Below are 72,089 nucleotides of genomic sequence, written 5' to 3' on the forward strand. Positions count from 1 at the left end.
TTTACACCTTTTCACTTAAACCACTTGAGTGTTGCTTTAGCAGTATGCTTTGGGTCATTGTACCTCCATCCCAGTCTCAAATCACTGACAGACTGAAACAGGTTTTGCTCAAGAATATCACTGTATTTTGCACCATCCATCTTTCCCTTGACTATTTTCCCTTTCCCCGCTACCAAAAATCAACCCCACAGCATGATCCTGCCACCACCATGTTTCACTGTGGGGATAGTGTTCTTAGGGCGATGACCTGTGTTTGGTGCCAAACAGTGTTTACCTTGGTGGCCAAAAAGTTCAATTTTGGTCTCATCTGACCACAGCACTTTCCTCTATACATTTGGGGAGTCTCCCCCATGTTTTTTGGCAAACTCAAAACGAGCCTTACAATTTTTGTGTGTAAGTAAAAGTTTTTTTTCTGCCCACTCTTCCATAAAGATCAGCTCTGTGGAGTGTATGGCTTATTGTGGTCGTATGGACAGATACTCCAGCCTCTGCTTAGGAACTCTCCAGCTCCATCGCCTTTGGTCTCTGTGCTGCCTCTCTGATTAATGCCCTCCTTGCCCGGTCTGAGAGTTTTAATGGGTGTACCTCTCTTGGCAGGTTTGTTGTGGTTCTTTTTATTTGTTGATAAAGGATTTGATGGTGCTCTGGAGGATCATCAGCAATTGGGATACTTTTTATAACCCAATTCTTACATGTACTTCAGAACAACTTTGCCCTGACTTGTTTGGAGATCTCCTTGGTCTTCATGGTGTTATTTGGTTAGTGGTGCCTCTTAATGGTGTTGCAGCCTCTATGACCTTTCAGAAAAGGTGTGTATATACTGACAGACCATGTGACACTTAGATTGAACACAGGCGGTACTTAGGCTCCCATATTTTTATCGTTTTACCCCCATTTCATATGATATTGCTAATATATATGTAATATTTTTCATCGTTCTGTAGATGACACAAACATTTATTAAAACACACGCTCACAAATACTTTATTGAATAATCACACACCTGCCATAATATACAATGTTCTCATGTTATATATTTTTAGATTTATATATAGAATTTAAGCAACTTTTTGCGAAGCATTTCACTTTAAACATTCAAATATTACATGACATTTCCAGCAGAAATAAATATATTGCACTTAAAAAGAAACTTCCATCAGGTGCCATGATCAGAAAAGTGACAAATTCAATTGTAGTTTTCTGCCATAAAATATATTTGTACAGAATACAGTTTCAGAGGTTTTGTGTAATGCAACAATAACAAAATGACACAATACAGGACAGGTCAGTGAAGCGCAGAACATAAATCCAGTTTTAAAAAAGATTTTTTTCCTGGTTGTTACATTATCAGCTACTTATCAGCTCTGGGAAAATTAGAAGTTTGCATGGTTAAAGCATAGCTACAGTTTATTAATATATAAAAAATTATGTATATAGAGATATATATATATATATAATTTTTTATCATTTAACTATTGACCAGCCTTTGTAAAGTTATGAATATTTATTTTATATTCCAATACCTTATTTAGCTTCCTTCTTTCTTTAAGGGTATGTGTCCACCTTCAAGATGGCCGGCGGTTTGGACGGAGCGGCAAACCCGCTCCGCCCTAAGCCCTGCCCCTTCTGTGACGCGATGATGCCGGATTTGTTCATTGCACACATCCGGCATCATCGCACCCCACGCATAGGGCCCTGTGATTTACCTTGCGGCAGCGCAGCGTCGCCGCAAGGTACTCGGACATGCTGCGATCTAAAAAGACGCGCAGCATGTCCGGAATCGCAGGGCCGACGGATGCATGTTACCACGCATAGTGGAGACGGAATTTCATAAAATCCCCTCCACTATGTTGTGATATCTGGACGCTGCGTGTTTGATGCTGCGGCTCTGCACAGCGTCAAACACGCAGCGTTTCCTGAAAGTGGACACATACCCTAACACTTTGCTGAAAGTGATGGTTCGTCTGCCTAGTTCCTTAGGAGCTGATTTGATCTGCAGGTCTAGCAAAATTGGAGCACTTGTGTGAGTATTTTTGCTCCCCTCCGCCATGCTCAAACTCATGGAAAAGTGTCTAAGTATGGTGAGAAGGAGCAAAGAAGCTCAAGAGAAGCACAAGTTTAGCTAGACCTACAGGTGAAATCATCTACTAAGGAACTAGGCAGACGAGCCATCACTTTCAGCAGAGTGTTAAAGGTAGAGAGAAGCAAAATAAGGTTTTGGATATACAAAGATTCATATCTTTATAAAGGCTGATCAGTAGTTAAATAAAAAAGTATAGTTACTATCAAAGCATGTGCTTACATTCAATGTGTTTTTTTCCCCAAAAAACTATTGTAAATTCAAAGAAGATCATTTACTTTACACTCTAATGACTATTGTTTTAAATAAGGTTTAGTAGTGGTTAAAGGACCATGAAACCTAGAAGAAATGAATAAATGTATAAGAAATGCATGTAAGCAAGCAACACACTATCTTCAATAAAATATAATATGCAACATTGTTGGTGCTTCACAGATATAAATATCTGAAATAAAATATCAATGACTATTTGACATGAGAGTAGGCTAAAAATCTGAAATCCACCGGAAAATTCAGGTTTCTAAAGTTGATTCCCACAGATGTCCAAGAAACTGTCATATTAGATGTTGTCAGAATGTAGATCTGTTTTAGCTACCTACTTCTGTTATGAAGGCAGCAATGTGATCCCCAGATAACATATATCGCTAACTTGTTAAATATTAGCTAAACACGGTCAAAAAAGACTGTTTTGACTTTTTAGCTACTGCTATGTTATTTGGGATAGAACATTGAAGATAAATCATCATTGGGGTCTTAAATTATAAGCAATCTTTAATAGAAGACTACTTGTCCAAAATAGTTATTGCTATCTATTTAATTGACCTTTAGAATGTTTTCAGTACATTGTTTATTCGACTTCCATTCTCTGGTGGGATGGACTATTTTGCGGGGGGCTTGTTAGATCCTGAAAATATCACTTATTTTAATAATTGTCCATTATTTCACCTTTGATCCAAAATATATTGTGTGGGCTGCTGCTTCTGAGTAGAGTTGAGCGAATTTGTTTGACATATTGGTACCCTATTCATGCCGAATGTATGTTTGATGATCCGTTCCGAACATATTCAGTAATTTCTACTCCCATTGACTCTAATGATGTTCGTCTGTGTTCGATGAATATTGCAAAAACAATATTCACTGCCGATGATATTTGGAACAGATTATGAACAAATTTGCTCAACTCTACTTCTGAGTACAGCTCGTCTTGAATAAATATATTAGTATAAAATCCTAGTCTACTCTGATTGGCGATGGAAATAAATATGGTTTATTCAGGTTTTTATATCTAATCTCATTTTCATGGATTTGAAAGCCTATGATATTGATACTGTGTTCTTTCTCCTTAAAGGGGTTTTCCCATGAACAAAGTGTTAAAAGACCATGTCCCTGCGCAGTCAGACACAGCCATTACACAGTACACAGCAAGGGCACATTTATACGATTATCTCAGCACAGGGACATTTTTTTAAAACATCCAATTGTAGAAACTATTTTTATTCCAAAATCTATTAATTTTATTCATGGAAAAACCCCTTTATTAGGAAGGTTTCACTTTCCATTGGTCACATTCTAACACATATTTTAAGAAAGGTGCTAAGGCTTAACAAAATGACTATAAAGAACCATGAGACGTGACTTTCATGACTTCATTTGCAATCAAATAGGAAATTCTGTAGGTAGTAACATGAGAAAAGTGACTTCACAATTACGTGCCAATAAAGTAAAAATTCTAAAAGTTAATGGTTTCAATGGTTTTTTTCAATATATGAGTAATTATTGGACTGAAAGAATATATGAATTGATGACCTTATGTCACGATTGCCTCATTTATAGGTTCACCACTTTTTGATTGATGGGAAGTTGTTATTGGGGTCAGGTGCATCGGGTTTATGACCCTGATATTAGGGTACTTACATATATTGGAGGATTATTTTCGATTTTCTTGAAATGTATCAATGTCCCATGTCCTATGATGAATTGCTTTCCACTAATAAAGTGTTCCATTTTGAAAAGCCTTCCCAACTGAATCAGAATATTCTAAAATGAATTTGCCAAAGAAGACAATTTATTAAATAAGTCATCTGGTAATCTGTGAAAATTTGTCAAAATCTATGCTCCTCATCTGACCTCCTGACATACAAAGCTTTACGACCCCTTTAAATTAGAACAGCTTTGAATTCACCCAGTTCAGACATTCTGAGGGTTATATGTCTGCTTGTGTATCCTATATTAAAATTACAGGTTTAATCCTTACATTTTTCTTCCTAAACGTTTTAATAATACCTGGAATGAAGTGACTACTGATGGTTTTGGATATAAGTCAATAAATAATAATATATACTTTAACACTTATAAAATATATCAAATAAACACAACGTTAACAATTTGCTTGACAAAGCAGAGGTTTCTGAAAATCTCAAAACACTAAATTCTGAAAAACCAATATAAATATCTTCTTCAAATGTTCTTCTATTGATATTAATATGAGTAGTTTCAGAGATTAGAAATGTAACGTTGCCACCACAGAAACTGTATATTGAGAGTTCTTGTCCAGTTTTCCATCAAGTTCCACCAAACACAAAGTGATAGTTGTGCCCATAAAACTGAGTCTGAAGAATATTGTTCTTAAAAATAAGAATTTGCAACAATTATAAATGACACCAATCCTTGTTATTGCTAAACATTAACACTCGAGTGCAAGTGGTGGCCATGGAGGTTGGTCTTCACCGGCTTCTTGTGCCAGAGAACGTCTCATGACATGAAAGTCCCAGAGGACGCATGTCCTTTGTATAAGGTAGAGTTGTGTTGTGCTGGTCCATACGATGCTCACGTTATGACCACAGGGTGTTTGGACGTGCACTACATCTCATACTAACCACTTTGCATCTAGACTGCAAAGAATGGACAAAATATTGAGAATTATTGCATTATATACAGGAAAAGCTCGATATGTACAATCCTGTATTTAAAGCCTTCTTCGTCCGCTCCAGTTGAAATAGTAAAGCAGCACTGGACTCAAATCTACGTAAATTTCCAGTAAGAAATTACTGACAGTGACAAAAGCAACTTCCATCTGTACATTTTCTAGAGAGTGGCATTTTACATTGTCACGTGTCAGTGAAGTCATTGGTAAAATCTTCACTGAAAAGGGGTAGAGTAGGTAAGATTTGCTGAATGTTTTTCTCCATAGTTTGATTACATGCTTGGCTGGAGTTCAGTTATATGAGGAGGTTCAGTGCTTTTCTCATCCATGGACCATGATCAGTTCAATACAATAGCATGAGATGCATGTGATCCTGTTAACTCTTAACTGCTCCTGGCACATATATCTATATCTGTTTATTATAGGCTTCTTCTGAAAATCAGCTTAGTCATACAAATGGAGTCATCACAGCAGAGGAGTGTCGCAGTCCTTGGATGGCAGCATAAGGCCCCTGCTGAAAGTAATGGTGATACCTGGGCATATGGAAGGAAGGGAACGTAGGCCCACTTCCTTGCATGGTAGTCGCAAGAGCTGTAGGTGTAAGAGGCATGCTTAACCGGCTGTAGGGAGGCAGGGATCCTTGGATTGGGTGGGGGATTGGAGTGGCAAGAGAAGCAGTGCTTGTGCCCAGCGCTGTCAATGTTTGTGGGTGTTGAAAACCAGAGAATCCTGTTGTGGAGGATACCCAGGAGGTGAGCGACAAGTTGTCAGATGTCGTAAAAGCTGATCCTATGGAACACAATGATGCATATGAGAATGAATTAAACTTAAAATCTAATATACATGAATTCGGCATATGTTATCATAAAATCATTGTCATGTTGTCATTGTCTGACTCTTATCTTACCTCTGCTCTGTACAACTTGTCCATCTTCACCCAAAACATCCTCATCTCCTCCATACGTCCTGATTGGAGATCTTGCATATGAATGTTTCTGTATAAGGTTTTCTACACTTTCCCTGTATAGTAAAAAATTAGCTGGTTACAAATACAGCAGAAAGCAATAGTGTACTATTTAATGGGGACATCAGTGGTCATTAAAGGGGTTGCCTGGTCCAAATCACTGCAGTTACTATGTGTGACTACAGACTTATGAATCCCCCCAGAGCATGCACCATGCAGAGGGTATGTATGCATTATACATGCTCCCAAAGCCCGTCCAATGGGCGTAGCATCACTCCATACACTTATGTGGAGTGTAGTCGGCCATGCCCACTGGACGGCCACATCACTAGTCGGGGTGCAGCCTCGCTCCATACAAGTGTATGGAGTGAGTCCTCATCCACTGGACGGGCTCTGTCCAGGAGTATGTATAACGCATAAGTACCCTCCAGTCCTGGATCAGAAATCGTCAAATTCCCTCAGCACACGTGCGTGCGTTGGGGCATTCATAAGTCTGCAGTCACGCAAAGTTACTGCAGACTTATCGATTTGGATGGAGAACCCCTTTAAGTATAACTATAGATATAGGTAGTTTGGGCTTTTTTTGTGGAGAAATCCACTTCATTCCACTAACCACATAGCAAATACCGTGCACATGCAATGTAGTAATCATTGCTTTCCCACTAGGTGGCACTAAGAGGACAGGTAGGTGTGAGTTTATAAGGGTGTAGATCTTTGGAATGAAAAGTTGTCTGATGTTGTATTTTAATTGTTAGGATTTTAGTCTCTTGAGTAATCATCTATTTCATGTTGTAATTGTAAAGCTTCTCCTTACAGTAAAAGGGGGCAGTGTGCCTACTTACAATTATCAAGATTATACTTATTTTTTACTGTTTGTTTTATTTCTTTATGTTTGTGAATGATTGCCACTGTCAGTCAATGCTTATTCCTTCTTGAATCGAATGTGAGAATCAAGAAATTCTTTGTACATGGATAAACATTCTAATGGAGATTTATTACCATGATCAAGCCCTGTGCTTTTAAAGGCTCACAATTAGTTTTTTTTCAGGTTGCATAATTCATATACGGTAATTATATATTTATTTTGTCAAATTATTCTAATGCATTCATGATTATGTCACAACTAAAGTGCACCCATACAGTATTGCTAGACCGATCTCATATTCATTTTGAGACGACAGGGTTCATTAGTCTAGTTCTCCCACTATCATTTATAGGTAAAAAATGGCAGAGTTAGGCTACTTTCACACTAGCATCGGGCTCGGCCCGTCGCAGTGCGTCGGGCCGAGGTTACCGATGCTAGCATTGTATACGCCGCACAACGGGGGCAGCGGATGCATTTTTCCAGCGCATCCGCTGCCCCATTGTGAGGTGCGGGGAAGTGTGGGGAGGTGGGGGCGTAGTTCCGGCCGCGCATGCGCGGTCAGAAAAAACGGACCATCGGCAGCAAAAAACGTTACATGTAACGTTTTTTTGCAGCCGACGGTCCGCCACAACACGGCGCAACCGTCGCACGACGCTTGCGACGTGTGTCAATTCGTCGCAATGCGTCGTTAATGTTAGTCTATGGACAAAAAATGCATCCTGCAAGCACTTTATCAGGATGCGTTTTTTGACCAAAACGACGCATTGCAACGGAGGACAAAAAACGCCAGTGTGAAAGTAGCCTTAGGAGCAAAATGGTGTAGCCCGTTTTCAAATACCATATTCAAAATTATGAGCCCGAGTGTAGATGGTCTACCAAGAGTGTCTGGAGAAATTGCCTTATCCATGGATTTTAATGCTTTATATTCCCCACACTGGACTGTAGGGAAATTAACGCATAACTGTTGTTTTCATTTTTATTAAATCATAATGTATAGTAAGCGATTTTAGTAAACTTTTAAAATTAAATTCAAAAGAAAACCTTCTAGAAGATGTGGCCCTATGCTGTCTCTGAAGCAAATCTGTATTATGCTCCAAACACACTGAATACGCGGTTCTAAGAGTGGTAGCGGAGCCTACACAACAGGTGCAGTCCTGAATCCCATGCACTCTAGGTCAGTGAATCAGCAGGTGACCTCAGTCTTTGGCACAGTGCTGAGCTCTGTCATTTCTTGGTTGTCTGCATACAGCTCCTCTGTCTGTCAGCTGGTTCCTATATGCTCAGTGATGTCCACAGTTTCCATCAGTGTATGCCACACAACAGGACATTCAGCTGGCAGGGCAGAAAAAGCTCAGTGACATCGGCACTTCTCAGTGTTTACCACACAGCTCCTTCTGCCATGTCAGTTGGTTCCAATGAACTCAGGGATATCGGCACTTCATAGTGTTATTGAACATCCTGAGTCATATTTGCTGGAATTTTCAGCACTCACAAGCAGTACAGGAGCTGTAAGGAGGTTGCTTTCCCTGCTCCTTGCCTGGAACCACATAGTCAGACAGCTGGGTTGTTGGGGGGAAGACGTTCTGCCCTGGACAGAGGGGACCAGGGGACTGCTGGGAAGAGAGAGGGGAGTGGTCAGAAAAAAGCAGGAGAGCAGAGAGAAGGCAGCGCGCCAAAGAGAGGGCAGGCTGCAGCGCCGTGCTCCCCTAAAAGTAGTGCTCCCCGTGAGGGCACTGAGGCTGAGATACCCACCAGAGTGAAGGCTGGATGCGGGGGGGTAGATTTGGAAGCCTCCTGAATCAGAGACAGTGACTGTGCAGCCCTGATGACCGCAGTGACAAGCAAAGATCCCTGAGTGTGATAAGTAACTGCCCAGTGTGTGTGTGACAGCGTTATTACAGAGAGACTGTCAGCCTGGTACACAGAGGCTCCTGCAGCAGCGACTGTGCTATTTCCTGGTTCCAGTTTCACTTTGAGAAGAACAGGCTGCAGAGGCTTAACCCCGGACTTTCCAGGAGACACAGAAGAGACTTCAGGATCTCAAGCCCTGCTGGTGACTGTATCCACATTGGGAAAAAAGGACCCTCCAGTCAGGACCTCCCTGGGCTGATAAGTTACCAGAACACTCGTTAACCCTTTTGATTCCGCTTAATTGTTTACTGTTTGACTCCATTAACCCCCTGTTTACTCCCTGCGAGGAGAATTTTACCCCTGTTAATAAATCCCCTTCAACAGTTGGTCTGTCTGTTCCGTGGTGACATACGCAACCCTGCACTCTATTACACTTGGCGTAGTCGGCAGGATGTCACACGGTAGCGCGGAAGGGGCAGACCAAGCAGTTGATGGAGGTCCCAGGTCTAGCATCTCCCTGGGAGCCATGTTAGCTAACCTGCCAAGATTTTCAGGGAGTAATGTCATGTTGTGGGGTTGGACGGAGCGCATCCGAGGGATGATGCGGATGCATCCTATGACACCGGCTCTGCAGGCGGAAATAGCTGTGATGGCCCTAGACGGGGATGCACGGGACTCTGTTATGCTCAGACCACCTCAGGCGAGAGATACCCTGGACAAAGTATTCCGTATACTTGAGGAGATGCATGGGGACCCCACTGACGTAGGGGAGCTGCGCATGCGACTGTTCCGCCGGGTACAAAGAGAGGGGGAGACCGTGACGCAATATATGAACGCACTGCAGGAGATTCATACTGCCATTATACGGAAGGACGGCGTAGGTGTGGGGTCAGTTGACGTTGTGCTGCGAGACCAACTAGTGACAGGCTTGCGAGATGTGTTGATGAAACAGGCCCTGCGAGAGCGCATGCGCGTAAAGCTAGATTTGACTTTCTCTGAGGTCGGGAGTGAGGCACACACGCGCGAGCAAGAGCAAGGGGTGGTAGGGCCAGTGGGAAAGGTATGGAGCAGGGAGGTAACAGCCCCTCAATGGGTAGAAGACTTGAAGGAGGTTAAGCGAGTCCGTGAGGAGGTGGCTGAATATAAGAAGATCTCTGCTGCAGAGTACAGCCCTCCGGTGCGAGAAAGAGAGACCGCCCCCCAAAGTGAGACTAGTGCCGCTCGGCAAAGAAGACTGCCTAGATGCTACAACTGCAGAGCACCCAGTCACAATGAAGAGGAGGTGATGTGGACCCGAGATTCCCAGCTGAAGATAAGAAGAATCTGGGAGGAGATTGAGAGTCTGGGGAAAGCCTTTACTGCCGTTTTGGGGACCAGCGGCATACCCCGAGGCAACGTGCGGAAGCCGCCAGAAAGAGATAGAGGAGAGGTGAGCAGCATGAAGAAGGCTTCGGTGGTGGCCCCAGAGTGTAACTCCATATCCTGGGGTGAAGAGCAGCCGCAGATGAGAGATGTCCCCCGCCGAGGTCGACGATCCAGATTGAAGCGCCCTCCAGACCGTCGCAGATGTGAGTGCTGGTCATGCAGAAAGGTGGGACACATGTCCAGAAATTGCCCTACCCGAGAAGAGCGGTGGCAGAGATCCGCTCACCCCTCTGAGGGTCCTGCTAACTGGAGGGAATGTCGCCCCTGGAGGGAATGGTACGGCAGAAAGAGAAGAGTTCCACCTAGGACAAGACAGTATCACAATGTCGGACGCCAAGAAGAGGTGGAGAAGGTGTCAAGCATCTCTGGTGAAATGACTGCGCTGTCCCAATGCGTAAAGGCGAACCTGGTGGATCTACAGCCTGGGTCTGAAGGTTTTGTGGGTGAGACTCAGTCCGGAGGAAAGAAAGTGATGTTCACTCAAGAAGACCACCGAAGTGCTTTACTACCTTGCCCAGCACGAGTTCCCGAAGAAGGAGAGAAGTGTTCCTGCGACACTCGTTTTCAAGGTCCGAGCCAATGAGAAGGAGAAACCACTGATGTCATCCCCTTCAACAGTTGGTCTGTCTGTTCCGTGGTGACATACGCAACCCTGCACTCTATTACAGAGCCAGCAGCTGACAGAATAACACTGAGAAGTGCCGATGTTACTGAGCACACAGTAAGCAGCTGACAGGGCAGAAGGAGCTGTATGGCAAACACTGAGGGGAAGTGCTGATGTCCCTGAGCTCCTTCTGCCCTGTCAGATTTTTTTTCCTGTGTGTCTGTGCTGTACACTGAGGAAAACTGCCGACATTACTGAACACACAAGAACCAGCTGACAGACAGAGGAGCTGTGTGCCAACAACCAACGTCTGACAGGGCTCAGCAATGTGCACTGCATGGTTGAGGTAACCTGCTGATGCACTGACATACAGTGCATGGGATTCAGTCAGGACCGCACAGACTGTGTATGCTTCGCCTCAACGCTTAGGAAGCCACTCAAGGGGGCTCTGGAGCTGAGATCACGTCCAAGCACAGATGATGCCGGCAATATAAAAAAGCTGGCATTGGTCTCTAACAGCAATGGCCAAAGATGAGTTCCAATTGAGGCTTTTAACCATTTAGACACTGCTGTCATTCTCTGACAGCAGCATTAAAATGATGTCACAGCCAATGTGCACACCAACTCCCATCGGTCTGATACGATTGTGGGATGCAGATGAGATAATATGACAGGTGGGGACTTGATGAAGGCCCTTGTCATTTCCATTTGGTCCTCATATGAAATTCATCTATAAGATGAGCTTCAAAGGAGACCACAATTTGCATGACATATACTACCATACTATAGTATTACAGTATATAGTGCAAGCGATTGGATGGTCACAGGTTCAAGTACTGTGAACGGACTAAAAAATAAAGTAAAAAGTAAAGTAAAAAAGATTTAAAAATATTAAAAACATAAAAGTATGAAAAATCAAAACACCCCTACTTTCCTCCATTAAAAATAAAGATATGAAGAAAAACATATTTGGTATCACCGCATCTCTAAAAGTCCGATATATCAAAGTATAAACTTAATTATCCTGACCGGTAAGCACTGTAGTGATAAAGAAAATGTAAGTTCCAGAATTAAGTTTTCTTGGTTACGACACCACCCTAAAAAAATACAATATCTATCAAAATGTCTTATTGACACCAAAATGGTATCAATGAAATCATTGGCTTGCCATGCAGAAAACAAGCCCTCAGGCAGCTCCTGTGATTTAAAAGTAAAATATGTTAAGAGACTTTGAGAATGGTGGCAAGAAGTTTTTTTTTTAACTTCAGAATTATTTTCAGCACTTCAATAAAAAAATGCAGGTTTGTTACCGCCATAATCATACAGACCTGGATAACCCGTTTTCCAGGTCATTTTTACTATACAATGAACAATATTAGAGCAAAACACAAGAAACAATGTCTGATTGGCATCTTCTTCACCACTTCACCCAAGATGAAATTTTTTACATTTAGTACATTGTACAGTAAAATGAATAGTGTCCTTCAAAACTGCAACTTGTCCCGCAAAAATCGTACTCTCATATATATATTGAAGGAAAAAAAATAGAAAAAAGTTATGGCTTTGGGAAGAAGAGGAGAAAAAAATGAAAATGCAAAAATGAAAAATTGCTTTCAAGTTAAGGAGATAAACTAAGTAATAGCATGAGCTGGCTTCAAATGTATTATTTTGCAAACCAAGATGAGAAAACAAAGAGCGCACCAGTAAGTAAAGTTGTCATTTAGTGAGTAACTCACTTTGAGATTTCAGATCTATGTTCTTGGCTCGATTGATGCTGGAAAATATTGGATGTTTAATTAAAATGGCGATAAAATTGTGCAGTAATTGTTTACAATTTAGTAAATTGAATTGCAGTAAATGACTCCTAATTTTTTTTCACCCTCAGGCTTTAGACAAAACCTATATATTCATAATATAATATTCAATTAGTGCAGAATTCTGCCATTTCTGTCATCGTGTCATAAAAAAAACGTATTTTTACCTCAGATTTTCCCTTCTATGCTGGTTTCAGATAGGAGCTGATGCTAATCTGTTACAAGAAGCAATCCTATTACTGGGAGGTTTAGTGCACTAACTGACTCCAGACTAATTCAATCTGCGTCTCTAAAGATCAATTGATCTGATTTGGATTTTTCCCTAAAGGCTGTTTAGGGGAAAGGCTGTGTTAAACATTTGTAAATGAAACGTATAGGCCACGGCCGAGAAGGACTGTAGTGAAATATACGCAGCCCATTTATTTCTGCCTGCATAATTGACATATTAGATGTGCTGTGCTGTGATAGATGATGAACAGCCTTCCCAATACTTGTCAGATGTTGTTTGCGGACTCCCTAACATGACCGGTTTCCATTTGCCTATTTACAATAGTAGCAATCATGACTAGATTAGTTTATAAACTGTATTGTTCTAAAAATCATAAATGGTTGAAAGTTAATGCACCACTCCAGCAATTTTAATTATTTCACCGCCGGACTGGTATCACTAATGCATGTTCCCTGCATTCCCTAGTAAAATACTAACCAGCCACCATCTTTTGCTCTTTTCGTCACAAATCCACCATCTTATGACCGCAACTGCTGACTGACCGGAAGCGAGAGGTAAAGATTACAGGCTCTCAATGTACAGTAAGTCTCAATCTGACACAGACTTATATAGAGAGGAAACGTCCAGCTCACCCAGCAAACACTGGAGCAATCCAGCAGGTCACAACCAGATGACCGGTTGGCACCGATATCAGAAGAAAGCTGTAACTGGTAAGTATATTACTAGGGACAGGGGACTCGCATTATTGATACCACTCCAGTGATGAAATAAGAAAAAAATGCTGGATTGATGATTTAAAGGTAATCTGTCACCAAGTTTTTGCTACCTCATCTGAGAGCAGCATAATGTAGGAAAAGAGACCCTGATTCCACCAATGTGTCAGTTTAGTGGGTGCAGCAGTTGTGACACAGAGTTCTTAGTTCAGCATGAGGCGAAGCTCAAAAAGCTAACCCTGCCCACACCAGGCAACAGTGAGCTGCTTATCAGGGGAGGGGGTGTGTTCAAACCGGGGTTGTTACGAGCAGTAGTCCAGGCAGTGATAATGTCCTGGTGATAAAACATTCATTGTATTGAAACAACAGCACACAGCCTAATAAATGACACATCACTGAATTCAGTGTCTCAAGTCTGTACCTCGCGCTGCTCTTAGATTACATAGCAAAAGCCTGCTGATGGATTATCTTTAATAATAATTACACCCCCATCATTGTGATTAATTTCTTTCACAGACCCCATGGGAAACAAATAACACACTATTTTTCCCTTTGATGTTTGCTCCAAATTTGGGCCTCTGTGGTGTTGTACTGCATATGGTCACATGTAATTTGGTAGTTAAGTAAAATACTTAGACACTTCGCAGTTTTGCTGCGTCTTTTACACGTTTTTCTTAAATCAATACTTTATATGAGTGTGAGTGTGTATTATAACGAACCATTTTATTGGTAAATGCATATTTGACAAGGGCTCATGCACGCTGCCGTATTATGGCTGCCATAGAAATCAGGAGGGTCTCTACTGTACCTCTGTTTGCCTCCGATTTCATTTGAAGGCATATGTTTTTTTTTCTCCAACAGAAAAAAAAAATCGTGTTGGTCCATCAGACTTGCTTCTAGATATTCACTGAAAGAAGTGTTGGAGAAGATAGCTGTCAAATATCTGTTCATCCAACAGCTGTCTTATGTGTATGCCATGAATCTGCACCTTGTTTTATTGTGTCATTTTTATGTGCAATTACTCATCATTTCATGATAGTAACTCAGTTTTTCCAATACAGAGCTCCAACTGCCATGAATAGGCATTCACGGAATTGGCAGACGCCATTAGCGGGAGCTTACTTTGTTCTGTCCTCTCATTGAGTTCAATGTATGACAGTATGCACTTAGCTCCATGTCCTCCAGTGGCGGCTGCCAGTAACGAGTTTGTTATTTTTAAAAACTATTAGGAACCCTGTATAAGAAAAAATAAGATCCGACTTCTATAAAGGTTTTTTTGTTAATCAACACAAACTTTTGATCCTATTAAGATGGCTTTCAGGCTGAACATTCACTCAAAAGATGACATATTCATTAGCATAAAATGAAGATGAATTCCAGTTAGATAATCATTAATACGACTGTACAGTAATAGGGATTACACTAAACTATTGATGGAAATGAACAGTAGTTACAGAACGTTACCAGTGACAGCAATTTCTATGACTCCCGTTCATTTATAAGGAGAGACCACCCTTATTTACTGAATACCATGGCAGAGGGTGAAAGCTACTGAACTGCCATTAATGTGACTTTTATGACATGTTTGATTGACATATCGGAAAACAGTACAATCTGATTAAAAAAAAAGAAATACCTAAATGCTTGGTAATGACAATAACTGTATTTTGGCACATATTTCCCCCTTGATCATTTGTATTTGGTCTTACAACAGTATTTGCTGTGACCTTTGTCTCATTTTAGTTATGTCTCTGTTTAGCTCCTGACCTTTTGAAATAGAATGGACAAAATAAAATAATTTTATAAAGTAAATATTGACCTTTGTGGTTAATTTTGAGAAAAAAACATACAAAAGAAATCTCCAGCACAAGGTGGAGGCTGTATCCCCATTCCTGCGCCCTTGCACTCCCCACCACCATCACATGATGCATGACAAGGGACCTCTATATAGCCGGAAAAAACAGCAAATGCGGTGCATGTCTACACCGGCACTGCATCCACTTTATTCTAAAGATTGCTGCAAGTCCCAGAGGTTGAACCCCGACCTTATTATTGAAAATTAAATAAACTGTCAACTTTGTACAATCGAATTTTGTTGGAAGGGCCTTTTTAACAAGACTGATCACAGGGTGTCCCACTGATATTACCATTGGCATTTAGCTGTAATTTGTGGTGGTCGCAATATCAAGTGTTCATTTTTTCAATGGTGGGACTGCATGAACAGACTGGCCAATTGAAATAAATGGGCTTTTTGACTAATGTATGGGTATACTGGGTTTTCCAGTGCAAGAGGTGCTCTACTCTGAATGATACATGAAGGTCTTGAATGAGAGACTCCGGTTCTACTAATTCAAAGATATTTCTAAAAGGATTTTTTTAAAGCAAACTTTAGCAGTGTACACTTACAATGTCTGCATACACACATAACATAATACTATTGTATAGAGTCAATCAAAAAGAGAACCTGTCATAAGGAGATAGGTCCTGAAACAGCCACAAGCCTACTGTCTAGGGCGGGAACCGTTTCCCAATGATGCATTGCCCTCTTCAGCATATGCACCAGATGCCACCAGAGGTGGCTTTAGACAATGTAGCCAACCTCAGTCAAGCAAGGAACCTGAGATCTCTGGAGATCGTCTCAACCACCAAGACTGTATACAGGCTTGGGAATAAAACCTTTTAAGTTTTGATTCTTCTACATGCTGCCCCTGCTAGAAAGTAGAATAACATAATTGGGAGTCTGTTACCATCCTGGATAACACGCTCATGGCTGTTTGGGGATTTCATTCTTGATGACAGATTTCTTTAAATTTAAATGACTTGCAAAGTGTATGAAGAGCAATGAGAAAACATAATTTTAAAAAAATCTAATTACAGAAGTTCCCATTACCTCTCAATATCAGTAAGCCTGGATGAGTCTCGAAATCCTTTAGCAAAAGGGTTGCTGTCAATTTTCAGCTTAGTTATCTGTGAAGATAAAGGTCACACATTGGTTTCAAGTTTAGTAAATCAGCACCCCTCTAAAGCATGCTTATTAATTAACCTTCATTTTTATATCACAAACTCCTAATATTATCTTTACTTTTACCACCCATTCAAAGAGTGGTCCGAAATACAATTTAATTTTCATCCTTAAATGCTATAGTCTAAACTACTTTCTAATATACTTGACTTACAAATTCCCCTTTGGGATGAGGCACTTGCAGGCTCAGAATTCATCTTACAACAGTTATTAACAACTTGCTCTGGTGCCACCTCTTTACTGCTGATCTCAGCCGGCAACAGCGCGCTGTCATTGTGCACATTGTGCAGCACGCAGGGGCTAGCCCAACCCCTGAAAAGAGCATCACTGACAGCACTTTATTTCAGGGAAGGGGCAGCAGTTAAAAGTCTGGGCATTTGATGGAAAAATTATTTATACAAAACATTATGATGTTGTTGGACGTAAGATTTTCTCTATATATTCATATTGCATTTGTATAATGATGGCAGGTGCCAACTGTTCACATTTTCTATGATCTATTAAGAAGGAAAACGGAATAAAACATTGCCTTCTGCCTACTGCAGGGCCATACACCTTGAAAGAGGGTATCCATATATCATCCAGTATCGATTCTGGATCTGGATCCACATTGTTCCTTCAGGTCAGTGTTTAAATGTTAGACTTTACTTTTACATTCTTTTCACCATTTCCTGATGAATTCTTAAACAACATGGATAAGCTCAACTGCAATGGTTCTTTTCTGGAAATGTTATCATCTTAGACTTTGCTTAGCATGTCTGACTTATCAGGCAATAAATACAAATATCTATCAAAATCCATCTTTAAGCATGTCCGTTGACCTGCACTTCAACTCTGTCAAAGTGGTTTGACTGTTTAGATTGAAACCTGACCTTTAAATCCTAAATTATGAGATAGTTTGTTGAAAGTGTAATGTGTTTATCCTTTATCCAATAAAGAAAAACTAAATTCAATCAAATCCCTAGCAACAGCAGTGAAAAGGGCAGAAAATGTACTTATTCTAATGATTTATGAATAATGGTGTATTTGATCTGGGGTAATGTGTATTTCTAGCTTACAACACTCATATATTACATGCTTGAACATTCATAATACGCTTTGACATGACTTCGTTATAGGAAACTCTTATGTTTTGGGTTTGTCTTTAGAATGTCTATCATTGAACATTCTTGGATTCAAAACATTCCTGCCTGAGATACATATAAGATGATATTTTGAACCATTCTTAAGAAGCAAAATCACCTTAACTCTTCGATAAATATAAAAGCACTACAAGTTCCAAGCATGCATGTTAATGCCACGGGGGTCAAAAAAGAAGTGTTTGCAAGTAGGTTTCAATTGCACTGATCATAAAGCAAAATAAAGAATTGGTTAGAGGAATATCCAATAGATTTTACCATTCTTTCTTCTAACAGTGAGCATTGGGTGAAGCTACAACCATACTGGTAAGATAGTCAGTGGTTCCCATGTAAAGCGGGATATGCATATTAATGTGGATGCACCTGCCCATTTCTTTGTCCATCTAATGTCTGTGGAGGCTTCTCAACTCATTTTAGAGGCTCGCTACTCTGGTTATTAGGATTGTCACAAGTATGGAATCTATATCATCCATATTGTCTACCACGACACATGGACGCATTTTGTTGTAATTGGTCAACCCCATGTCTTGTGAGTTAATAGATGCCTATGTTGTATTGGAGAATGGGCTTACCAGTTGGTTTTGATAGGCTGTAACAGCAGTAAAGACTGTTTCTTGAAAGATAAACGTCCTGAATTCTTCTGATTTGAGATTCAGCAGAGATGCTGTGTGATCCTTTTTCTTGATGATGTGAACCCTTGGCTGGTACTTGTGCATGGAGTTCAGAATAATCTACATTAAAATAACATAAGACATAGATATATATATATGTAAAGCTGAATATCACCCCGTACATGGCATGTGTTATATATATTTTAGTATAAAAATAAGTGTGTATATTCGTCTGCTGCAAATGCTGGTGATGCTACAGGTGCATTTACACTGCATGATGCGCAGTCTTCAACGACCGCTCGCTTGCAGTAATGTAATAACCTGCTTATACAGGGTCTCTTCAGATGTACCCTGAATGATCTGCCTTTATTCTTGCCTGTGCAGGCTCTGTTCGCACAGGACGATGCTCTCCCGAGAGAGATGAACTTTTGGGCAAATCAAAAGATTATTTCTATATCTACGAATGAGCGTTTTGCTCATTTGTTGGGTTATTGGCAGCCTGTTTAGACTGCACGATTATACAGTTTCCTCCATCCCCCTCTTGCGCAGGCTCACTTCTCTCTGCCCTGCCGAGGCCCGAGCAAAGCACTGTAATTCGCATGCATGAAGAAAGAACAAAGAGCGCCGGTGCATGCGCACTACAATACATGGCTCGACCCTCAGCAGGGCAGATAGAAGTGTGCCTGTGCAGGAGCGCTATGGGGGACACTGTGTGGGTGGTGCAGGATGCGTCATTCACATAAAGCATGGAAGGAGGATGGCGATCGCAAGAAGCGAGGAGGCTCCCAATCAAGACCAGTGATGTCCATTGGACTGGGACACGCTGTAGGAGAGCATAACAAAGGTTCTTTTTTTGCACAATATATTGGGGACATATAAACAACAGTCTAGAATCCTATATAAAAGGGTGTACAGGTGCTGGCCCTACTTTATATGGGAAAAACCTAGTAGCAGGTTCCCTTTAAAAACAATAAAGCACCAGAATAATTGAATTCTAAACTTTCAAATGCCAAAATACAATCAAGAGTACCAACATATAATGGCTGAACTATTTAATAGAACTAATGAATTCTATTTTGTTTTACTGCAACAGCCCCTATCCATATACTATCTTAGAGAATAAGGACCTCCTTAAAGAGAACCCCCACTCAGAATAAAGAGCTGTTCTGTAAAAGTGGCTCTGGATTATGCTGGATCACATGAACAGCTATTCAGTGGTCTTGATGAGACAACTGCTTTGAAGGAGTATTCCTATCTCAGACTTTAATAAAATATGATTTGCTGTAATTATCTGATCTAGGCATTACTTCTAAGCTCCATCTTCTGGCAATGGGAATGGACAGGTGACCATGTATGCACTGCACAGCTATCTCCATTCACTTCTATGAGAGCTTGTATGTTTGCTTGGCTACATCTCCAGTCTCAGCAATGCAAGACAGCGCTCTGTATTGAGATGAATGCAGGTCCCAGAGCTGGGACCCCTTTAAGGCTATGTTTAAACTGCAGTGAAAACCCAACTGATAATGAGTATTCTGCAGATTTGAATTCTGCACCATGATTTCATGTGGATTTTTCTGCAACAAATGACTGGGATTTTGGAAAACCCATTTACTTGTATTGTACAGTAAATGACTGTAACTTTGAGACTTGGGAGCTTGGCCTTACAATGTCCCACATGGGAATGTTTCTTTAGCTCTAGGATGGTGTGGATGGAGCAGTAGTAGAATCTCCCTCATCCATGGTTCCCGTTGTACTTATGAAGAGTTACAATGAAATTGGATTTAATGCTCGTAAAGCTGAAACTTAAAAAAAAAATACACTTTGTGTATGGGCGATAATAATACTCTTATCAGGACCGGAATTCCAGCTGAGGAAATAACTGCAAACATTGTAAATGTCTAGGCTGAAAAATTCTAAAGACATATGTGCTGAATGCCTGACAATTATCAAAGACCCAGAATTATCTCGGCTGATAGTAAAGCTGTCCATGCTTCCTCCTCTAATCACATCACACTATGAATGCCACTATCCTCTCCATTTTTTTTTATCTGTCCCAACACTTGTGGCTGGATGAGTAATGCAATCTTCAGTGATGGTGCTGATGTTATTTTGGTGCCTGCACTGTATGTGACCTTGGTCTTAGTGCTCAGCAATGTACACACTTACATGGCCATGTTGGTCCAGTTCGTTGTTTGTCAACTTCACTTTCTCAAAAGAAACCATTTGTTTTAACAATTGCTCCCCAGTGAATGGAGAATCCGGGTGGACATATAACCTGGAAGCATAGAAGTGTGAGGCTGTGTCAAATTTACATGATATCAGACCTATATACCAAATCTTTTCTGAAAAATTGGAAAGTCAAATTCAATCATAATATCTAGTGTGTCTGTATCTCAGAATCGTACAATGAGGCATCACTAGCATTTGCTGGTCAGTGTAAATCCTCCCTAAGCTTCTCCAGCTTTCAACAAATTCACTCAAATTATTTTTTTTGCATGAGTGAGGCTCATGGACGTTCTATGAATTTATGAATGGATGGTAATCTTGGCATGAACCTGCATAAATAATATTACTGTTTGGTCAAATTTTCTGAAGATGACATATGGACCTCAACAGCAATATACAAATGACATTAACAAAAAAAAGAAAGAAAAGGATCCACATGGCCGTATGGATAAAAAATATGTAACCTTACTTCACATGGTTCAAAAAAGTTGTCCAGACAATTAAAAACCATTGCCCATTCTGATGTATGTTTCTGGCCGAAGCCCTTAGTCATAGAAACGGCCAGAAACGTATGTCAGAATGGGCAATGGTTTTTAATTGTCTGGACAACTTTTTTGAACCATGTGAAATAAAGTTAGATAATTTTTATCCATTTGGACATGTGGATCCTTTTCATTCTTTTTTTTGCCAATGTTAGAGATGAGCGAATTCGGCTCCCTTCTTAATCGGCAAGCTATAGCACTTACCAAATAAGCTGCATCGGAAACCCGGATACCTGGAGCGCTCCCGATGATCAGCTGTCCGGTGCCACAGCTGCATGTGTCACAGTTGTTTCACAATCACAACACATGCATGGAGAGCACAACACACAGGCTCTCCATGCATGTGATGTGATGCAGCCGAGACACATACAGCTGCGGCTTGGAACACCTGATTATCGGGAGCGCTCCAGGTATCCGGGTTCCCAAAGCAGCTTATTTGGCGAGCGCTATAACTTGCCGAATAAAGAGGGAGCCAAAGATATTCGCTCATCTCTATTAAATTTTCTCCAGTGGTCAATGGTATTGGATCCATGCTGTTTAACAAGGAGCAACGCTACATTTACCACATGGTGTGGCTCTTCCCAAATTTTCTTTTTGTAAAAATGACATTACTCTTATCAGATTTGCAAAATTTGGGACTAAGTATCATTATGATCTCATTGTCCATTTGCTTATTATGACTTATAACTCTACCATAAAGTGAAAAGGCAAAGTGTTGACCATACCTTCTTCCACTGCTAAGTTGTACACACATTAGTGTAAATAATATATTTCTTTAGTACGAGAATATACAGTACAGACCAAAAGTTTGGACACACCTTCTCATTTAAAGATTTTTCTGTATTTTCATGACTATAAAAATTGTACATTCACACTGAAGGCATCAAAACTATGAATTAACACATGTGGAATTATATACTTAAAAAAAAGTGTGAAACAACTGAAATTATGTCTTATATTCTAGGTTCTTCAAAGTAGTCGCTTTTTGCTTTGGTGACTGCTTTGCACACTCTTGACATTCTCTTGATGAGCTTCAAGAGGTAGTCACCGGGAATGGTTTTCACTTCACAGGTGTGCCCTGTCAGGTTTAATAAGTGGGATTTCTTGCCTTATAAATGGGGTTGGGACCATCAGTTGTGTTGAGCAGAAGTCTGGTGGATACACAGCTGATAGTCCTACTGAATAGACTGTTAGGATTTGTAGTATGGCAAGAAAAAGCTAAGTAAAGAAAAACGAGTGGCCATCGTTACTTTAAGAAATGAAGGTCAGTCAGTCCGAAAAATTGGGAAAACTTTGAAAGTGTCCCCAAGCGCAGTGGCAAAAACCATCAAGCGCTACAAAGAAACTGGCTCACATGAGGACCGCCCCAGGAAAGGAAGACCAAGAGTCACCTCTGCTTCTGGGGATAAGTTTATCTGAGTCACCAGCCTCAGAAATCGCAGGTTAACAGCAGCTCAGATTAGAGACCAGGTCAATGCCACACAGAGTTCTAGCAGCAGACACATCTCTACAACAACTGTTAAGAGGAGACTTTGTGCAGCCAGCAGGCCTTCATGGTAAAATAGCTGCTAGGAAAAAACTGCTAAGGACAGGCAACAAGCAGAAGAGACTTGTTTGGGCTAAAGAACACAAGGAATGGACATTAGACCAGTGGAGATCTGTGCTTTGGTCTGATGTGTCCAAATTTGAGATTTTTGGTTCCAACCACCGTGTCTTTGTGCGACGCAGAAAAGGTGAACGGATGGACTCTACATGCCTGGTTCCCACCGTGAAGCATGGAGGAGGAGGTGTGATGGTTCGGGGGTGCTTTGCTGGTGACACTATTGGGGATTTATTCAAAATTGAAGGCATACTGAACCAGCATGGCTACCACAGCATCTTGCAGCAGCATGCTATTCCATCCGGTTTGCGATTAGTTGGACCATCATTTATTTTTCAACAGGACAATGACCCCAAACACACCTCCAGGCTGTGTAAGGGCTATTTGACAAAGAAGGAGAGTGATGGGTGCTACACCAGATGACCTGGCCTCCACAGTCACCAGACCTGAACCCAATCGAGCTGGACCGCAGAGTGAAGGCAAAAGGGCCAACAAGTGCTAAGCATCTCTGGGAACTCCTACAAGATTGTTGGAAGACCATTCCCGGTGACTACCTCTTGAAGCTCATCAAGAGAATGCCATGAGGGTGCAAAGCAGTCATCAAAGCAAAAGGTGGCTACTTTGAAGAACCTAGAATATAAGATATAATTTCAGTTGTTTCACACTTTTCACACTTGATTGTTAAGTATATAATTCCACATGTGTTAATTTATAGTTTTGATGCCTTCAGTGTGAATGTACAATTTTCATAGTCATGAAAATACAGAAAAATCTTTAAATGAGAAGGTGTGTCCAAACTTTTGGTCTGTACTGTACATTCAATACAACTAATACAGGAGGCAATGCAAAATATTGCACTGTGCGAGGTGCCATAGCATAATCTAAACTATATATAATAAAATGCATTATTAGGCTATTCTATATTTATTTCTCTATTTGCGGAAAATGTCTTTTCTGATTTTGTTATATTTTTTCCACTCATTTCATGGATTTATTCACAAGAATTACAGTATAATGCACTAATCTGTGGAAACATACACTAACTGCACATGAATGCTTTTAAGATATTATTACTGTAGGGCAATGAGAGGTTTATATGGATGTGGGGCTATTCCAGGCTTTATTGCTTAGTTTGAGATTTTCCCAGCATTTTCATGATTCTAAGTGGAATCATCTTAATATTACTTTGTACCTGGATTGTTTTGTAAATTAGGATCATTCTAATGTCCAAATTAATGGTTTTATAGTGTCTATAGAAAGACATTTGTATAAATCATGGATGAACTTGGAGTCTACAAAACCACAAAATACAAATCTTTCAACAGAAATATTGCTGTATGGAAAAAATGAGTATATGCAGCCTAGCGCAAAAAGGGCTTGTCCACTTTTAGAGACAATGATATATATTGCATGTATATAGAACTAAAAATAATTTTTGCAGTACGGGTTTCAGTTAACTCATTCTGCAGCCAGCAATAAACAGTGCAACACAAAGGCTGTAGACGGCAAACAGTGCAAAGTTTGCAATGAAACCCAATTGCAAAAAATATTTTTAATATAAATTACATTCATTTATTACAATAAAAATTGTCCCCAAAGATCGACATCCATTAAGTTCATTTGAATGAAGCTAATGCTTCCTGTGTAACCATTGCTTAGGCTTAGTTTCTTGTGTCTGATGAAACTCGATGGATCACAACTGATGGCAAAACTGATGCAAAAATCAAGTATCAGTTGTCATCAGACTATTTCACCATTTTCTCTCAAAAACTGATCAATGTTACATCAAGTATTATGATCCAGCCAAAACCAGTGCCAAATCGATAAGGACCCAAAAATGGAATGGAAACTATGGTGCAAATTCTAATGTAATTCATCCCCTTTAAGGATGATGTTTGATGATTAAAGAATTTCTAGCGTTCTTATAGCTGTAGCAGCATTTGTGATACTTTCTTGGCCAGATTTTGTAAACTCCTAAATTATCTCATTTTTGATGTTTGTTTATTACTTCATTAGTACTTTTATCACTCACCGAGCGGGTAGAGGGGGATCGGCTTTCCCTGCCACCAGCCAAGATGATCTGTGGTAGGCATATCTGTATCTCTTGTTGTCTACTGGTACTATATCCATTAGAACGATATATTTGGCGTCTGGATCAACTCCTGAAAATGAGACCCTGATAGTAGGGAACATCCTCCTAAAAAGGACAAGCAAACGTGAAAATAGTATGGTCATAAATAATAATTCTAAAATCAGAATTGTAAATATAATAATACTAATGCAAATCATTGCTGTAAGAGTGTGAAAACATTTCTACCACAAAGGTTACTACAGTGTAGAGTCACGATAAAAAGTAACTAACAATTCATATACTATATATTATTATTATAATTATTTTCATTGCTGCCTTAGGAAGTTAAGGAGCTCCAGGACTAAATCTCAAACCACAGTTGAATGAATCTTATGGCTAAATTTAAAAAATAAATTGAAAATTCAAATGTCTTAATTATAAACATAAGATGTTATTTCAAATTTGCTATAACCTGTAGAGTTTACCATGCAGAATTTTTTTTAATCCATTCTCTTATTGAAACTCCAGATGGAAGAGATTGTTCTTTAATTATTAGAAGTAAGGGAGTTGTGCTGTAATAATGCTGTAATACTGTTTTGTAATAAAGGGCTAGTTGGTACATGGTTTTTATCCTCAATGTATAAAATAATTTATTGTTGTGTTCCCACATTGTCTTACATTAAGTGTTGTCTTTTATCACATTTTATGTGAAACGTGGCTAATATGTAATTTAAAAACATGGTAAATACTTTTTCACAGCAGCAGTGTATATAACTGATTTCACAAGTAATGGATTGTTACCAGTAAATATCTAATAAATACTTTGTTCACTTGCCAATTCCTAGATAAAAAAATAAGTCCCCTCCTTCCACAGCTCAGCCCAGTTACATGTTAACAAGCTATTAGCAGATTTTTCTGACATCATCAGTTTCACACAACATCAAAAGAAAGTCGTATCAACTCCACACGTAACCAGTTATTCACCATGAGGTAAATGAAAGGAACATTTCTGATGGATGGCTCATCAAAGGACAAGCCGTGTATCTATGCTGCATTATGCCAGGCTTAGACTAAGACATCACCCTGTGTGCTGTGGTTATCCTGTTGGGTGTAAAAAGCTGGATCAAACTGCCATAAAATGTAGGGACCATGAATTAATCCCACTCTGCCAGAAACATATCACATGAAGGATTAAAGGAATTGTCCAGTCTAACAAGAAGAAAAGTCTGTACTCCCCGAGGGAGTGGACAGTCATGTGACCACATGTACAGTTACATGCCAACTAGTCTTACCTGTCTTCCCTCAATAGAAGAGGGTTGAGGGAAGCTGGATGAGACTATGTGGCACGTGTCATCACAGAGTGACTGAAGACTTTTTTCTTAGACAGGACAACCCCTTTATTCATATTTATTATTGAGATGGCACTATTTTGAGATCAGTTGCAGACATGTTACCTTTATAAAAGGGGTAATTGTGACATATCTGCACTACCACAAATTTATACAAATCATTAAGGCTGTAGGGGTCAGATTATGAGATATGAGGGAATATCTAGTGTTATACAAACGGCACAACCCCAAGTTTTCTTGGATCTGGCTACAAGCAGTAACACATATTCATCTCTTGAAATATGTTTTCAACTTTTTTTTGCAAATTCTTTGCAACATTACAATTTTTTATTATCAAAAATATTACATCATTATTTTATTATATAATGTCAATGCATTATCATCATCATCCTCATGATCATCAATGCTGGATTAAAACTTTATTAATGATCTATGTATTCTGATTGAGTAATTAGTAATGTATCTGTTTTTCACGTAGAAGGAAGGGGCATAGATATAGAAGGAAGCAGTCATAACTGGGACCCCCCAAAGTAACAATATCATAAATGATCAATGATAAGCTTAAATAATATACATAGAGCCTGCACAACTTTGTAGTCATGTTTTAAGTGTCAGGTTTGTCTGTATGTGTCTCTGCTTTGTTAAAGATAGAACTAGTTGGCTCCAGACATGGAGACATTCTGACCATGGTCAGCAAAGGAGCAGACACCTTCTCTCCCACGTAAAACCCGGGTCAGTTGAAGGGGAACAAAGGAGTACAAAGCTCTGGAGCAGCTCTTATGTTCTAGCAAGGGGTTTCAACATCTGGACCCCAACATTTCTATCACATTAACTTTGTCCCATGTTCACATAAACCTACAGAACAAAATAGATTTGTTTTAGTACCAATGCTTGTTGCTTGACATAGATAGGGCCCTTTATTAAACCAAATTGTTGGAAAGAACTGCAAATTCTCCCAATTCTGCATTATAAATCATTAGGATAAATTGTAATTAACAGTAACAAAACTAGTAAATTATCAAATGATCTCTTTAGATAGTCATTGACAGCAGTTATATGAAGCTGATCAATCCTGATCAATCCATTGCCTTCACAAGCAGCTCTTTGTAGGACCAGCTCTTCTATGTAGTTATTACAGCTTGTTGTGCATAATTTGAATGAGAAAATAACATATATGGCACAAGTCTTCACACATGTTAGAATTAAATAAGACACAACTTTGGCAGGTTATCAAATGCAGTTTGGAAAAAATGATGACTTAGGGCCAATCTTATTACATTGTACAAATATATTGACAGTATAGAGATCTTTCTAATGATCATTTCACACCCAGGCCCGAAAAGATGACAAGGGGGCATTATCTACATCAGTGTTTGCCAAACTCAAGGCCCCAAAAGGTCATGTTTTCAGGATTTCCATAGTATTGCACAGGTGTGAAAATTCCTAGTGTCTTGATGATACTTCCATCACCTGTGCAATACTAAGGAAATCCTGAAAACATGACCTACTGGGGCCATGAGGACTGGAGTTTGGGAAACATTGATCTACATCTAGAGGAAAGAAAGTTTCATTATCATCATCACAAATGATGATTCTTTACTGTACGAGTTATGAGACTATTGACCTCTCTGCCAAGATGGGCGACTTATTGGTCAAGTTCTTGAAAAGCCTGGATTCCTTTCTTGAAAAATATATCATTTACTAGATTCTAGTAGCAGGTACTAGATTATGGAGATGGAGAGTTGATCCTGATATCTAGTTTGATTGCCATCTCTGGAGTCAAGAAGGAATTTTTCGCTAACGTGGGGCAATTAGCATCTGCCTCTAAGGACTTTTGTCTTCCTCAAGATCAATGGGTCAGGATTACAGATCGAACTCAATGGACTTGTGTCTTTGTTTAACCACAACAGTTAAGAAACTGTAAAATTCGGGACATATTTCTAATATATTTTTTTATGTATTATAACTAATACTTTATGTATATAATATAGAAATGAAATATAAGATTCTGGTTACGTAACTCTATGCATACACACTTATGATGTAGTGACCATCAGCACGGTGTTAAACATGTCGGACAAAGAATTATTGTTCTCAGCTCCTCATTAGCAAACACATGCTACAACCGGATATAAGCTTGATGTATATTTTAAAATCCTATTTTATGTTCACAAGTCATATATTAAAAAATACATTTTTTATAAAGTTGTGTATTAGTTTGGGAGATTGGCATCAGGAAGGAATCAACCTGGTAACAGTCGAGTAGCATGGACTTATTTCTTGTACAACAGAATTGGACTTATTTCTGTAGATTTCAGAAAACCCTATTTAAGTCAATTATACAGTCAAAGATCTTTTTTCAACTACGTTGCCATTTGTTGACATATCCTAAATGTACGGTGCATTGGCTTTAAATAATACTTCATTGCAAGAGCAGATCAGATGCCACAGGGACACCGGAGAGAAAGTAGAGGAGTATGCTGAGTTCCCATATATCAATTGTGGGCTGACATTTGTTTTATTCTTGCATCAGACATAACTGGTGAAAAATAGTTGTGAATGTTTTGCACTTGTCATTCTTCCATAGCCCCATAAAAAGACTGCATTCAACATTTTGATTGGTCCAGCTCAACCAACTCGCCAGATAACCAGAATGATCTGACAAAAAACTATTAGATCAGCTCTGGGATGTTTAAATCTGTGCTTCAGTACCATGTCAGAGGAAAAAATATATATGTATACCCAGATCTATGGGAATAAGGCTTTAACACTGCTCCCTTCTGTGTTTTTACATATTGTCCATACACAGAGCTCAATGAGCTCTATTCATTGAATAGAAGCAGCATTAGTGACTGATCATGTGATCATCTGGTGTCCTCTGCCTGGATGGGCGTATGAGTCTTAGAAGACCCACATTAAGTCTGCAGTGGCTAATATCCATTAGATTCCCCATTAACATGGATAAACCACATAAAATATCATGTTTAAATGTCCCCAGGAGTCAAAACTAAAAATGGAACACACATATCTTAGTCTTGGTTATATAAAATATGTATACAAAGTCACATTAGGAGCTAAATATTCTATTTTATTAAAGTGTTAACGTATAAACATCCAATTTATTAGTATATGGCCTCCACACTGGTATATCATCGTTTTCTATATATTATAGGGTCGCCAGTACATTGATTTTAGTCTGGGTTACATAAAATATGTATATAAAATCACACTAGGAGCTAAATATTCTAGTTATTAAAGTGTTAACGTATAAACATCCAATTTATTAGTATATGGCCTCCACACTGGTATATCATATTTTTCCATTTCTTATAGGGTCGCCATTACATTGATGTTAGTCTCGGTTATATAAAATATGTATATAAAATCACATTAGGAGCTAAATATTCTAGTTATTAAAGTGTTAACATATAAACATCCAATTTATTCGTATATGGCCTCCACACTGGTAAATCATATTTTTCCATTTATTATAGGGTCGCCATTACATTGAACTCTGGTGGGGATTGTTCTCTTCAGAAATGAACATAATGAATTGGGCTTTTTAGTACATTGTTGCCATATTGCTATAGGGATGTTTTCCAGTTATTAAAGGTACAGTTTGTCTATAGGAATGTATGAACAACAGAATGAGCCTTTTATCTCACTAGGAGGTAGGGATTAGTTAATAGAAATGTCCAGCCAGTGTTTCCTGGAAGATTTCCTTGTAATTCTCTTCTTGAGGTATACCATGGACCCCGAGCCTCATGTCAGCTGTACAAATTATGTGTAATGTATGTGCTGTCATTTTTATTGCAAGATTTTTCTTGTTTATGCTTTGGGCCTCAAAGATAATACACATATGTTGTGGAGTGACCATTAGATGCATTCCATTGCTTCTCCATACTTATTGCAACATGGGACAATGTGTGATGTGAAACAAAAAAAACCCAAAGTTACATCATTAGATATTATTGTGTAATATTCCATGGGTATTATTATGCTATATTACGCCATTATTCAACTATTTAAATTGTATTATTATTTTTGTTTATTTGTAAACATAATAATTGTTGCCACATGTAAACAAATGTTAAAAAATAAACACAGATTTATTTTTAAATTTGAGGCTATAGGTTATTCTTACCTGCCAGACTTGGTAATGATCATTTCTGTCCCTAGATCATGGAATTTGTCCCAGAGCTCCTTGGTTTCCAAACTGCATGAAATCTTGGCCATCTCTTCACTGGGGATGATGGGAGTTGTGGGGATTAGAGGCTCAGTACACAGAGTTACAGGGCTGCTGCTGAAGTCCCCATGAGGGTCCACACTGGAGATGTCACTCAGAGGCTGCCCACATGATGACTTCTCCACAAATTGTTCTAACACAAAGGAAAAGAAAATATATAAATGACAGAATTAACCAAGACACCAGGAATCAGTCCTGCAAAGTCTCTCTCTCATTTAAAAGCAATTGAATGCACTGGGCTGGAGATGAGAAAGATAAAACTGTGCATTAGTGTCCATTCATGTCATGTCATTGAGGGATATCATGTATGAAGTGTATTGAAAAGTAATATAACCACAGACTGGAAGTGCAGGAGAGCACCATTCATTACTTCATATGTAGCCAAATATTCCTAGGCAGCATGGTACTAAGAGGTAAAGAGGGGGGACTGAGAGCACATATAGGGTGCAGAACTAAGATGTTCTAATTAATCATTAAAATGAGAGAAAACAAAAGAATTTCTTATATTTTTCATAAACAGAAAAAAATGTATATATATATATATATATATATATATATATATATATATATATATATATATATATATATATATATGAATATACGGTGTACCTTATGGATAATATGATTAAATGGATATCTATCTACAGTAAAATGATGAAAGAGATGCTGAACAAACACATTTGATACAGACATATTATACACACAGACATTTATATATATATATATAATTATGCATGTGATCCTGTGTTTACTGTAGTTGATAAAATGCTTCCAACAAAGAAAAAATACGATTAGAACTGCTCCTGTATTGTATGTTTCCAATAGTAAATATCTACAATGTTTTGCTCTATTGTTATGAACATACAATATGATATATATATATATATATATATATATATATATATATATATATATATATATATATAATTCCCACATATTACTATATATATATATATATATATATATATATATATATAAAATATATTAATACATAGCTATATATTCTCATAACAATACTGCAATCACAATTAATCATAAACGTGCTTTAGATACAGAGATAATAAAAATCCTATATATGAATACATATAAATATACTGTATACATATTAGATATGCATTTATATATAAATACACCTATATCTATATCTGTATATAGCTATCATTCTAATCTCTCTGTCTCTCTCTAAATATATGTTATATGATATATATATATACATATATACAGTAGTTAACTATATACCGATATATATATATATATATATATATATATATATATATATATATATATATATATATATATATATATATATAAATTATCCATTTATGATATATACAAAGAGGGAGAATAAAACAGTTTCTCTGTATACATGAAAACTTTCTGACATTGCCCCTGGAATAACTAGAAACGACTTATGGGTAAGGGATCTTTATTCGTTTTTATCATTGTGAGCAATGTTATAACTATGTCAGTAGCAGAGTCTGGACTCTCCTCCAGATAGTTACTTAGGGAGCGAATTTATCCTGTAGCCCTGGACCGTAGGTGAGAATTAATAGCAAGTGGCCATAGGATTTCGCTCCGGTTTTCTGTAACTACACATTTCTCCGGGCTTTATATTGTGACATATCACTTGGATTGAATTTGACAAAAATAATACCAAGATATAGCGAAAGGTACAGAATAGTGTTATCGGAAATAACCGAATAATGAAGCCTGAGAGACGAATGCTTCGTTCAGCAAATGTACCTGCATTGTACTATAGAGGGATAGATATATAATAAACAGATTATATTTCCTTACTAATTATCTTTAAATATCCCGGCAGATTCTAATAATACATCTCGGATTCATCAATTATGAAGGAAAGCAAATAGTGTGAATTGCCGCCAGTGCCCGTCCTGACAGTCCGCGCCAACCTCTTTGGCAGAAGTCCCTATTCCTGCAGCTTCACTTCTCAGCAGATTTGCCCTGACATTAGATGTTTGGACGATCCGTCCATGGAGAAGCTTCCTGTAACAGGCGAGCAGTGGCCGGTACCGGGCTCCCCGGCTCTTACACCAGACCAGCTCCTGGCTCAGGCTGATCACAGCTTCTCAGGGCTTTCTCCTTCACTATACTTTAAACTGGTGAATAAAATAAATAAATTCTGCATTGCATTTATCATCATCATCGCACTAAGTTGTTGGAGCAATGTAGATCCTAGATTTTATATATATATATATATATATATATATATATATATATATATATATATATATATATATATATATATATATATATATATATATCGTACACAGGTGTATATGGTTACCATATAAGTATAATTACCTGTATGCGTGTATATATATATATATATATACTTAGATATACAGACATATGTATACATACAGAGATGCACATACATATATGCTATAAGTGTGAATATATACATATATATGTCTATAGATAGATACAATGATTGCATTTTAGGCTATTTTGCACAGACTATATGTAACTTTCTGTAGAAAATATTAACTCCTTGCACGATCACTCAGAAATAATAAAACACTAGGCTCCCTTGTGCATGTATATGTGTATATCTTATCTACATGTCCCCTCCTTCATGATCTTGGAGCTGCAGCTCCTGGACTCACCCAGGGGCTTGATTGTGCTCTCAGTGTCCTTGTCCTTGGCTGTCCCGCTGGACATGATGGCCGCAATGGAGAAGGCATTAGCCCTGGAGGAGAGTTGTGGCTTGGGAGAAGCTGTGTACTCCATGGTGGACGATGTCTTTGCCGGGTGCAGATGCAACAAGTGGTCTTGAGAAGCAGGCAGTTCTCCTCCTCAGTGGTGCAGTGGCTGGACACCAGGGGCCAGGGAGGATTCTAGGAGCAGCACATGGTCACTGAGGCTCCTCCAGGGGCTGCTGCTCTCCTTGGGATGTTGGCACTAAGTGTAGGAGAGTTGCTGGCAGGGGTCAGGAGGAGCCAGGGTGGGTGTAGAGCTTTCGCTGCAGCTGTGCTGAATGCAGGAGTGTGGACTCTGCCTCCCCTTCCTTAATTTGGTGGCCACACAGATCCTATCTCTCCTTGGCCAATTGGAGGCCATGAACGTCATATGTGCAGGACCCAGCTGATAAAGGTCTGGGAGGTGGTGGGCACTAGGGGTGAAGCTTGCACTCACTTTATTATTAATAGTCAGACTCTGCACCGTGCTCTCTTACTATCCACTGTCATTTCTTATACAATTAGGGGGTGGGGTGGCCTCAGCATGTCCAACAGGAGGATATTGGGTGAAATTGGGACATCATTGTCATTTTAGGATTATTTACAGAAGTGCAATGAAGAGTGGAGTGTGAAGGCAGGATTCACAGCCCCTCCATCCCATGTGCCTGTACACTGGAGACATGCCATAAAGAACAAGGACAGAGGTCTCCTTACACCCTCCTCTATTATGGGTGACACCAGTGGCCCCAGCTCCCGTTATTGGGTGGGCGTGCACTTACAATTAATGGCAGGCGTCTGATATTAGGAGAATTAGTGAGTGATGGAGCAGCTCCCAATTATCTCCCCACCGCCCAGGGACCAGTCCTTTTACTAGCAATTAATGGCTTGTAGTGTTAGTATGAGTCGGGGACAATTATCTGGCTCATAAAATAAAAATGATATCTAAAAAAGAGTAGAATCCTAAACTTAGATAGAACTTACTTTAGCAGGAACACAGAGAAAATCAAACAGTTCCAGAATACAGAATACATGGGTGTCCTCAGGCCAGGGATGATCAGGCCTCAGATACCTACTCTCAGGTTCCTACATTTATTCTTCATGTGCTCTGTGCTGTGCAAACAATGAAGAGAACAAGCAACAGAGCAACAAGGAAACAGTCTAATGGGATTGTGAATATTACTTTTAAATATATATCTATCTTATAATTGTGTGCTTTTTATTATTTTAATTTACTATATTAATATTACTAAGACCTGATGTATTAAGTCTGCTCCCGACATTTTTATTATTAATATTATCATTATTGTTACTTTGTATTATTGGGCATTCTTATGTAAATGCCATGTGGACTGTTTACTGCAGCAGCAGAGACGATGTTTTCCCCTGTGCCCAGGCACTACAAGGAGACTATGTGGCTACATTTGTATAGTCTGCACCCTTCTGCTATCACAGCCAGACCCCTCTCTCCCAGTGGGGATAATCCACTGGACTATATAGCATGTTGTGGACTGGACAGGACTCATCCAGGAGACTATGGGAAACATACAGAGGAGCAGGCAGCAGAAAGCCCTGACTGCAGGTACACTGATTAATGGCTTTTCTTACAATGACATATCTCTGGAAGTGTCTATTAATGTCTTGGCCTTTTCCTTACATCAACACTCTATAGCTGCACCCCCTTGCTGCCTACTCTCCACCTCTGTACTGTAGAAAGTGTATGTGTTTGGGGGGAGGTTGGGTGGGGGGATTTACACTTTCAGACACTGGTCAAACTTTATTCTAATATGATAATCATTATTTTGAAGAGTATATATTAACATATATATATATATATATATATATATATATATATATATATATATATATATAATGTAGTCTGATATATATAACGTAGTCTAATATATATATATATATATATAAATAATGTAGTCTAATATATATACAGTATATAGATATATAATGTAGTCTTATATACACACACACACACACACACACACACACACACACACACACACACACGAACACATATTTGCGTAGAAAAAAACGATTTGATGTATAAATCAAAATGTACAAACCTTTGATTCATTAATTAAAGTGAACGTTGGACATTAAATCCACATTTTATTGCTGAAGGTATATTCAGAATTGTTTCCGATTCCATGGCACAGTCTGATTTAGTAAAGCTGAACCAATAGTTGCTACACACTTTCTAATGTTGTGGTTGTTTGCATAACTGTGGAATCACACAATGTTATACTGCGATGAGTGTCTAGTAACATGACCTCATGGCAGGGTCTCTTGTGTCCCCTCTGGAGAAGTTTTGCCCCCACAACGTGATAACGAAATGACTGCAGTCTAGACGCCTGTGGCTTGCTGAGTCTCAGTCACATCCAGTACATGGGCTGCCTCCTGTCTGTGCAATTCATTTATTTTCACTCAGAAATGTTCTCACACTTCTAGTCATGATTAGCTGATTGTTTTCTTTTTCTTGTTCTTTTTATTATTATTATTATTATGAAATACTATATAAACTAAATAGTGCAAATAATTCATTAGGAATCTTTTTGAGCAGTGGGGAAAACTGTGACATTATCCATTTACTTTTTATATTCCTAGGCTCTGCAACTTATTCAGTTCCAAGATGAGAATAATTAGCATCTTACCTTGATGATTATAATGACTTACAACTATATTTTGCATGTGTGTGTGTGTGTGTGTGTGTGTATGTGTGTGTGTGTGTGTGTGTGTGTGTGTGTATATATATATATATATACATACCCATAAGTATGTATGTATATAACATAGTTGTAAATGTGCACATATTTACAGCTCAGAACCAAAACTATGTGGTTTTCATTTCAGTGTGCTGTTATTGGTAATGTACAGTATTTTCAGGCAAATGGTACTTTTTTTATATCATTTATTTATTCTGTAACCAATCATATATTTTTCATTAATCAGTAGTATTTCCACATATCAGAGTAGTTTACAATACTTATTTTACAATTCAATGCCTTGTGTCTTATTGCATCTTAACAGGGAAATGTTGTTAACCTATGTGATACTGTTGTTTTGGGTCCCCTGGTTTTATCAAAGCAATCATCATCATGAGAATAGTTTAATATAAATATTATCAAAATAATAACAATTAGTATTTTTCTAAATGTTTATAATTTTTTTTATTACTAATTACTTATAATAATTATAGTAATAACCGTTTCATGATTACTATTTGATGACATCTGAATCACACCAAAATCAAGAGTGATTAAAACTGTTGCTATTCACCTGATTGCCACTATAAATACTATATTTTTTGTTAGTTATTATTATTATTACTAATACTATATTGTCATATATGCTATTTAGATAATATGTAATATTACTCCTACTACTCCTATTACTAGTACTGCTACTAATAATAATGTGCTATCAATAATTATTTAATGTGTATTATTATTATATTGCCATATATGCTATTTAGATAATATGTAATATTAATCCTCCTCCTACTACTACTACTACTAATGTACTATCAATAATAATTTAATGTGTGTTATTATTATTATATTGCCATATATGCTATTTAGATAATATGTAATATTAATCCTACTAATAATAATGGTTTACTATCAATAATAATTTAATATGTATTATTTTTTATTTATTTTATTTTATTCATTTATATAGCACCATTAATTCCACAGTGCTTTACATATGTTATTATTACTATCATTATTATTGTTATTATTATTCTATTGTCAGACATGCTATGTAAATGATATGCAATATTACTCCTACTATTACTAATAAAAATGTGCTATCAATAATTATTTAATGTGTATTATTATTGTTATTATATTAGTATTATATTGTATTATTGTCAAGGAAATAATTGCTCATTAAGCTCCATTATTATATATGATCAATATTATTCTTGTAATAAATATTATTTAATTGGATACTGTATTTTAAAGGGCATTTTTTTTATTACAGTATTGACTAGGAATACAGATATGTGATCAGCACTGGACACCAGTTTTCAGCCAACCTCTGTGTGAGTTCCCTGCACCTGCTCCCTGTAGTAATCACATTTAGCTCTCTGCTCCTATCCCTTTGTAATGTGTACCATCTTTCTGGATCTTTCCATGTAAACCAATCCCTATATTTATTTTATTACTAACTGGCTACTTTTTTTTTATATGTTAACCAATACCATGCCAAGTCCCAGAGCATAAGCCTGTGCATGTCTGCTGGAGGCTGTTTGTATATTTTCCTGCAGTCTACTATTATCACTTGTTGCTAATGTTTATTTTCATCCCATGTACAATGTATATTTAAAGTAGGGATTTGCTGTCACACGTGCCTATGAGGCATTGATTTACTTGTTAGTGTATGTATCGGCTAATTTATTTATAAACGGTGTTAACAGACATGCAAGTTTATAAAGATGTAGATTTGCCTATTTTCATACGATAGGAACATTTATAGGCTCTTGTAACAATGGCTAATGTCGTTGGTTACTATCTATGGTGTCACTGTAATAAACTCCTGAATTGTCGTAGGATTATAAAGAACAATGAGCCATAAATCGCCAAACCATTCTATTTCACCTTTCCTATCCGACCATCTTACATCCAGTATAGACATATAGGTAAATCTCAATTAGTTTTTGTCATTTTAATTATTCCATTCCAAGAGGAGGCCACATACAAGTAATTTGAAGTGGTTTATCTCCACCCAACTACTAAATTAACCTTTCAGCCCGAGACTCTTCAGGCAGTGTGCATGTTATAATAGGAGGGTAACTGGCCGCTATCTAATATCTGTGGCTAGCCACACTTATCGAAGCCATCTGACCACTAGCATGCCTTCCATTATAGATTCCCAGCTTTCTATGATAGTAACTCCGCTTAGAATTAGGTCATCCTAAATGGTGAATTATTCTACTTAGCCAGGAAATATATTCTGACATATTTAGTTACATTTTTTACAAAAATCCAAGAAAACCGAGGCACCGAAAGGCAACTCTTTATAAAAAGTTAAATCTTTATTCCATAAAATTAAAAAACAGGTCACAGCAAGAAGACAAGGCAACGTTTCAGCCATATCTGACCTTTCTCAAGCCTAAAACATATAGGTACATTTCTTATAGCTGTAAGACATTACCCATCACTTATCTTTTTGATCTGTAAGTGATCAGATAAAACTTAACCCGACAAAAGGAGAAATCAAATATTTATATTTACTGTTGATTTTCATTTACTAATGGTGGAAAGGTCCACTGATTTAACGAGTATAGCTTCTAAGATGACAGAATGTTCCTTTATATTTACCTGGTTTATTAAATGCATATGACTGCAAAGGGTTCTCTGTAGTTCATATTCAATATGATCACTCCGTGTGTGATCTGTACATGATCAAGTCTCATTGAGCACATCAGCAGAATTAACTATTGTAGCTCCTTTACTGGTCCTCCACTATGCTGCAGTAGTAACACAGAGAAGATTTAGACCTTGTAACTGTATCATCCTCCTCCATTTTGGTGAACAGAATGTAACACAAACTTATGCAAATAGATAAGGGTCAATGTTTAGTACTCCAGTGACTCCTGAAGTCAGACCACCAAACGAACGCATTGCTGTCCTAACATAAAGATACACCTTTAATTTTAGACACTGAAAAAAATCTTTAACCTTATACATGCCAAAAGATTGATTCAAAAAGTGCAATTTGAATAATTGTTATGGTTTCTCATTTCTAGTTTTCTCCCAGTATCGAATCTTCAATGTCTGTTTTAAGGCAAAGACCAGGAATCTTGATCAATCACTGTACTTATTACAATCACTACAAATTACATCAAGAAGTAAAAAATGCATTTAACATTTAATTACATCAAGAAGGAAACATTTTGGTAATTATGGAAATCACAGGATCGATGATAAGCAAATGATGAAAAAGATGAAAATTTTTAAAATATCTCAATTTATTTAGCATTGAGTATGATTGCCACACTCAGAAATACACGCACTTACACGTCTTGGCTGCTAACAATGAGGTTATTAATGGTTGTCTGAGAAATGTTCTGCCATGCTGAATGCACTTGGGCAAGCAAATAATCATGATCCACTGCTGGCAGCTTCCTTTGCAATTGCTGATCAATTACGTTCCAATTGTGCCAGACAGGCTTGCCACAGTCAACATGTGGCCTGGCATTGTCATGTTGAAAATGGCTCCTGGGACTCTTTGGTACCTCCTTCATTGACTCCTCAAGTTAAGTATTGTAGCTCAGAGCTCTTAGTGCTGGCTCGTATTGGCCCACAGGAGAACAGGAGAACCCTCCGGTGGGTCCCCATGTAGGAGTGGCTCTCTACTCCACTTATATGAAAAGTAGTTTGCACAATACATTTGTCTCACTATGTACAGAAAAGGGCATCATCTCAACCTTCATTTAACAAACTACCCTGTTTATTATTATATAGAAACATGGGCAAATTTGTGAATGAGGGTAATGTGATATTTACATGTAGCTGAACAGTCGGCCACCAGAGTCAATGTTACTGGAAGACCCTTGGCACTCCAGTCCGGAACTGTACGTTATGCCACCCCACACCATAAGCGTATAAGTGCATGTATTTCTATATTTCATACTCAATACTGAATAAACTGAGATGTATTGAAAAATTTATTTTAATTTTTTCTTCATTAAAATAAAAATGTATTTCCATTTTTTAAATCATTTGCATGCCATTAGCATGACCATCGATCCGGTGATTTCCATAATTCCATAACTTTTCCTTCTTGGTGCTGCACTTTCAATGCTGAGCAGTGTAATTTACTCTATTAAAAAAATCAGCATATGCAACACAATATAATATAGATGAGATTTATCTTGCTTAGACAGGAGTCTATGTTCAAATAAAAAACAAGAAAATATGATTTACATTCATAGATTACATGTGTCTATTATATGTCTGTTATAATATAACTAAGAATTTGTCATGTAGTAAAAAACCTCCACTTCTCTGGTGGTAGTTTCATGGGATTATGGAGAGCAAGAATGTTCATCAAGCAAAATGAGAGTTGTCTGTAACTAAACAGTCTGCAATGTTTGTCACTATTTGGTTTGGTAAACTCTTCAGGGATCATAAAATCTACTATAAATGACATAAAGCCGTTTTAATACGTTGAAAAAATATGAGTTTGAGAACAACTTCAGAGTTGCTTTTTTATTTTTCATTCTTACTGTGGTATACAGAATTATTCTGGAGTCTTCTCAGCTCTAAAAACCCTTGTCTTACCTTTCCTTACTGGTCCAGCATGTACACAGCATGCCTCACTCCTCTGATTTGCTTTCCAGAATGTAAAAGGTCTTAAATTGAGTCTTAATCACCACAATTGTGGTACACTGCACTATAGCAACTGCAGTACGTTGTTATGGTGTGTCTGTCTACACACTCTGATCTTATCTTTCAAGCACCACTGGTCATAGATTAGACAATATCCTGAGCAGGACTTTTGCCTTTTTGGTGCCATGTTCTCTTCACCCACCAAGAAAGGACTGTGCTAATATGAGAATAAAGAGAAACAGACATGAAGTGGTTTCTTTTCAGCCTCACATAGTTGACTACTGTGACTTTTATATATTCTTACAGACCAGGATGCCTATGAAACGATATTATGTTTTTCTACCTGAAATCCTGAACACTCAGGTAAAGTCCAATAATCAGTAGAATGTGTCACAGTCTTCTAGTAGGAGGTGCAGGCGGGCCCTAAAATCATTCACACAGTTACTGTCAGGGTATGTGCACACGTCAGGATTTCTTGCAGAAATTTCCTGAAGAAAACCGGAAATTTTCTGCAAGAAATCCGCATTTTTTTTTTTGCGTTTTTTTCCCGTTTATTTCCCGTATTTTTAGCATTTTTCAAGCGAAATTAGCTTGCAGAATGCTAAAGTTTTCCAAGCGATCTGTAGCATCGCTTGGAAAACTGACTGACAGGTTGGTCACACTTGTCAAACATAGTGTTTGACAAGTGTGACCAACTTTTTACTACAGATGCTGCCTATGCAGCATCAATAGTAAAAGATAGAATGTTTAAAAATAATAAAAAAAATTGGTTATACTCACCTGCAGACAGCCGATCTCCTCAGCAGCGTCCGTTATTATAGATGGTGTGTGCAGGACCTTCGATGACGTCGCGGTCACGTGACCGTGACGTTATCGCAGTCGTGTGACCGCGACGTCATCGCAGATCCTTCACACACACCAGCTATAGGAACGGAAGCGGCAGCATGCACCGCTGAGAGGCGGGAAGACTCCGGGGGCCATCGAAAGTGAGTATATGACTATTTTTTATTTTAATTCTTTTTTTTTTTTTACCAATAATATGGTGCCCAGTCCGTGGAGGAGAGTCTCCTCTCCTCCACCCTGGGTACCAACCACACATGATCCGCTTACTTCCCGCATGGTGTGCACAGCCCCGTGCGGGAAGTAAGCAGATCAATGCATTCCTAGGTGTGCGGAATTCCGCAAATTTAATGAACATGTTGCTTTTTTTTCCACAATGCGATTTTGCACAAGAAATGCGGAAAACACTTAAAATAATGGGAGGCATATGTAAGCGTTTTTTTCGCATCTTTTTCGCGTTATTATCACGTTTTTATAGCGAAAAATACTGAACGTGTGCACATGGCCTCATCCTACCAACACTTTTTGGAAATGAAGTATTTCTCCCAGAAAATTATTGCAATTACACGTTTTGTTATACACGTGTTTATTGCCTTTGTGTGTATTGGAACAGCACAAAAAAAAATAAGAAAAACGCAAATTGGACATAGTTTCACACAAAACTCTAAAAATGGGCCAGACAAAATTGTTGGCACCCTCAACTTAATATTCACACAGTTTGGAATAAATAAAACTAAATCTGAGATGCACTCACCAGAATTATTAGAGAAAGGATAGCCTGAGTGGCTTCCTTACCTGTTCGTGCTATGATTATTCGTCCTAGTTGCTGTTACGACCAGTTAGCTGCGGGGGATCCTGCAGCACTATGATGGCGAAAAGTTCTGCTGACTGTAAGAACCCATACTGGGTTTGTGGAAAGGTTCCAAGTGCCTTGAATGATGTTGCCAAGAATGAACTGTGCTGGTATAGTGCCGGCCGGTCAGTGTTCTACCAGCACATGTTTAACCCCTTCACTCCGAAACCTGTTTTGACCTTCCTGACCAGGCCAATTTTCACAATTCTGACCACTGTCACTTTATGAGGTCATAACTCTAGAACGCTTCAACGGATCCCAGATTCTGAGGTTGTTTTCTCATGACATATTGTACTTTATGATAATGGTTACATTTCTTTGATATGACTTGCATTTATTTGTTAAAAAAATGTAAATTTGGCGAAAAATTTGAAAATTTTGCAATTTTCAAACTTTTAACTTTTATGCCCTTAAATCAGAGAGTCATATCGCTCAAAATAGTTAATAAATGACATTGCCCACATGTCTACTTTACATCAGCACAATTTTGGAAACATATATATATTTTTTTAGGAAGTTATAAGAGTTAAAATTGACCAGCGATTTCTTATTTTTGCAGCAAAATTTGAAAAACCATTTTTTTAGGGACCACCTCACATTTGAAGTGACTTTTAGGGGCCTATATGACAGAAAATACCCCAAAATGACACCATTCTAAAAACTGCACTCCTCAAGGTACTCAAAACCACATTCAAGAGGTTTATTAACCCTTCATGTGCTTCACAGGAATTTTTGGAATGTGGAAGAAAAAAATAAGCATTTACTATTTTTTCACAAAAAAATTCAATTAGACCTAATTTTTTTGCTTTCGCAAGGGAATCAGGAGAAAATGGACACACACCTGTAAATTAGACAGGCTTTCATCGCTACAGAAATGCCAAACATGTGGGTGCTAAATATGGTTTAGGCACACTGGGGCTCAAACGGGAGGGGGGCATTTGGATTTGGGAGAGGATAATTTGCTGATTTTCTTTTGGCGGGTGAGAAGCCATTTTGCTTTTCCAGAGCCTTTGTACTACCAGTAACGTGGAAGTCCCCTATATTTCCGTTAACAGACGACGGATCAGAGTGGGCACTTGCCTTTTTTGTGGATTGAGTTAAAGCTTTTATTGGGAACATTTTACATAATGTTAGGGATCACATTTATCTGGTGCTGTATTCTGATCACTTACTATAGGGTTTCCATCTAAATCTCTGAGTGACGTGACAGATGAAACCCCTGAGGGATCAATTCACTATAATGAGGCAGCAGAGTTACTCTGGACACCGTCTGGCCTTTGTTCAGCGGTGTGCTTTTCACAAGTGCACAAAACTGTGACACTTTTCAGAAGTGCATAAAACTGATATCACTTTTATGCAATCCTAAAAAGACGGACACCGCCGGATCACAGGTCAGATGGCATCCACAGTGTCTCCATCTGCCTCATTATAGGGAATCTTCCACCAGGGGCTCTGTCTGAATCACGTATTTCAGAGATTTACACAGAAACCCCGGTGTAAGCGCTCAGCGCAGATTGCAGGATAAATGTGCACCAAGCTTTACTGCGATCTTTGGGATGCATAATTCCTACACAAAAACAAAGGAGTACAAGTCCAAACCAAGATAAATAAAATTATTATTTTATTATATATAAAAAATAATAACCTATGTAAAGACAGACATGAGCAAGGTACAAACACAAACTTGTGTGTGAAAGCACCACTACTGTAGTAACAGAAAGGGCTAGTCAGCAGACCACAAAAGCATAATCCATATACCCTGTTACCATAGTATAAATCCAGTAAGTTGTATAATACAGGGAAAAATATGTATGTTTATTCACCAATATAAATAGCGGGCATGAGGTGTTCCATCAATCTCTCTCTACCCTGCCAGACATACTGCAAAATATAAGGGAATATCCCTTTAAAGGGACTCTGTCACCTGAATTTGGAGGGAACAATTTTGAGCCATAGAGGCGGGGTTTTCGGCTGTTTGATTCACCCTTTCCTTACCCGCTGGCTGCATGCTGGCTGCAATATTGGATTGAAGTTCATTCTCTGTCCTCCGTAGTACATGCCTGCACAAGGCAATCTTGCCTTACGCAGGCATGTACTATGGAGGACAGAGAATGAACTTCAATCCAATATTGCAGCCAGCATGCAGCCAGCAGGTAAGGAAAGGGTGAATCAAACACCCGAAAACCCCGCCTCTATGGCTGAAAATTGTTCCCTCCAAATTCAGGTGACAGAGTCCCTTTAAGGACCGCTAGACTTACTGATAAAAATATCTGTCAGTGCGTGCTAAGTAGCAGCCCCAACGCGCGTTTCTTAGTTCTCTTCTCCTCTTTCTCTTCTCCATACTTAGTGTGGCACACACATACAGACAATGCAAACATTGAGTCAACATCTCCCCTTTTTGTCTGGTTTCAGGTGTGATTTTCATTTTACACATATCTGCCATATACTTGCCACAGGTGAGTTTGTACGAACCTCATATTTTTAAAAGAATGTTGTTTACCCACAATTTTGGAAAAGTGGCAACAATTTTGTCATGCCCATTTTGGGGGTTTTGCGTGAAATTATGTGAAATTATGTCTAATTTGCCTTTTGTTCTCTTTCTTTGTTGTTGTTCCAGTACACACAAAGGAGATAAACATGTGTATAACAAAACATGTCATTTCTATAATTTTCTGGGAAAAATACTTCATTTTTTTGGAACAATTTCAAGGGTGCCAATACATGAGTGTTAATAGGAATTGGAATGAGATTAGGGTAAATTATGGTTTGTTAGCAAATGAGAATAGAGATGAGTGGATTTTATGATTGTGGGAAGGACCCAGCTCTGCTTTTTCTTGTCCTGCCTGTAGACCTATGTAGTACTTACAATGTAAAAACCCAAAAGATCCATAAAGATTTTGTCTGTCCTTGATTTCTGTATACGTAGTCCAAAAAAATATACAACATCGAATTTGCAAATCTGATATGTAGCATTAAATTAAACATAAATCATTTGAGAGAAAGTAGAGATATTACATGTAGACTGTGCTAACAGCCGGCAGAGACGTTTTAGACATAATTAGAAATTACATAATGCAGCTGCTGCTGCTGATAAACAAAAATGTTCCGAAGTGTTGTATAAGGCCTTTGCTGAACACATTAGTGATAGACTGTTGTAATACAATCATTTGATCTAGTCAAAACATTTGTGTAAGGAATTACGGTAAATGGAATTGTCCAAATCTAAGAATCGGTGCTTTTTGCTGCCTGAATGAAGGGAACGGAAGTCTATATAATAGTGACGGAGGGTCTTGTTATAACAAGCTGGTTATTAGTGGTGAATCTGTTACTGTATTATCATCTGCATACTATGTCCTGGGCTTGTCAGCAAGTCCTGTAACCTGGTCTGGTCACTAGTGCAAGAATCCGACCATCTTTGCAATAAAATCCTAAGTCACCACCCACCTAAAGTTTATAGGAGTAGGCCACACAAATTCTTTAACACCTTCGCCCCAAAGCCTGTCTTCTGACCAGGCCAATTTTTTCAATTCTCACCACTGTCACTTTATGAGGTAATAACTCTTGAAGACTTCAATGGATCCCACTGATTCTGAGACTGTTTTTTCATTACATATTGTACTTCATGATAGTGCAAACATTTCTTTCATATGACTTACATTTATTTGTGAAAAAAAAGAAATTTGGCAAAAATGTAGCAATTTTCAAACTTTTATTTTTATGGTCTTAAATCAGTCATGACACACAAAATAGTTAATAAATAACGTTTTCCACATGCCTACTTTACATCAGCACAATTTTTGAAACATCATTTTTTTGTTAGGAAGTTATAAGAGTCAAAAGTATGACAGAAAATGCCCAAAAGTGAAATGATTATAAAAACTGCACCCCTCAAGGTGCTCAAAACCACATTCAAGAAGTTTAATAACCCTTCAGGTGCTTCACTGGAATTTTTGGAATGTGGAAGGGAAAACATTTAACTTTTTTTTCACAAAAAAATTCCTTTAGACCCATTTTGTTTTACTTTCACAAGGGTTACAGGAAAAAATGGACCATACAATTTGTTGTGCAACTTCTCTTGAGCACAACAATACCCCATATATGGGGGGAAAACGCTGTTTGGGCACACGGTAAGGTTCGGAAGGGAAGGAATGCCATTTGACTTTTTGAATATAAAATTTGCTGGTATAATTAGCAGACATCATGTCATGTTTGTAGAGCCCCTGATGTGCCTAAACAGTGGAAACCCCCCACAAGTGACACCATTTTGGAAACTAGACCCCTCTGGGAACTTATCTACACTCACCGGCCACTTTATTAGGTACACCTGTCCAACTTCTTGTTAACACTTAATTTCTAATCAGCCAATCACATGGCGGCAACTCAGTGCATTTAGGCATGTAGACATGGTCAAGACAATCTCCTGCAGTTCAAACCGAGCATCAGTATGGGGAAGAAAGGTGATCTGAGTGCCTTTGAACGTGGCATGGTTGTTGGTGCCAGAAGGGCTGGTCTGAGTATTTCAGAAACTGCTGATCTACTGGGATTTTCACGCACAACCATCTCTAGGGTTTACAGAGAATGGTCCGAAAAAGAAAAAAAATCCAGTGAGCGGCAGTTCTGTGGGCGGAAATGCCTTGTTGATGCCAGAGGTCAGAGGAGAATGGGCAGACTGGTTCGAGCTGATAGAAAGGCAACAGTGACTCAAATCGCCACCCGTTACAACCAAGGTAGGCCTAAGAGCATCTCTGAACGCACAGTGCGTCGAACTTTGAGGCAGATGGGCTACAGCAGCAGAAGACCACACCGGGTACCACTCCTTTCAGCTAAGAACAGGAAACTGAGGCTACAATTTGTACAAGCTCATCGAAATTGGACAGTAGAAGATTGGAAAAACGTTGCTTGGTCTGATGAGTCTCGATTTCTGCTGCGACTTTCGGATGGTAGGGTCAGAATTTGGCGTAAACAACATGAAAGCATGGATCCATCCTGCCTTGTATGGAGCATCTTTGGGATGTGCAGCCGACAAATCTGCGGCAACTGTGTGATGCCATCATGTCAATATGGACCAAAATCTCTGAGGAATGCTTCCAGCACCTTGTTGAATCTATGCCACGAAGAATTGAGGCAGTTCTGAAGGCAAAAGGGGGTCCAACCCGTTACTAGCATGGTGTACCTAATAAAGTGGCCGGTGAGTGTAGATGTGTGATGAGTACTTTGAAACCCCAGGTTCTTCACAGAAGTTTATAACATCGAGGCGTGAAAATAAAAAAAATCACATTTTTCCAACCCAAAAATGTTTTTAGCCCCAAATTTGCATTTTCATAAGAGTAACAGGATAAATTGTGCTATGTAATTTGTTGTGCAATTTCTCCTGAGTATGCCAATACTGAATATGTGGAGGAAAACTATATGTGTGCCCATGGCAGGGTTGGAAGGGAAGGAGCGCCACTTGACTTTTTGAATGCAAAATTTCCTGGACTAATTAGCGGACGCCATGTTGTGTTTGGAGAGCCCCTGATGTGCCTAAACAGTGAACCCCCAAGTGACATCATTTTGGAAACCAGATCCCTCGGGGAAGTTATCCAGATGTGTAGTGAGCACCTTGAAACACCAGGTGCTTCACAGAAGTTTCTAACATTCAGCTGTGAAAATAAAATCACATTTTTCCCACAAAAATGTTTTTTAGCCCCAAATTTGCATTTTCATAAGGGTATCAGGAAAAATTGGACCCCAAAATTTTTTGTGCAATTTCTCCTGAGTACACCCATACCACATATGTGGTCAAAAATTACTTTTGATGCACAGTGCAAAGCTCAGAAGGGAAGGAGCGCCATATTACAGTGCAGATTTTGCTGCACTGGTTTGAGTGTGCCATGTCATATTTGCAGAACTCCTGAGGTGCCAAAACAGCAGGTTCCCCATGTGTGACCCCATTTTCCAAACTACATCTTTCAATGAATTCATCTAAGTGTACGTACAGTGATCATATTGACACCACAGGTATGTCACAGAACTTTATACCATAGAGCAGTGAAGAAAAAATAATTTATTTATGGGTAAAAATGGCACCAAAATTTGTATCACAATTTCTACTGAATGTAGAAATACCCCATATCTGGTTGTATGGTACTGTTTAGCCACACGGTGAGACACGGGATGGACAGAGTGCTATTTGCCTCTGGGACGGCAGATTTTTCTAGAATAGTTTGCGGACTCTATATTCAGAGCCCCAAAGTGCTAGAAAAACAGAATCCCCCCTCAAGTGCCCTTATTTTAAAAATTATACCCCTCTGGGAATTTATCTACAAGTGTGACGATTTTGACTCCATAGGTGTTTTCCCAGAAACAAGCAGTAGTGGATGTTGCTGAGTGAAAATTGCAAACTGCAAATGTAGTGACCAGTAAGTTGAAGTGACCAGTACATTGTGCCCAGCTAATGCTTCTGAAGATGTGAACCTATAAATTAGGCGGGCTCTCATCACTGTAAATATGCCAAACATGTGGTCGCTAAATTTGGGTTTGACACACTGGGGCTCAGAAGGGAGGGGCTCATTTGGATTTGGAAAGGCAGAATTTGGTGAATTTCTTTTGGGGGCAAGGAGCCATTTTGCTTTTACAGAGCCTTTGAGCTGCCAGTAACGTGGAAGCCCCCCTATATTTCCATGGATAGATGACGGACCTGAGTGTGGACTTGCTTTTTTTGTGGATTGAGTTGAAGTATTGGGAAAATTTTATGTAACATGTTGGCTCTCAATTGTTCTGTGCTCTACGCTGACCACTTACTTTGGGGTTTCCATCTAAATCTCCTAGTGATGCGACAGATGAACGCTCTGAGGGATCTATTCACTATAATGAGAGAGCAGAGTTACCTTTGTACAGTGGTGTCCTTCTTTTCAGAAGTGCACAAAACTGTGGTCAACGGCGCTTTTATGCCAGCCTAAAAAGATGGACACCACGGGATCACATGTCCTATGGTGTCTACAGTCCCTCCATCTGCCTCTTTATGGGAATCTTCCACGGGCTAGTTCCGTCTGAATCACGTATTTCATATATTTACACGGAAACCCCAGTGTAACTGCTCAGCACAGAGTGCAGGATAAATGTGCGCCAAGTCTTACTGTGATCTTTGGGAGGCAGAATGAACACATCAACCGCCTGTGAAGAATTGGTTTTATTTATTTTTTTCGCCGATCCTCATGTGGTATAAGTTTATCTTACAGCAATACCAGATTTATATTGTGTTTTTATGTTTGGCAGCAGTCACACAGTAAAAGATGATTTTTATTGCAAAAACTAGTTTTTTCACTGCCATATTTAGACAGCTATAATTTTTCCATATTGTGGTCAACAGGGTCATGCCACAGCTTCTCTGTCTGGGATGAGTTGACGTTTTTATTGGTGCCATTTCCAGGCACATGACATTTTTTCTATTGCTTTTTATTCTGATTTTTGTGAGACATAATGAACAAAAAACAACAATTCAGGAATTGTTTTTTATTTATATAACGTTCCGCGTGTGGTAAAATTGATAAGGCAGCTTTATTCTTCGGGTCAGTACAATTACAGCGATACCACAATAACACATTTATATCTTTTTTTAATGTTTTGGCGTTTTTACACAATAAAAACTATTTTATAGAAAAAATAATTATTTTTGCATCGCTTTATTCTGAGAACTAAGGCCTCTTTCACATTTCTGTCAGTACGGGCCCGTCGCAATGCGTCGGGCTGACGTACAGACGGACGTTGTGAATTCTCTGCACAACATGGGCAGTGGATGGACGCATCCGCTGCCCATTCTGCAGTCCGGGGAAGAGGGGCTGAGTTTCGGCCGCGCATGCACGGTCGAAAATGGCGGACCCGTCTCACAAAAAAAACGTTACATTGAACTTTTTTTTGTGACGACGGTCCGCCACTTACTGACGCATCAAGTGCACGACGTATGGAACGTGTGTCCATACGTCGCAATGCATCGGTAATACAAGTCTATGTGCAAAAAACGCATCCTGTGGGCAACTTTGCAGGATGCGTTTTTTGCACAGAACGACGCATTGTGACGTCTTCAAAAAGACGGAAATGTGAAAGAGGCCTAAAACTTTAAATTTTTCTGCTGCCAGAGTGTTTGTGGCGGCTTGGTTTTTACTGGGACAAGATGACATTTTCAGCAGTTCCAGTTTTATTTACATTTGCCTTTTTTATCGCGTTTAATTGCACTTTTTGTTCAGTAGTCTGATTCTAAAGCATATTTTTGTCTCATTTTTTTATTTATTTTTTAACTGTGTTCACTGAAAGGGTTAATTGGTAGGACAGTTTTATAGGTCGGGTTGTTCCAGATACAGCAATACCAAATATGTTCACTTTTTTTTAACATAAGTAAATGTACTTATTGCATTAATATTTTTTTCTTTTTTGTTCTTTACTAGGGAATTTTAAAAATATTTTTACACTTTTTAACAACTTTTTCTTAACTTTCTTATATTGTCCCAGGATGGGTCATCACTTTATAGTGACAGATCGCTGATCTGATACTCTGCAATGCTTCTGCACTACAGGGCATCAGAGCAACATCTGACAGGCAGGGAAGGAGGTGTCTCAGATCCTGCTCTTAGCAGGCAGGCGCTCACGGGCCACCTTCCCTGCAGGGCCCTGAAAGACCCTGCGGCCACCTTAAGAACCTGGGTCACCATGGAGACCATCGGCACAACGCAATCGCATCGCGTTGTCCTGATGGAAGCAGAGAGGGAGCTCACTCCCTCTGTGATGCTCCTCGATGTCGCTGTCACTGTCACTATTGACAGCATCATCAGAGGGGTTGGTGCAGGGTATCAGCTCTCACATAGAGCTGACACCAGCACCCGATCGTGGAGGTGCTCAGCTTGACTCCGTGCAATTGTGGCGTCGTACATATACAGCGGTTTACAGGAATATAACTCACACTGTGGCGTATATATCTATATGGTGCATGTCAGGATGGGGTTAAAGTGAATCATTAGATCCACAATACAAACAGAATAAAATATTTAAAAGATCTTTAAGACAGGCTATGGTTGAGGAACTTACTTTAGAAAACTCATTTCAGAGTGGCTGTATAATTATTTTTGAAAGTTTTCATGCTTGGAAACAATAATTTTAATAAACCAAGTGGAAAAATGTAAAAAGGCTATTGGCTATTCTGACATCAATTTTCAAAGTAAGTACACCTGTTTCACCAGTTACATCCATTTCACCAGGTCTAAGAGATACATTTGATAATGTAGGCATTCCGTTTTGTGAAGATTGGGTTCAAATTCTCTTTAAGGAGGTTGACCGGCCTTAGGCTACAAGTCTGCAGTCACTCTATGTGATTGTCCCACATGGCTCCCAATGTCCCACATGGCTCCCATGGTCCCGCATGGCTCCCACCCCCCCCATCCTACTCACCCTCCACGTGCGTTCCTGCATCTCTGTCCAGGCGCCGGCAGCTCTTCCTTGTTCCTGTGCTCAGCGGTCACGTGGTACCGCTCATTAAGGTAATAAATATGTGCTCCACGCCTATGGGAGTGGAGACGCGTCCATATTCATTACCTTAATGAGCGGTACCACGTGACCGCTGAGCACAGGAACAGGAAGAGCTGCCAGTGCCGGGACAGATATGAAGGGACTGAGATGCAGCGATGGAGGGTGAGTATGGATGTCTTCTGGAAGCTGGCGGCTTCCCCTCCCCCGCCGGCTTTCTGGACAATGACTCGTGTATAAGGCGAGGTGGGCGTTTTCAGCACAAAAAAAAGTGCTGAAAATCTCAGCTTATACACTAGTATATATGGTAGATAACAAGATCTTTACCTGCTACAACAGGAACATTTTTTTCTTTTTTTCAAAGGAACCCATTTTTTCATTCTTCTTCTTCTTCTTCATATTCTGATTATTGTTATTTCTATTTGTTCTGTTTTGTGTTTATCTATTGGAACTTCCACTTTCACATGACTTCTAGCTTGACTTGGTCCCTTGTATGAATGGCCCATTGTACTACTGTATTGATTTGATTTGATCTGGTGATTGCCTGGCCACCAGTCCTTCCTAACAACCAATCTAATTAATCTCAAGTTTCTTGTTGCTGAGCATCGCCTCTTTTATTCAGAATTCCACAATGCCATTGATAGCATAAAACCTCCACATTCATGGCTTTCACCTGACCATTACCATTGTGTCTGTTTTTATATTCAGAAAATGGAAAAAAAATCTTGAAAGCGGTGTTTGGACGGCAGTTTATAAATTCAATTTGAGACCCAAAACAGATGAAAAGTTAACAAAAAGTTATATTTACTTCAGAATGATGTCAATTTATACTTTACGTCATCCTGCAAAAAAAAAAAAATGAAAAAATAATGTGGCAACAGTATAATTGCAGAACTATTTTCCTTTTCTCCCCCCTCTTACAAATAGTGAATACAAGTTGTTATTCAAAACTAACTATACAACTCATCACTTATACTGTACGTAAAAGGAAAAAAAAAATTGGGTTTGTGGAATGCAACATCAAAAATATTATGAAAAAAAGAAGAAAGGGAAAAATATGTGGCGCCCCTGGGGTTCAGTCGCCACAGAGGTACTGCACCTCATCCAGAGGTGTGGTATCCCACTCTCAGGTAAGGAGGGGGCACTACCCAGGACTCTAACACTCACATCCAAAACACACACCAGTTCACTTAGGGCACCTGGGCATACCCTTAGGGAGGAAGGCCTCATCACAGGCTGGATAGGACTGGGTGGTGGGAGTGGGTGGGTTAGGTAGGAAAAAGGGAAGGAGCTAATTAGGAGGAAAAGTGAGAAGAAGGAGGGAGGTGATGGAGTGAAGCAAGCTTGCTGAAAAGGAGCTCCCTGTCAGAGGGAGCTAGAGAGAGAAAATGCTGAAGTGAGTCGTCCGCCATGGCCGTGGGGTACTCAGTACCAGTTCTGGTTCTTAAAGGGGATGTCACGGTGGCTGCGACCCGGTCCGTGGCCCTGGGCACCCAAATAAACTGAAAGTCTTTAAGGGGATTTAGAATAAAGTTTGTGTTTGTGATGCCACCTGTTGTATTCTGTCAGCAGGGACCGACGCTGCTTAAAGGGGTCCTCTGTGGTGATGTTATGGCAGCTAGATGGTATAAATTTCCACAGGTGAAGTAGGTCCCCAGAGCTCCCGATGTATAGGTGAAGATGGTGAGAGGTGCGGTAAAAAACGGAGGATACAGGTTTGCAGTCTCTTTACCTGGTTTACTGAAGCTTCAGGCAACCGCAGTCCAGGGCACCAAATAATAGGTACAGGCAGGGTCCGGCCGGCTTGGAATCGAATCCAGAGTCCTCTTACCAGGTGGAGGTAAAAGCCTTCCCCAAAGCGCAGTGGTGCTGTAGTCCCTTACTGCCTATGGCTTCTGATAAGGTCCTCACAGTTCCGCTCTGTCCTCCATATAGGTTAGGACACTACCCGTATGACAGGTGACGCAGGCCTTTTTACAGGGTCTCTATCATTACTCGGGCCCTATATTTATCACTGTGTTTCCTGGGTGTAAAGGCGGACAGGTAGCTTGAAGTTCAGCTGTCCTGCCGGTTTCAGCTATGCCACTTTAGAGTCCAGCACGGCCTCGGTCTTCCGCTACTGGAATCTGCGCTAGCCAGGGAGGTAGCAAATTTGCTGTTCTGCTCCATTGGTATTATTCTCCTGTGTTTTCTCTCTCCTGCACTCTTTCTACAAACTGTTCATTCTTTCTAAGTCCTCTTTTCTCCAGGAGCTGTAGCAATTCCGGCTACACAGCCCCTTCAGTCCTTCTGACACTCTATGTCTGTCTGCTCTCTTCTGCTCTCCCTGAACCAACTAACTACTTTCCCTCCAAAACCAGAATATCAGGGCAGCTCCCCTTAATCCGGGTTCAGAGCTCCCCCTTCTGGCCTGGAACGTGTTGTAAGTAAGTGATTACCTGGTGAAAGTTATCCTTCATCGCTTCCAAGCGTGACATCACTCTCCCCATGAGGAAAGCAATGCCACTGTGATGACCAGGACCCTGGGGCATCACAGAAGAGAGAGAAGCTCCAGAAGCTAGAAGGGGTCCTAGGGGCATGGTAAGTGCAGAAGCCACCCGTGGGACCCACATCCACGCTGACTGTAATCGGGTGGAAGGACCAGGTCGTGGTCAGGGGACCGGCCCCAACTTAGTGGAAAACTGCATGTTCAGCTAAGAAACTGGAGGTTGTGGCTTTTGCAAGGGTCACAGCCACATCCACCCATATTTTCCAAAAAGGCAGCCATGTAGAATCCAGGGGACTTAGAGGACGTTGCCCGACCAGGTTCATGGCTGCTGGCTTGGGAAACTGTGGGTAAGGCGCTGGGCAGGAGAAGTAGAAGCCAGCATAATGAGACGGCCAGAGAAAGGCATATTGAAGGAGTCCTGGAAAGGTGCATCCCAATTTACCTGGGAGTTTGCTGGACCACAGACCCGGAGGACACAGCACACTTGGCTGGGTGCCATAAAGAACTGTGAGTAAAAGTCTGGAAACTGCACCTTGCTGTGTCCTTTGCATTATTCCTTCCACACCTGCCCGGCATAACCACCACCTCCATCTTATATAATAACACTACATCTACCCTGGGGATAGCTCTACCCGTGGAGAGCTACACCATCTTTGCTGCACTACCATCACCTCAGAGGATCTGACCGCAGCATCCAGTGGCGTATCCAGGGGGGCAGCCGGGGCATGTACCCCGGGCGCAGCCTACAGGGGGGCACCAGCGGGCCGCCTGATGATGCGGCGGTCCAAGGAGAGGGTTGGCAGGGCCAGGGAGCGGGGGCTGTCTAATTATACTCACCTACTCCTGGCGCGGTCCCTGCAGGTCCCTGGCTGCCCGGCGCTCTGGCTTCTTCCTGTACTGAGCAGTCACATGGTACCGCTCATTACAGTAATGAATATACGGCTCCACCTCCCATAGGGGTGGAGCCGCATATTCATTACTGTAATGAGCGGTAACGGTGACCGCTCAGTACAGGAAGAAGCAGCAGCGCCGGGGAAGCAGGGACTGCACTGCGCCAGGAGCAGGTGAGTATAATGGGGAGGGGAGCGCAGCGCTACGAGATATTCACCTGCTCCTCGTTCCAGCCTCCGGTCCGTCTTCTGCAGTGACGCTGAGGTCAGAGGGCGCGGTGACATAGTTAGTGCGCGCCCTCTGCCTGAACGTCAGTGCAGAGGAGGCGGCAGATGGAGCGGCGGCTGGAACGAGGAGCAGGTGAATATTGAAAGTGCCGGGGGCCTGAGCGACGGAGAGGTGAGTATGTGATTTTTTTTTTTTTTATCGCAGCAACAGCAAATGGGGCAAATATCTGTATGGGACATCTTATGGGGCCATAACGTTTGTGCAGCACTATATGGGGGCCATAACATTTGCGCAGCACTATGTGGGGCCATAACGTTTGTGCAGCACTATATGGGGGCCATAGCCTTTGTGCAGCACTATAACGGGGCAAGTGTCTGTATGGAGCATCTATGGGGCCATAATGTTTGTGCAGCACTATAATGGGGCAAGTGTCTGTATAGAGCATCTTATGGGGCCATAACATTTGTGCAGCACTATAATGGGGCAAGTGTCTGTATAGAGCATCTTATGGGGCCATAACATTTGTGCAGCACTATATGGGGCAAGTGTCTGTATAGAGCATCTTATGGGGCCATAATGTTTGTGCAGTACTATATGTGGCAAGTGTCTGTATAGAGCATCTTATGGGGCCATAATGTTTTTGCAGCACTATATGGGGCAAGTGTCTGTATAGAGCATAATATGGGGCCATAACGTTTGTGCAGCACTATATGGGGCAAGTGTCTGTATAGAGCATCTTATGGGGCCATAATGTTTGTGCAGTACTATATGTGGCAAGTGTCTGTATGGAGCATCTTATGGGGCCATAACGTTTGTGCAGCACTATATGGGGCAAGTGTCTGTATAGAGCATCTTATGGGGCCATAATGTTTGTGCAGTACTATATGTGGCAAGTGTCTGTATAGAGCATCTTATGGGGCCATAACGTATGTGCAGCACTATATGGGGCAAATGTCTGTATGGAGCATCTTATGGGGCCATAATCAACGTTTCTGCAGCACTATATTGGGCAAATGTGTCTATGGAGCATCTTATGGGGCCATTATTAACCTTTATGCAGGATTATATGGGGCTCCTTTTTCAATATAGATATTCAAAAACACTTAACCTACTGATGTCTCAATTAATTTTACTTTTATTGGTATCTACTTTAACATTATGGAGATTCAGGAATGTACCTTGGCTTGGTCATACAGGTTCAATAAAGTTAAGGTTCAAATGGGGAAGTTTTGGGGGGGGGGGTGGCGCCAAACTGATCCTTTGCCCCGGGTGCAGGAAAGGCTAGATACACCTCTGGCAGCATCGGCTATTATAACCAAACACCACGGGTGGCGTCACAAACATTTTCCCCAACTCTTGTAGCACAACACAACTAAAACAATTTATTTCATGGATGCCCAGGGCCATGGACCAGGTCACTGCTGCCGTGACCTTCCCCATTAAGAACTGTTTCGGACCCAGTACTGAGCACCCCACGGCCCTATGGGGTGCTCCAAATACCAGTAATTAAGGCTTAAAATATGTTGGTCATTAAGAAGATAAAATTCTGTATATGACTTGCATTTTGGGCTGTTTCAGTCATAAATCGTATATGACCAAGAGTAGACATACCGCTGTTGCAGCTGCATCGGGGCCCTGGAGGTTGGTGGGGGGTCCTTGTGTTATAGAAGGGCTAATAGTTTGCCTTTAAGTGCCTCTTTGCCTTTAATTGCTAGAATTACTAGAATCTGTTGACGCAGTAGTCTGATGGTCTCCTTTCAAGGAGACTACACTTCTTATCATGTATGCTTTCAATAGTCAGCCACAACATGTTCTGAGTGCGTGGTAAATAAAGTATGACCCTGGGTGATGGTGGGGGCTACATGAGTTACATTGAAATGCATTTGTTGTAAATGGTATAAAACATTGCCTTGGTTTTAATATATCAGATAAAAAGTGACTTGCTCACAGGATATGTGTGAGGTGTCTTTTTGTCTCCAAGCGCGCTTGTAAAATGACGGGCGTAACTACCTGATTTGGCTCTCACTGGTGATCTGGCATACTGACATTGGGTCAGAATGAAAACAGCTACGACAGTTTTGGCGCCCGACCGGGGCCGTGTAACCAGCCTATTCGGAATCCGTATGTGGGAGCTTCCTGAGAGATTGGACATGCAAAACACAGCTGCAGCAAGGTGAGAAATGTTATTCCTACAATTTGTTTTGCACTTGCAATCTCTCTTCTGAATCTGTCCATACCTCTGGGTAAAAGGCTGCCAACATGGTTCAAAGAATCCACATCACCAGTGAGTTTTGTGTTTTGTCTGTTTATGTCCGTATGAGAGTTGAATAATAGAGTTATAAGATGATAATTGTTATCTGTTTTATTTGTCAATATCCTAATTGGTTGAGTATTTGTTTAGTGTGTGTAATACAGAGCTGGGATAGGCTCTGTGCAGCGTTGTTATTTTGGTCATTTTGGATTGGCAGTACATTATATGAAGCTATATTTTGTATAAGGCCGTGGTTTTTGTTGTTTGGCCTTAAAGTGCTTTCAGAGTGTCAGTGGACACTGCTGCAGTTTTATTTATATAGAGTTGTGTTAATTCCAAAGTGCAAAATAGGCAGGCTATTTTGAACCTTGTATGTATGTCTATGAGAACCTCTAAATGAGATGAGAGGTGAGTAAATAAGTATGAGGGATAAATAGATAAATCCCTGATTGATGAAGGGTTCCGTTAGGTGTGGTCCTCTGTATGTGACAGAAGACATTATTCAACTCAATATGAGCTGAATTAGGTGGAGTGATTGAGATAAGGGATTTTCTTCTTGTAAAAACTAAAAAGTGAAAGGAAAAAACAATCCCTGAATGAGCACGTATGAATGAGTGATCACATAAGTATCATTACTAACTGTTGTTGAGGGTCCAGGATGAATGAGTTGTGGATATTTTTAATGTACATTTAATTTACATCTGAGATTCAGTGAAACCCATGTTATATATGGTTTGATACTGGATAGGTTTCTATATGTGTTATGGCCGGACGCGGTCAGAATCAGCTTATTCAAGTTATGCAGTGATCTGCCTGTATAGAGAAACTGTTTTAATTCCGAGTGTCATGATCCGTTCCAGGGTTTATTAGAGTCTGCCCTTTTTGGACAGATCTCAAGGGTTAACTTTTGCTCTGCCTCGTTCTGGGTTCAGGTTGGCTATTTAGCTCCCAGGAATCTTGCTGGCAGTGTCAGTTATAGTTCTGTCTTCGGCTTGTGAACCTGACTCTGGAAACCCTTGGTTTGTCCTGCTGTTAACCCTGACTTGTCCTGTGTCTGTTATCTCCCTCTGTCTGCCCTTTCCCTGCGTTTGTCTGTTCTGCTTGATTCCCTGATTCTGATCTCCTGGCTTGGCTATTGACTCTGTTTGGATTTGTCCCTTTTGTACCGTATTTTGCTCGTCCCGGTTTACTGATCTCTTGCTACGTCCTGACTATCCTTTCTGTTTTAATCCTTTTTGTACTTACGTGGTATCTTGTGCCCTGACTCGGCTTTTTCTGACTACTCTCTTGCCACTTTGTGGCATCTATTCAGCTGCTCAGAGTGTGCAGTCTCGCTTCCCGATAAAGTTCCCCCTGGTGAAGGTTGCGCTGTACTGCACTGCAGCTGCATGACACCGAGAGGATGAATGTTTTGTAGAGATTAAGTCTGAAAACTGCTGCAATCCGTTTCTGTGTAGAAGACACTGAGCTCTTATCTGTGCTGAATACCAGATGGGAGGAGGGAGTCGAACCCCTGCGCGAATTGTTTGTGATTTCTCCTCTCAGTGCTGTGTGCCAGAGGAAGGGGGGCATAGAGCTGCGCTCAAATATTGTCCTTGGTTTAATGCATGCTGAGAGATTTGTGTTTAAAGCAATAGAACTGTGAACTGTGCCTAGTTTAGAAGGAAACTTGTAAGTGATTGAAAGATTGGTAAAAGATTCACCTGCATCAAGTTGAGTGATTGATATAGCAAATTGAGGATCAACAGAGGAGGTAGCCAACTGCACGGCTAGGTGGATGGAACCTTGCCATTCCATGGAGCTGTGCTAGCCAGCTGATCTACCGGGTGATAGGTGGATGGAACCATCCCCGTTAAATCCTTTAGGTCTATCGGGTAATAGGTGGATGTAACCATTCCCGTTAAATCTTGACACTCGCTCTGACTTGCTATGTGTGGCCGCCCGTAGATGGTAAGGCACATTAAAAAGGGCATTTGCAGAATAAAGGTGAGCTGTCTGAGTAATAAGTTGAAGCCATGGGCAACTTGTTCTGTGTGTGCACTCAGTGCCCCAATGGGATCCGCTATATAGATTGAAAAACTAAGCAGTGAAAGATGTGAAACCAATAGTGAAAAAGGCAAAAATGCCAGTGAGTGGATGTTTGGATGTTCAAAAAGGCACAAACAAAGGAGGAAAATAGCAAGAGAATAAATGGCATCAGAGAGTGCAGCAGGACGGAAGTAAGGTGTATTATGAATGTTTTGATGCTTAAAAGTCCGACTATGACTGACACATTTCTGTTACCATTATACCTTTGTATAACCAGAGACCCAGACAAGACAGATGGACTTGCAAATACTGTGGTCAGACAAACCCAGACTGGAGAAATACTTGTATGATCTGTGCTGCAACCCGACCTAAGAGAATTGCACTGAATCCTGTCCAGACAAGATCACATGTAGTGACTTAAGAAGCTGACACAGGATAGTGGTTGGTGGATAGTGGGGACATTAACTTTTGGGATAGGCTGACAGTAATCCTTTTGGGAAGGAGCTGTAGACAAGCATGTCATGTCACCCCCAACCGGACATCTAGTCACCCCCCACCACCAGAGAACAAACCACATTAGGTAGGGTAAGACAGATACAGGAGTATTATCCCTGGAGGCCCTCTGACTAGCTAGCTATGCTAAAATAATTGGCTGATCCTGAGGACCAACCTTTTTCCATTTTACAGACAAAGACAATATGATGGACGTATAAGTGCACCTGAGCAGACCTAGGGAGTTAGTGAGCACAAAAGCAGGTGATGTACTAGGACACATAATTAAGACTTTTTCAGATGTGACAAAAGGAGAGAGTGTAGAGATGTACTTTGGACGGTTACAGCTGAAATGGGCAGACATGGGGTACAGTCCAGTAAACCCACTTGATGTTAAAATATTGGTAAATACATTCATTGACGGTATGACCAAAGGCTTACAAGACGCAGTACAGCCAGCCAGACCTGAATGGAGAAATGTAGATTCAAGAGACGTAGTAGGGGACCTAAGGACTTAGAAACAGTGAAGTGCTGGAATTGTGGAGAAAATGGACACTCAGACCAATCTTCCACCTTCTTCACCTCCAGACTAGGAAACTGACAACCCAGTGACATGTGTGCCCTGTCCCTGTCCCCTCTGGACCTGGTCCTGCCTTGATGACCACCATACCAATGCCAGGAGGGAAAGAGACAGAATTCTTGACTGACACTGGGGCAGCCGGAACTGTGGTACACAAAGACTTGATAACGCCAGACATGATTACTGACGAGACTGTGGAATGCGTGAGTGTAGAGGGACAAGCGACTGAAGCCCCTATGACTAAACAAATAAGACTAGAATCACGAGACAGCCTAGAGGTGCTTACAAACTTATTGTTAGTGACAATACCCCTATGAATTTGCTGGGAGCATAGTTGAGTGCTGTCTAGGCCACTATACAGTACTCTCCTGAGGGTATTACAGTCACAAGTCCCCTTTCATATAAACACTTGGGGCAGAGGGACGCCAGGGTCTTCCACGTGCACATGATACCACAGGTAAATCATGCCGAATTTTAGTTACACTTAATTCCATTCATTTGCCAGTTTAGTAGTTTCCTTACACAAGATGGTATAGTTACCATGTATTTCTAGGTTGTCTTCATATGATATATAGTTTTTTTAGCCATTCATTATATTGGCTCAAACCATAGTCACTGTTTGTCTTTTCCACTTCTTATACCTTATCGCAAGAACTGGTATTGATATTTGGTATTTTTCAAATCCCTTCTTTTTGTATTTGGACCTGTTAGTTATGGATTTATATAGGGCTGCTACTTTCTTAGAATAAGCTTGTGCTTTGCTGTGCCCTATGGCATTGTGCTCCCCCATTTTATGACTCAGCACCTTTCATAAATATATATTTTCATATATATAATTTTCTTTTGCTAACATATTCTGTGAATCAAATTTAGTTCTTAAGAGGTACTCTACCCAATCAAATACGGGTATAAATAATATTTGGACATTAATGTGATTTATATAAACACTTGTGTAAATTTGCAGAAATGGTGTATATGCCAATAGTAGTGAAAGTAACACCTGGCACCAGAATGTCTGAGGACTGGGAAAAGAGTCAGGTACCAGACACCGTTTGGCAAGGGGAAAATCTGATGTGGGTCAGCTGCCCATTCCCCCTGTCATGATAAAGTAAAAGAGGGAACAACTCCTCTTCGGTTAAAGCAATACCCCTTTGACCCTAGTCAAATCAATGGCCCTGAGCAGGGATATTAAAAGTATGTTAAGGCAGGGGTTCTGGTGCAAAGATCTTCCCCCTGCAACACCTCTTTTGTATTCCATTAAGAAGAAAAAGCACCCAAGGGTTCCCCTGACACTTACAGAATAGTTCATCATGACTTACAGGCTATTAATGATGTTACAGTGAGTGTGATCTCAATTGTCCCTAATACACACACCGTACGGTCACAAAATGTTTCACAGTCATTAATTTGGCAAATACATTCTTCTCTGTACCCCTGCACTCTGACAGTCAGTATCTTTTCTCTTTTACTCACGAAGGTAAACAATACTGTTGGACGGTCCTCCCACAAGGGGGAAAGAACTCCCCAACCATCTATTCAACAGCGATGGCAGGGATTCTTGAGCAGTGGCAACCACCTCATCCACAGACTGTACTATTGCAGTACGTAAATGACCTCTTGCTCTGCTGCCCGGACCAGACGTCCTGCAAGGAAGCTACAGTTTCCTTCTGTGTATTTTGGCAGAGAAGGGTTGCAAGGTCTCACGTGACAAATTACAGTATTGCAAACAAAAGGTGACATTTTTAGGACATTGTATTGCTGAAGGTACAAGACACCTGACTGAAGACAGAAAACAGGCAATACAAAATCTCCCTTTATCCAGGTCACACCAGCATCTACGCATTTTCCTAGGTTTGGTGAAGGCAGCCTTCCTTCCTAAGAATGAGCGCGTTCAGGGCCTTAGATGACGTCACGGCTTGTGATTGGTCGCGGCCGCCCATGTGACCGCCACGCGACCAATCACAAGCCGTGACGTAATTCTCAGGTCCTAAATTCCTAATTCTAGGAATTTAGGACCTGAGAATTACGTCACGGCTTGTGATTGGTCGCGTGGCGGTCACATGGGCGGCCGCGACCAATCACAAGCCGTGATGTCATGGAAGGTGCTGAACGCGCTCATTTTAAGCAAAGAAGGCTGCTGGTTACCAGCGGTGATGTCCAGGGGCCTCCGGAGAGGTGAGTATATCAGTATTTTTTATTTTAATTCTTTATTTTACACATTAATATGGATCCCAGGGCCTGAAGGAGAGTTTCCTCTCCTTCAGACCCTGGGAACCATACACTGGGAACTTCCGATTCCGATTCCCGATACCACAAAAGTATCGGATCTCGGTATCGGAATTCCGATACAGCAAATATCGGCCGATACCCGATACTTGCGGTATCGGAATGCTCAACACTAATAGCTACCCGTAACCCGGACCCAAGTATACTAAACAACTCCTTATTGCTTTATGTGCAAAAACACTCCGGGTTACATCGCAGGGAGCATCCATCCCTGTGACACATACCTCCCATTAACTACGTGACCACCAGTCACACCACACCCCATATGATGCTCTATACAGACACTTGCCCCATTATAGTGCTGCACAAACGTTATGGCCCCATAAGATGCTCTATACAGACACTTGTCCCATATAGTGCTGCACAAACGTTATGGCCCCATAAGATGCTCTATACAGACACTTGCCCCATTATAGTGCTGCACAAACATTGATTATGGCCCCAAATCAGACACTTGCCCCATTATAGTGCTGCACAAACTTTATGGCACCATAAGATGCTCTATACAGACACTTGCCCCATATAGTGCTGCACAAACGTTATGGCCCCATAAGATGCTCTATACAGACACTTGCCCCATTATAGTGCTGCACAAACGTTGATTATGGCCCCAATCAGACACTTGCCCCATTATAGTGCTGCACAAACTTTATGGCCCCATAAGATGCTCTATACAGACACTTGCCCCATATAGTGCTGCACAAACGTTATGGCCACATAAGATGCTCTATACAGACACTTGCCCCATTTTAGTGCTGCACAAACTTTGATTATGGCCTCAATCAGACAATTGCCCCATTATAGTGCTGCACAAACTTTATGGCCCCATAAGATGCTCCATACAGACATTTGCCCCATTATAGTGCTTCACAAACGTTATGGACCCATATGATGCTCTATACAGACACTTGCCCCATTATAGTGCTGCACAAACGTTATGGCCCCATAAGATGCTCTATACAGACACTTGCCCCATATAGTGCTGCACAAACGTTATGGCCCCATAAGATGCTCTATACAGACACTTGCCCCATTATAGTGCTGCACAAACATTGATTATGGCCCCAATCAGACACTTGCCCCATTATAGTGCTGCACAAACTTTATGGCCCCATAAGATGCTCCATACAGACATTTGCCCCATTATAGTGCTTCACAAACGTTATGGACCCATATGATGCTCTATACAGACACTTGCCCCATTATAGTGCTGCACAAACGTTATGGCCCCATAAGATGCTCTATACAGACACTTGCCCCATATAGTGCTGCACAAACGTTATGGCCCCATAAGATGCTCTATACAGACACTTGCCCCATTATAGTGCTGCACAAACGTTGATTATGGCCCCAATCAGACACTTGCCCCATTATAGTGCTGCACAAACTTTATGGCCCCATAAGATGCTCTATACAGACACTTGCCCCATATAGTGCTGCACAAACGTTATGGCCACATAAGATGCTCTATACAGACACTTGACCCATTTTAGTGCTGCACAAACTTTGATTATGGCCTCAATCAGACAATTGCCCCATTATAGTGCTGCACAAACTTTATGGCCCCATAAGATGCTCCATACAGACATTTGCCCCATTATAGTGCTTCACAAACGTTATGTCCCCATAAAATGCTCTATACAGACACTTGCCCCATATAGTGCTACACAAACGTTATCGCCCCATAAGATACTCCATACAGACACTTGCCCCATTTGTTGTTGCTGCCATAAAAAAAAATCACATACTCACCTCTTTTTCGCTCAGGCCCCCGGCACTTGCAATATTCACCTGCTCCTCATTCTGGTGCCGCTCCATCTTCAGCATCTTCTGCACTGATGTTCAGGCAGAGGGCGTGCACTAACCACGTCACCGCGCCCTCTGACCTGAGCGTCACTGCAGAAGATGCTGAAGACGGAGCGGCGCCCGGAATGAGGAGCAGGTGAATATCGTGCAGCACTCCCCTCCCCATTATACTCACCTGCTCCAGCCGCTGTGCAGTCCCTGCTTCCCCGGCGCTGCAGCTTCTTCCTGTACTAAGCGGTCACCGTTACTGCTACAGTAATGAATATGCGGCTCCACCCTATGGGAGGTGGAGCCGCATATTCATTACTGTATTGAGCGGTACCATGTGACCGCTCAGTACAGGAAGAAGCTGGGGCGCCGGGCAGCCAGGGACCTGCAGTGACCGCGCCAGGAGCAGGTGAGTATAATTAGACAGCCCCCACTCCCCCTCCCCTGCTGACCCCTGGGTATGACTCGAGTATAAGCCGAGAAGGGTACTTTCAGCCCAAACAAATGGGCTGAAAATCTCGGCTTATACTCGAGTATATATGGTATGTGATCAGAAGTTCAAATTTGGACATGCACGTGTAAGGAGATGGACCAGCTGCCTTGTTCCCCCTGAAGACATCAATGCTGCTGTGGCATTGTCACACACAGTGTGGGAAAAACTAATTGCAACACGAAGGGATGAGAGGAAGGAAGCCCAGATCCAAGGGAATGGGTGAGTGGAGACCCCCAGGCAAATCTAGTAACACCCTACTGGCCCTAAATTGGTTCCTCACCAATCGCTGATCAGGAAACCTAAGCCCTGTATTTCCCTAGCGCTAAACTCTGGATAGGGAGGGGGTGGGATTTGCACTGGTCAATCCCCACTGTAAACTAAAGACAAAAAGGTAGACAAACAAAGGGAATAAATTTAGCTTGAGCTAACTCAGAGAGGTAACACCAAACATCCTCAAACAGCTCCAGAGAGGAAGATAGCCGACTGCTATAGCTCCAAACCTTCACAAGGGAAAAATCTGAATATCACCAGTGACTCTCTTCAGCAGACTGGGGATTTATAAACATCCAGGTCCAGGTGTATTAACTAGAGCCTGAAGGAGGTTGCCACTTGGTCCAAGAGTCAGAAGGATTAAAGAGGCATCTGTAATACCAAACGCAGAGACTTTCTGCAGCTAGATGCAGAGCAACAGTCTGTTTCATCTGATACACCTGTGACAGTACCCCCTTCTATGAGTGATCGGACACTCAGGACAATGTTTCTCAGGATAAGAGGTGTGGAATGAACGAACCAGCTTGAGGGCATTCACCTCTGATGCTGAAACCCACATCCTCTCCTCTGGACCATAACTCTTCCAGTGCACCAAGTACCAGGAACAATGTTGGAGACAAGAATCTACAATCCTCGAAATCTGAAACTCCAGATTGCCATTAACCAGTATTGGGGGAAGCGGTAGGGTGAGGACTCAAGAGGTTCCACATATTTCTTGAGCAGAGATCTGTGAAAGGCATTGTAGATCTTACGAGCCTGAGGTAGCTCAAGACGAAACACTGCTCGGTTAATGACTGTGGTTATTTTATAGGGACCAATAAAACTAAGCACCAACTTTCAGGAAGGAACCTTCAACTTGATATTCCTGGTAGACAACTACACAAAGTCATTCACATTCAGGACCAGACCTGGCAAGCGATTTCTGTCAGCCATACGTTTGTATGGCTCCCATGATCTTCAAATTACTCAGAACCCCTACTACATTGAGGAGAGCGACAAAGCAAAACCATATGCACCAAAAAATGGTGACCTGCCAGTAGACAACTGACAATGATTATTTATAGTAAATTCTGCCAGCGGTAAGTGGAATGCCCAATCTTCCTGATTTTCTGAGATAAAACACCTGAGGTAAGTCTCCAAACGCTGATTAGTGCGCTTGGTTTGTCCATTCGAACGGGGTTGGAAGGAAGAGGAAAAGGATGGCTGCACCCCAGTCGAGAACAGAATGCCCTCCAGAATTTGTCATGTGGGACGCTATTCACACTAGGGCGTCCGACAGACAGCGGTAATTCTGCATTCATCCACTATACGCTCAGTGGCGCCAACTAGATTTTATCTAGGTTGTCCGGGGTTAATTTAGCTGGTACTCGGGTTGGAGGCTGGGTCACGCCCACTGCTTTTAAATAGTTCTGCTGGACTTTGGGCGTCGCCGATTATAGCTTGTGCCTCGTGATTCCGGTCTGGAGTGGTGGTCTTGGAGTATAAATATCGTATCTGGTGGTGTATTATCCTTTGTCATATTTCTCCTTCCTATATTTGTATTTGTTTTGCCCGGTGCACGTTATAGTGTTTTCCTGTGTGTCTGCGGCATGGTGCGTTTTTAGTTTTCCCTGTCTGTGCTTTCTGTTGAGGTTGGTGTGTGGTCTAATCACTGGGTGGCGGGTGCAGGTTCCAGCATAGGGCTGAAACAGGAGTCAGGGTCAGGCCTGGTGGCCCAGACAAGCACACCATTAGTGTAAATTCTGGGAGAGGGACAGACAGGGTTTTCCCTAGTCTGAGGGATATCACAGGGGCCCAGGTAACCAGCCTTAGTCTGCCCAGTACCCCCGTGACACAAAGTGGGTCCTCCAATCTAACTCCACATCGGAGGGAACCCCATGAAGCTTCATGATCTCATTTATAGACACCTGAGTAAAAGTCTTGACATTCTACAACCACCAAAATCACAGTCTTGCCTGCAGATACCGGTAGGTCAGTAATAAAATCCATGGACAAGTGTGTCCATGGCCTGCTAGGAATAGGTAGCGAAAAGAGAGTACAAGATGAATGAGTATGCAATACTTTAGGGCGCGCACAGATACTACAAGCAGGTATGTGTTCAACCACAAATCCGATGCAACCCGGAGACCAAAAACAACGAGAAATGAGGTCCGCAGTTGCCTTACCACCTGGATGACCAGCAAGCACAGAGTTGTGATGTTCCTTAATTACTTTGCAATGAGATTAGATGGTACAAATAGCCTTCCAGAAGGACAGGAGGCAGGGGCATCCCCCTGGACCTCCAACGCTTCACCCTCCAACTCAGGGTACAATGCCAAAATTACTTCCCCCTTCTGCAAAATTGGGACAGGGTTCTCATGGTCACCATCACCAGGGAAGCTCCGGGACAAAGCATCAGCCTTGACATTTTTGACCCCTGGACCAAAAGTTACAACACAATTGAACCTAGTAAAAAACATGGACCATCGAGCTTGCCTAGGAATGATACGTTTACCCATTGAAGTTATGAGAGCATCTTATGGTCAGTGATAACAATAATAGGATGGACCGCTCTCTTCAACCAATGTTGCCATTCTTCAAATGCCAATTTAATCACCAAAAGCTCCCTATTATCTACATCATAATTTCTCTCAGCTGAAGACAATTAATTTTTTAGAAAAGAAAGCGCATGGACGCCATTTACCAGGGGACTGACCCTGAGACAACACAACCCCAACCCCCATCTTCAACCTCCACAACAAAAGGTTGGGAAACATTGTGTTGGCTGAGTATAGGGGCCGTGGCAAAATACCTTTTTAGGGAGGAAAAACCTGCAGGGCAGTATCCAATCATTTGGAAAAACCAGTAAGTAGTTTCACAATTACTGAATACTTTTGAATAAATTTGCGGGTAAAATTAGTAAACCCCAAAAAACGTTGCAGAGACTTCAGGTTCTCGGGACGATCCCTATCAAGGACAGCACGCTCCTTCTCAGGATCCATCCGAAAACCAGAAGATTACAACAGATACGCCAAAAAGTGCACGTTTTTCTAGTCTGGCATACAGTTTGTTATCCCTTAGTATTAGCAGCAACTGTTTAACATGCTGTCGCTTGTGCTATACCAGCACACTATATCAGCACTGCTATGTACAGCTAAAACCACAATCTCCTATGAACGCCAGCCATGTACTAGCCAGCACAGGAGGATCATAATGACAGTCTTGGGAGCCTTCAGCAGACCCTTGGCTGTCATTACAACCTATCGTCGCCCCGTGATCACGTCATAGATACGTAGAATGACATGTGCACCTGTTAGCGTGTCTTAAATGCCACTGTCAGAGATTGACAGCAGGATTTAACAGATTGCATCAGCCGTCATGGGCAGGGAAAGATTAGGACTCGACTTGCAAATCAGCATCAAAGGCAGGGACATAACATATGATGTAAGTTTACATCATATGTTGTGTAGGGTAGTTGGGCATAATATATTTTTAGCATATACACCTGGAAAATCTTACCATGTACAGTTGTGGCCAAATGTTTGAGATTTACAGAAATTTTGGTTTTCCCAAAAAGTTCTGCTTCAGTTTTTATAGTTGCAATTTTCATTAACTCTAGATTGTTATGAAGAGTGATCAGATGAATTGAAAAATCATTGCCAAGAAAAATAACTTAATTACACAAAAAAATATTTCTACTGAATCTTAGCACTGTCACATAATGAACTTCTGACATCATTTTAGTGATCTTCTGGGTAGTTCAGGAGAAAGTGTTAATGAGGACAAGGCAGCTGTTATCACTCTGTCAGGCCTCTTTCAGGCGTCAGTGTGTCAGGTACATGTTGTGACAATTTTCACACGTACCAGACAGAGACACTTACATATATAGATCCATGGTGATCATATTCCTCACCAACCATTACACCGATGCCTCTACCTTGTGCCAGTCATTACACTGGTTACCCATCCACTCCAGAATCCAGTACAAACTTATTACCCTCACCCACAAAGAACTCCATGGCTCAGCACCACCCTATATCTCCTCCCTCGTCTCAGTCTACCACCCTACCCATGCCCTCCATTCTGCTAATGACCTGAGGTTAACATCCTCAATAATAAGAATCTCCCACTCCCGTCTCCAAGACTTTTCACGTGCTGCGCCAATTCTTTGGAATGCACTACCCAGGTTAATACGATTAATCCCCAATCCCCACAGTTTTTAGCGTGCCCTAAAAATGCATTGGTTCAGACTGGCCTACCATCTCAATGCATTAACCTAACTATCCCTGTGTTGTCAATTCAAAATTTTTATCACCATGACCAGGTTCCTCGCATCATGTTCTCACAAGCTTTATGCATCAAATAGCACTTTGTGTCTGTATTGTTACATGCTTAGGCTGATAACCGGTTCATGCAGCATTACATGAACACCCGATTCTTACACTTTGGCTGGTCTCAACAATGAAAACAATTGTTAGCATCCACCTTTCATGTTTCCCCTTTTCCTCATAGATTGTAAGCTTGCGAGCAGGGCTCTCATTCCTCTTGGTATCTGTTTTGATCTTTATGTTTATTGTTATGCTGTAATGTATATTGTATGTACAAGTCCCCTCTAAAATGTAAAGTGCTGCGGAATATGTCGGCGCTATAGAAATAAAATTATTATTATTATTCTTTCAAGTGAATGGGTCTGTGCACGTCAGTGTGTTTCCATGTGCCAGCTGGCAAAATACCTTGACATGTCCGCTGTTTAACAGCAGCATGGGTTGCAAAACATCACGCACACGTGGACACTGATGATACACGGATGACATCCATATTTCATCAGTAGGACACTTACCAGCACCTGGGAAGCAGTGGTACAGTTAGCTCTGTTCCCTTGTGCCGGGAGCTGAAGATGGCTCTCATCATTCTCCCCTGTTCTGATGGCAATCAGCATGAGCAGGGGAGAATGATGAGAGTTATGTTCAAGTGATAACAATGAGAGCAGGTGGCGGCTGAAGGGAGTATTCATCAGCTGCCGCCTGCGCTCTAAATAAATAAATAAATAAATAAACTGGTATGGGTCCCCCTGGAATTTTGGTAACCATTCAGGCAAAACTGACAGCTGCGGGCTGCAACCCTCAGCTGTCAGCGTTAGTAAGGCTGATTATCAAGAATAGAGGGGTCCCCATGCTGTTTTATACACTGCTCAAAAAAATAAAGGGAACACTTAAACAACAGAATATAACTCCAAGTAAATCATACTTACAGTACAGAGCAAAAGTTTGGACACACCTTCTCATTTAAAGATTTTTTTGTATTTTCATGACTATGAAAATTGTACATTCACACTGAAGGTATCAAAACGATGAATTAACACATGTGGAATTATATACTTAACAAAAAAGTGTGAAACAACTGAAAATGTGTCTTATATTCTAGGTTCTTCCAAGTAGCCACCTTTTGCTTTGATGACTGCTTTGCACACACTTGGCATACTCTTGATGAGCTTTGTCATGAATCCCAATGGCTAGGGATAGCAAGGGACAAGCAAAGTAATACAAAATATCGGACGAGCTCTAGGGTGATGGAACCTGGGCTGACCGCTGCCCTATGCCTGACAAACGCAACTAGAGATAGCCAGGGAGCGTGCCTACGTTGGTTCTAGACGCCACGCACCAGCCTAAGAGCTAACTAGTACTGCAGAGAAAATAAAGACCTCACTTGCCTCCAGAGGAATGAACCCCAAAAGGTATAGTTGCCCCCCACATGTATTGACGGTGAAATGAGAGGAAGGCACACACATAGAGATGATATATATAGGTTCAGCAAATTGAGGCCCGCTGTAAACTAGAAAGCAGAACGATACAAAAGGGGTCTGAGCGGTCAGCAAAAAACCCTAATCAAAAAACCATCCTGAGATTACAAGAACCCATGTGCCAACTCATGGCACATGGGGAGAACCTCAGTCCACTAGAGCTACCAGCTAGCATAGAGACATAATAAGCAAGCTGGACAAAAAAACCAACAACTGAAAATCAGCACTTAGCTTATCCTGAAAGATCTGGGAGCAGGTAGGCAGGAACCAAACAGAGCACATCTGAATACATTGATAGCCGGCAAGGGAATGACAGAAAGGCCAGGTAAAATAGGAAACACCCAGCCTCTGATGGACAGGTGGAAACCAAAGGCCGCAACCCACCAAAGTCACCCAGTACCAGCAGTAACCACCAGAGGGAGCCCACAAACAGAATCCACAACAGTACCCCCCCCTTGAGGAGGGGTCACCGAACCCTCACGAGAACCCCCAGGGCGATCAGGGTGAGCTCTATGGAAGGCGCGGACCAAATCAGTCGCATGAACATCGGAGGCGACCACCCAGGAATTATCCTCCTGACCATAACCCTTCCACTTAACCAAATACTGGAGTTTGCATCTGGAAACACGAGAATCCAAGATCTTCTCAACAACATACTCCAATTCTCCCTCCACCAGCACCGGAGCAGGAGGCTCAACCGAAGGAACAACGGGCACCTCATACCTCCGCAACAACGACCGATGGAACACATTATGAATAGCAAACGATGCTGGGAGATCCAAACGAAAAGATACAGGGTTAAGAATCTCCGAGATCCTATAAGGACCAATGAACCGAGGCTTGAACTTAGGAGAAGAGACCTTCATAGGGACAAAACGAGAAGACAACCACACCAAATCCCCAACAAGAAGTCGGGGACCCACGCGGCGACGGCGATTAGCAAACTGCTGAGTCTTCTCCTGAGATAACTTCAAATTGTCCACCACCTGGTTCCAA

At 40.8% G+C, this 72,089-nt stretch overlaps 1 protein-coding gene across 2 annotated transcripts; it reads right to left on the reverse strand.

The window, feature by feature from the left end:
- Positions 1–976: 976 nt before the first annotated feature.
- TBX20 (T-box transcription factor 20) lies at positions 977–33,198 on the reverse strand. 2 transcript variants are annotated; one of them, XM_077269214.1, is made up of 9 exons: positions 32,905–33,198; positions 30,173–30,407; positions 24,641–24,805; positions 20,407–20,515; positions 18,202–18,360; positions 16,359–16,435; positions 14,277–14,375; positions 5,911–6,023; positions 977–5,792 (listed from the first exon to the last, which is right to left on the reverse strand). In XM_077269214.1, the coding sequence occupies exons 1-9, from the start codon at positions 33,026–33,028 to the stop codon at positions 5,452–5,454; spliced, it is 1,422 nt and encodes a 473-aa protein (XP_077125329.1). In that variant the 5' UTR covers positions 33,029–33,198; the 3' UTR covers positions 977–5,451. The 2 variants fall into 2 exon arrangements, with proteins under 2 accessions (XP_077125329.1, XP_077125330.1); XM_077269215.1 differs by lacking the exon at positions 14,277–14,375.
- Between the last annotated feature and the right edge of the window lie 38,891 nt (positions 33,199–72,089).

The sequence above is a fragment of the Ranitomeya variabilis genome, chromosome 6 (genome assembly GCF_051348905.1).
Source record: "Ranitomeya variabilis isolate aRanVar5 chromosome 6, aRanVar5.hap1, whole genome shotgun sequence".
Taxonomy (NCBI): Eukaryota; Metazoa; Chordata; class Amphibia; order Anura; family Dendrobatidae; genus Ranitomeya; species Ranitomeya variabilis.

Excerpts from the sequence above, each read along its gene's own strand:
- TBX20 (XM_077269214.1), bottom strand. The coding sequence starts at position 33,028 with ATGGAGTACACAGCTTCTCCCAAGCCACAACTCTCCTCCAGGGCTAAT. Across the intron at positions 30,408-32,904 it reads GAGCACAATCAAGCCCCTGG|AACAATTTGTGGAGAAGTCA; the intron begins GTGAGTCCAGGA and ends CCTTTGTGTTAG. Across the intron at positions 16,436-18,201 it reads CAGCCTATCAAAACCAACTG|ATAACTAAGCTGAAAATTGA; the intron begins GTAAGCCCATTC and ends TTATCTTCACAG.